Source organism: Phalacrocorax aristotelis, chromosome 18 (assembly GCF_949628215.1).
Source record: "Phalacrocorax aristotelis chromosome 18, bGulAri2.1, whole genome shotgun sequence".
NCBI classification, from domain to species: domain Eukaryota; kingdom Metazoa; phylum Chordata; class Aves; order Suliformes; family Phalacrocoracidae; genus Phalacrocorax; species Phalacrocorax aristotelis.
Window position 1 is genome coordinate 9,068,808 of NC_134293.1, and position 57,919 is coordinate 9,126,726.

A 57,919-nucleotide genomic window follows, 5' to 3' on the forward strand; every position below is an offset into this window, starting at 1 on the left:
AAAATATTTGAGCTATAAGCCCCTGTAATCAAAAAGCACGTAATGAAACCTGTATTCCAAGTAATTAAAGGATGGGGGGGAAGAGAGAGACATGGTCAACCATTCAGAAGGGGAAATAGGGGTGTGTCAAAATGGTCCCTCCTAGCAATGGGGGTGCCTGCCCAGGTAGCCTTACTGCAGGTTTCCTGCATTATTTTTCAGGTAGATCTAGAGGCTTACAATGTAAATGCAAATGCCATTTGCTGCTGCTGGGAAGAACGAGCCTTTGGCTGGGACACAGCTGCGGTTTCTTGCCTGCGGTGGCTTGGGTTTTGGTAACTCACAATTGCAACCCAGCGACTGCACGGAGAGACCAACACTGCCCAGGCTTGCAGCAGTGTGCTATCTCCTCAGCAATAAAAGAACAGAAACTCAGCATCTCTATCAGCAACAAAAATACAAACTCGGCATCTCTTCACACACCCTTTCGCTTAGTGGGTTCAGAGGATGCCTGGTACAACCACCCCCAGCTCTCTGCTGTCAGGTGAGACTAAGGAAAAATGTACCAGCAGGAATCTAAGAGTGAGTTAAAATTTCATTATTTCATCTCTGCTCTGAAACAGAGCGTTTACTTTTTCTCCTTTTAAGTGTCCTTACATTAGAGACTCCCATCCATTATTCGGTACTCATTAGTTGGACATTTTCACAAGAAATTCTTCCACACCCATATATATCTGGGTAAAATTAAGAATCCTACACCAGACCTTAAGCCCAGGGAAATCAGTTTAACTTGGGTGGTGCAATACAGAGTGGATGGGCCACGCAGGTCCCCACAGGCACGATGGACCGAGGCCACCATGTCCCACCGAGATGCCATCGGGCAGCTGAAAGCCCTGCTAGACCCTGCGAATGGGGCTGGGATGCTCTGAATCAGGACCAGCCTCTCCCAAACTGGTTTTCAGCCTCAGGGAAACACAGAAGTCACTGAGTCACTGGATTAAATTCCCACTGGCTCTTTCCCAGCACAGAGACCTGGAGATGATCTGTACTAAAAGAAGGTGAAGTCTACCCTTTCAGGGAAGGGCAAATCACGTGTCTACAGCGTTAGTCTTCCTGAAGCCTTCTTTTGAATGCTTAAGCAGTACCTGGGTCATGCCCTGGTCCTCTGTGCCAGGGCGAGTCCCATCCACAGTGAAAATCTTGAAAGAGGAATTGGTTGCCCCACGGGATCACCAATTAAATCAATTATATATAACACGTTTGAAAAATAAAACTTCAAGACAAAGTATAATATTAAAAAAAAATCAGCAACAACCTTCTAACCACAGAGTATCTATAAAGATCTTTTTAAAGAGCTCCATATTAAAATTCCTTGAATACATTATATATTAAATACAGTAACAACATTTCATGCAAGGTTTTCTGTACAATTAAATCAGCTCAGTAGTATAACAATTCTGTACATTCCCATTGGTCTGGGGGCTCTGCTCATCTTCAATGCTGGTGATGGAGAAAAGAAAGGAAGGATGATATTTGGCACCTACTGTAGTGAGGAAGAATAGCTCTTGCCCAGGTGAAAGAGAAACAGAAAAGCACTGGAAACTTTTAAGCGGCAAAAAGTAAAAGAAAAAAAAAACCAAAACACCAGTGAAGGAGCAAAATGCTATCCAAATCCCTGGCTCTAGTGCTGTTGCTGGAATTTAAGAGAGAGGAAAGATATAGGGTCTGGCTAACTAAATATCATCAGGACGGATCATAGGCAAATGTTAAGGAAAACAGGAGGGAGGATTTGGAGAGCTGGAGAAGAAATCACCCACTATCAGCTCCTCAGCTGATGCAGCTCAATGGAGAAAGATCAGTTTACTGGATCCCAAAATCCACTCCTGATCCACAAACTCTCGCTGCAGCCTGTGTCACTCCTGCTGCAGAAAAAACCCAAGAGAATAAAATAAAGTTGGTGCCTTATAAAAAGGGATGCCACAACAAACACTGCTCACAGAGAAGGACTACGTTATGTACAGCATACATTCATTCCCGTCTCGAAGGCAGATCACTGGTGTCAAGGATGCCCTGTGCAAGACAGCAGTGTCCTCCAAGGCAGAGGACATGAACTCGTGGACATGCTTCCAAGGACTTAAGGTCTACTCCTGCTAGGGAAATAGTTAAAAACCAACTGAGTACAGAAAGCGTGACCAGGAGTGAGCAGCAGACATGAGGAATGCAAAGTCAGTCATCCCCATGCTTTGCTTTACATGGTTGCCCCTACGAGGAAGATGGCTATGGCTTAGAGTGCAGATGGGATCTAACAAGACGTCGGACGGAGGAGAAGAGACAAGACCATGTTGCACTTTGGTGTCAGATGAGCCTGAGAAGGTGCAGAGCTTTCCACATCACAGGGATCAAACAGGACAGTGTGATAAATATGGAGAACTTCACCGTCCACCGCATGCACCCGGCATTGACGTATTAACAGATGTCCACGAGATCCACGCCACCAGTGGTCACACCTTGAAGCTGTTTTCAGCTGCTGCAGTGCCCACGGGCACTGTGGCTACCGGAGCAGAGCACAGCACTGCAGTGATGGGCCCACCAACACAGCAGACATCATCAAGGGTCGGCGACCCCCAACCCACAGCGCCCTCACCTCCCTCCCCTGCCCATCCACCACCAAGTGTTTCCCAGCCCCACGAGCTGCCCTTGCGCATCCCGCCCCGCTGGGGGACGCAGCCTCCTGCCCACACTCAGCATATTGCCTAAAATCCCGACTCCCCACCTTGATCTCCCATGAAGGACACCTTGCCTGAGCTCAACCCATCAGGGTGAAAATTGGAAAGAGGGTCTCAAATTTTGCAGGAACAAATCACCAAGGAACCACGTTACAACGACCCAGGCCCACACAGCTCTGTCCCCAAACCCTACACCAGCTGTCCAGTAATTGCACTCTTATGTACAGGAAAAAGAAAGCTACGAAACAAAACAAAATCAGTATTTTTCTTTTCAACGATTCACCCGCATTTGTCTGATAGTCGGACACATGCATGTCCTGCTGGCTTCTAGCGATGGTCACGCATGCAAGACTTCAGTCCGAGTTACAAGTTAGGGATCCTTTAGTTAGGAGCGTTTCCTTTGTATCATTCATTTCTTGTCCTCTTGTCCTGGAATGAAGGGGAAAAAGAGAAGAAAAAGTATTGGTGAGTGTTCAGAAGCGAACTAGCTCCCTGCTTTTGTTCTCAAGTGAGGTTGCTCCCGGGTCGATCCCGTCTGCGCAGTGCTGGCCCGACTGCAGCCGCTGCAGCTCAGGGTGCACCAGGAGGAGGATGCTGGTCCCTGGGTGAGGAAGGGCTCAGCACACTCAGCCTGCAAGAGGTACGGAAGAGGGATGAGTTGGAGCCATGCAGGCAGGAACAGCAGGAAGGTGAAGAGGCAGGGATCCCTTGTTACTGCTCCTAACGAGAGCATCAGGGAGCAACCCGGGGAAAGGCAGTGGTGCAGAGAGGAGGAAGCCCTGTCCCTGCCACAGCCAGGTGGATGGATATCGCTCTGTGAGCTGACGCCACTTGTACACACTCTCTCTATATATATATGTGCATATATTTACATCCATTTATACCTCTGGAACAACTAGCAAGGACCAATCTACCCATTGCAGTCACTTCTCCCCACCCTACTGATGGATGGAGTCAGATGTGGAAGGTAACAGGCAACATGTGGCCCAAAGGAAAATTACTGTGTTCAGCTTGAACTCAGTGTGAGCAGCCTTGAAATTTCTGCCAGAGCTTGGCTCACACCAACTAGATCCCCAGTTTTCAAGGAGTCACCAGCAGCATCTCCGGGTCCCCCAAGGCAGCAGCTACTCTTCAGCACGGGGTGGGAAAGACCCTGCTGGCAGCTCTGTCTGCCCACAGCACACAACAGTTTTTCTGAAAAAAACAACCCACAAGGCAGCACTTTCTGAGAAGAGTTAGAAAAAAAAAATCACTTATCTTAAATCTTTCAGCCCTATTTCTCTATCTTTCAGCAATGCACACACCACCAAACACATCTCGCAGAGGACCACTGTTACTGCGCTCTTGATAAATAGGGGTCCTGCCTGGGGTTACCAGCGAGGCTCAGAGCCTGCGCTGCCAACCCTGGTGCTGACAAGCTTCCAGGGGAATTAATAACTAACAGAAGGAGGAGAGAGAAAAAACTTTTTCGCAACTTCTGCCAAATTTTCTTCCCAGTGCTGGCTGGAGAGCCCAGCCCTCATGTCCTGAAATAAAATTGATTGATGCAATGGCAGCATCCCTCTGGACGACTTCTGCACCACGGGCTTCAGAGCAAAGCAGGGATGCTGGCAACCGCAGTGTAATAAACCCCATTGCAATGATCAAAATTCATCTCCTCCACGTTCAGGGGTGCCTCTCCAGCAATTCCGGCAGTTAAACAGTCCTTACCGGGTAACACAATGGCGGTTATTTGCCAGGCACAGCGCTTCCCCTAAATGCTTGACCCTGTGGTTGTGCAAACAGGGGGCAGCCGTGCCATACGGTGGATGGGGACAGGAAGGGGACATGGCTGCAGCACCAACAGCGAGAATTCAACCACAGCAGATGCTATTCAAAATGTTACTCTTAGGCCTCTAAGTAATGCCCCCAGCACAGCGAGACGGGTGTTTCCATGCGAACTCCAGTCCGCCAAGGGTCCGGCACCCACTTCGCTTTAATAGGATGCAGGTCCCTACACGCCAGCATCTGGCTCTCCTCTCCGCACACTGGTCCCAGGAGCAGGGGGATGCAGGGACCTCTTTGCAGGATTGATGGGGTGGCCACGATCCAGCTGGATCCTGCCTCACACCAAGTTTCTCAGGCTTGTCACAGCCCTTCAACTCTTGCTAACCTGCAACCGAGCAATGCGAGCTCATTTCCTACAAGATACGCTCCCCACCAGGACAGCTGAGGCTTTTGGGGAGTTTTTCCTTATTGATTTTGACTCTCCTCTTGACAGGTTCCCGTAAAAGGTGATGCTGGAGGGATGCAGACTCCAGCTGCCAGCCCAAACTGTGAATCGCTGCCTCTGCCGAGGGAAACCCTGCAGCCCTCACAGTTCTGAAAATTGCACATCTCCCCCATTGCACCAGGGCACCCTGAGCTTCAGCCGCGACCCTGGACCCCAGGAGAAAACCGAAAGCGAAATCCTCCTCCCAGAGCAGCAGCACCGAGAGCTTCCCTCTGCTCTTACGTTTCTAAAGCATGGCGCACACTCACACACCAGAAACATAACCGGGGGGACGGGGCGGGGGGGGGCGGGGGGGGGGAGAGGGGGCAGGGAACAAAAACCAAGGCAGCAGAGCTGTAGAATCCCGTCTGGAGAGATTCCGGCAGCAGAAGGTGCGGTGCCACTCTCCTTCAGAGCATCCCACAGCTCAAGCAAACAACTTGGCCCATGGGGACGCATTCCTCCCGCGGCGCCAGCGCCCAGCCAAGGTAGCTCCGTGCAGAGATTACCCTACAAGGGCAGCCACGGCCACGGGCACTCGCTCCCAGCTCTCCGCTGTGCTGGGGAGAGGGATGCCTGCCTCCTCCACAGGGAAAGCGGGCGGCTGCAGAGTGAACCCCTGGCAGGGTTCAGGGGCTGCCCTAGTCCCCAGGTGCGGGTGCACAGGGGAGATGAGGGTGAGCGGCTCCTTTTCACTACGTGCTGGAGGGTTTTTGTGATGGGACACAGAGACTTTGGTCCCTGCAGACTTTGGGCTGTCTCGGAGGGATGCGGAGCCCTGGCTGGTCCTGACAGGGAATGCGATGCACTTGCCACTGCACAGCCACCTCTGCCAGCTGCTCTCCTCTGGAAGGATGTTAAAGCATAGAGCTGACACGGACTTTGCAGATAAGAGGCCAAATCTCCCCTGGCAGCAGGGATGCTCAGCCAAGGGTGCAATCTCACCTAGACATCAGCTGCGGTGGCAGGAGGCTGCAGAGCACAGTGCCACTCACCAGGGAGCAGAGAGGTACCTGCTGGGGACAGGTACCCAGCGCTGTGGCCACCACCTCACAGCTCCTGCAAAACGGCCCAGGGGCTGCTCTCCTCAATGGGCGTAAGGACAAACGGCTGCATAAATGCTAATCTGCCACAAAACACACCAAGACAGTTCTTGTGCATCAAAACTTCTGATCTTCATTGGTGCTGTTGCTGTCGGGGCAGTTGCGTAGCTGTGTTGCGGAAAGCACCCGCTGCTGGACTCACCCCTGTTTTTACCATGGCATGGGTGAGAAAGTGTGAAGCCTGAGCACCCAGGCAGGGCCTGCTGCTTAACGTGCTGAAAACGAGTAAAAACACCATGGTGGCAACACTAACACCTGCGATGGGTTTGCTTCAAGATGGTGAAGATGAGGAATCCCAGGGATGGTGCCAGGAAGGCTGGATGGGAGCAGGGTGGCTGTGGCAGCAGGCTGACAGTGCACAGAGGGGCACGAGCACTGGTGTTCTCTCTGTCCTATCTGGATTTTATATGTTTTGGAACCACTCAGAAAGGAGACTTCTGCAAGGTCTTGGCACAGATGCCTGGAAACTTCCCTCCTGCATGCCACAGGGCTCAAAGAAATACACCTAAATGTGTAGAGGATGGCAAATATTAAAAATACTAGGGCTAGAGGGCCTTCAGGACAGTCAGCCCTCGTGAGCCTGCCAGCATGTATCTGTGATGGGCACCTGAGTGGGTCTTGGAGACACCTCCATGGCCAGAACAGCTGCAGGTCCCACCGAGCCAACCTAGCTCAGCCATGCACTTTCATTGTATCCAAAACTGAGACAGCAGAAACCTCAGAGGGGCCAGAGATGGATGCAGGCAGTGATACATGCAAGGCATGCAAGACGAAGGCTAGGAGTGACCGGGATGATGATGAGAGGAACGTAAAGCACTGAGACCACGGTGAAGACTGAAAAGTCTCAGCTTTCTGCCACTTCAAGGACAAGGAAAATGCAGCATAATGGAAACACAACTTATCTAAATCTGATCAAAGGAGAAACTTTTCCATGCAAAACCTGAATCAGCAGAACTCACAGCTATACATTTGCATCCTTCAACTGAACACCCTTGGCCATCCCTCAGATTTTGGCCTCAGAAGGTCCCATGCCTTGCAGAGACCAAGCAGTAGCCTGGCCCCTGACCAAAACTACCACACAAATGGCTGCTTCATGGGCTTTTTAGACCTTATTTTGAAGCAAATCACAGAGGCCAGTGTTGGAAAGGAGTCCCTGTCCAGGTATGGAGAGTCCCTTGGCTCCATTATCAGCTGGTTTTCCAAGCCACATTCACCCAGACATTGTGCGAGCAGCTCCCCACCACACATAAGCAAGACTTTGGAGGAAGCACGGGAGTATGACACTTGAGGATGAGACACGTAAGAAAGCCAACCCTTGCTCTGGAGTCCTGCAGGTTTTCAACTGGTGCTCCCCGTTCCACGTGTGTCTTACTGTCCTGAGAATGCCTGGTAAAAAAAACAAAAAATCACAATACCACATTTAAAAGTGGCTTTTGGAGGGTTTCTGTCTGCTTTTCAAAGCCCCGAGGAATTCGGAAGATGCAGGATTTCAATTATTTCTTTCAAATGTGATGATTTAAGCATGATTTTGCCCCATAGCCATGACTGAATAGCTGTATGGGACACCCTTGCTGGATGAGACACAGAGCAACCCGTGAGCATCAGCAACATCGTGACCATGGGGATGAGGGTGGCTCAGAGGATCCAGCATGTCGGGAGCATGGCATGGGAGGAGAAAACACTCTGAGCTGGTATGATGGGTCTCAAAAGGGTCATATGCCAGAAACCCTGCTGTGCTCAGAGCTGTGCTGGCAGAGCTGAAGAAGAGCCCATCCTCCAACAGTGCTGAGTTTTTACAGAGAAATGCAAAGTGTGGGGGAAAGACAGACTCATCCTCACATCACAGATGGTGAAGCAACAACCAAGGGCATGCATGGGATGCAACAGCCAGGAATTAAACCAGCTCTCCTACACCCCAGCCCAGTGCCACAGGCTTGTAATCATACAATAAAACAGACCTGGGTGATGCAAAGCACCTATCGGTCTGTTGAGAGATGCAACAATTAAATGAAAATAAGCTAGAAACAATTTCTATCTGGTCTGTGAAAAATAGAAGCCCTGTGGCTATGCATCAGCTCGCTGCAGAAAGAAAAGCGGACGCGGGCACCCCCAGAGCGCCGGGACCCAGTAATGGGGAGTGCAACCAGTTTGTGATCGTTTCCTACTAGCAACAATTTCCCATCCCATATTTCCAGCTTTGTGCATGGTTCTGCTCCACAAGAAACCAAACAAAACTGTTACGATGCCCCAGATTCCTCCCTGCCAGAGCTGGACAGACCTGCCTTCAGCCCTGAGAGGCAAGAGTGGCTTTGCGCAGTTTTCTTGGGTCATTTATTAAAGGGTGAAGGTAAAAGGAGGAGCTTGCTAGGATGCTGGTTGCCTAAGGGGTGGAAAAGGTTTGAGCAGGGTGATGCTGTGGAAAGACTTCCAGTCCCCACGCTCAAGTTGCTCATCTGCCCCCCAGGGCTACCAAATCTTCCTCAGGCAAGGACGGCGTCTCTCCTGCCCTTTTTCTCCCCGCTATCACTGTCAGAGCAAACACACCCTAAAAAAAAAAAAAAGAATAAAACCTGTTTTCCTAGAGAGCGGCCAGCCCTGTGGCAGGCACAGCACCGCTCAGCAGCCACGGCCCCACAGCCGCTGCGGGGAAACCTGCAGGTTCAACTCAGCAGCGAGATATCACCCACAGCACCATCTTTTGCAAGAAATGAAAGAAAAGATACCATCTCTTTGGAGGGCTGCCTAAACACATGCTGTGATTTACAGCACGCAGCCCAGGAGCACATGGGAACCGCTGCCATGGTGTCACAGGAGCTGCTCCTCCGCTGCATGTGCCACGGGACGGATCCTAAGAAGTGCTGGCCAAGGGCAATCCCATCATAAACAGTTTATATGGCGCTCAACTCTTGTCTGATCTTAACACAGAGGTAGCAAACGCAAGATAAGGATGGCCATAGACGGGTGGAAGGTTGCGGGGGAAAGGAATGATTCCTGTTAGAAACCAGTATTTGATTTGTTTTGCTTTGTAAGGGAAGGGATCCAGTACCCAGAGGTTTGAGTGGAGCGGGATAAACACATGTGGCAGATTTATCGAGTACTCCAGCTCCTGAGGAAGTATTTCAAGCACATGTAAGAACGAACTGCTCTGCCTGGCATGGTCCCCGGGATGGAAGGGAGTAGGAAAAAAAGTCATTTTTTCACAGCAAAGGTGGATGAACATGCAAGTGGAGGAGGTAAGCGAGGTGTCCACAAAGCCCAAGCAAAGCGCCATGGAGCAAACATAACCCAGCGCGGTGCAGACCATGCTCACCGTCCAAGTGGTTGCGGGAAAGGTACTTGAGTCCTTCGTCCAGCAGGATAACAGGCAGGGAGATTTTCATTACAACCACCCACTGCGGCCAGCTCAGGGGGGTTACCTGGAAGATGAGCTGCAAGGCGGAAAGGATTGGACATGTCAGTAGGGAAGGAGGTGGGATTTTTTTGTTTGTTTTAAAGATCAGGTTGTTGTATGGCACAGGGTGAGAAAGGGTCATCCCAGGTACAAGGAGAGAGCATCCAGACAGCCCAAAGAACAGGATTTCTTCAAGGTCTGCCGTGATCAGTCAAAAACAATGTCCTTCATCTCTCCTGCAGATGAGGAAAGTGAAGCACCAGCTAGGACTGTATGTGCTCACAGGTGCTTAGCAGCAGACAAAGGACAACATAACCTCCTGGGCACAACAACTCACTTCATCTTATGCACCCTTGGGCATCAACTAAGGCATCACAAGCCTTGGACTGCAAAAGGAGGTGACGCCTCCAAAAGGAGCTGAGATATCCATCCCCTTTTGCGCTGCCTTTAAGGAGAGCTTCTGACTTAAGTAAAGGCTCATTGGGGCAGGATGTCTCCCAGTCCCCATGTTGGTTTGAGTCACCGGACCTGGTCTGGAGGGCACATGCTGGGGACAACCATCCCAGAACCTTCTAGACCCAGGAAGATTGCTCCAGGGGATGTCATCACCCACAGGATGAGCCTCCTGGGCTGCACGCGGAGGTGGCACGGGGCACTCACAGGCATGGGCTTGACGTAGAGGATGAGGAAGTGCAGAGCCATAGACATGACGATGGCCCCCAGCAGCCAAATGTTGAGCCATGGCGGCATCCGTAGCAGTGACTGGTTCTCAGAGACACTGTGAAAGTGAGGGGACAGCGTTAGCCCCAGTAACCTCCTGCTCCCCCTGCCTGCCCAAGATGGGGGTTCCCACTCCTCTCCAAGGCTGTACACTATAGCCCGTCTTCCAGACTGTTCAGCTTCAGGCTTTGCCACGATTTGGATCTGGACACCCATCTCAACGCAACCAGCCATGCATGGGTTAGGACTGGTTGTTAACAGGGCCAAACTGCGAACGGGTGCAGATCCAAGTCCTTCCTCCACTGCTACCGACAGCAGCACGCTGGCTTGGAGGAGTTTATTTACAGTGAGCCCACTAGTGCTCTGCGAGAACGCTCTGAAGGGCTCTGCTGAGTCAAAGCAAAGCCCTCAGCCCACCAACGGCTGCCCAGAGAGACCCTACATAAAATTGGTCAAGCATAGTGCATACAGAGCAATCCTGTGGCCACCCTACCTGTTCAGAGCGTTGCACATTTCGATTGTCACCAGCGCAGACAGAGCCATCGTGGTCGGGTATCGGGACTCAAAGATCTCACAGTCGATTCCTTCAAAGATGGGGTTGTCCTCGGTGCACCTCATGAAGTTCCTCTGTCGGCACAGGAAACCGCTGGTGAATACACGGCAGAGCAGCAGTGTAGGAAAGGCAGGAAGGAGGAGGAAGAGGTCGACTGGTTGTGGGGCACATGGTGAACCTTAATTATTAGGGGTGCTGTTAAATATCCCACAGTTCAGAGCAACTGATAAAACTGTCTAAAGTGACGCAGCTTCTGCCGTCATTGGGGCTTTGGGGTGGTGGCTAGATAGCGGCTTGGAGATTTTCACATGCAGTTAATAAGGTGTTTGAGTACACGTGCACCTCCATCAAAAATACACCTTCCGTTGCATGTGACATTGGGTGCAGCGGCAACCGCTTTCTCGCTACCTTGTTCAGACCTACAGTAATGTAAAAATCAATCCCTTTCAATGTGGGATCAGGTACAGGAGCTACTTTCAGCTTCTTTGAATCAAGTTTTTCTGACCATGCTGGTGGCTGGCAGAAGCAAGGCTGGAAACATGACCCTGAGGGAGAGAATTTGCTTTTATTTTAAATTATTGTCTTCTCCACCAAGAATTTGGGAACACTACAACAACCATAGAAGACAGGTAGAGGAAAGACCCCAACACCAGAACCCATGCCCTCTCCCACCTGCTCAACACATTGGCCCATTCCCCTCCTGACTCACCAGCTGATGGAAGGAGACCTGCGGTCCCTCGGCGTCGTACAAGAACCACCAGGTCGCTGCACCCACCGTGGCCAGGCCCACGTACACTGTGGCCAAGAGAGACACCCTTATCCCCAGCGCCCAGCAAGGAGCCCCCTACACCATGCCTGTTCTTGTCCTCCGCCCACCAGCACCCGCAGGGGCTCACCTCCGATGGCCAGGTAGCGGAAGAAGAGCCAGCCGCTGATGAGGGGCTCCTTGGGGTTGCGGGGAAGCTTGTCCATAATGTCCAGGTCAGGGGGGTTGAAGCCCAGTGCGGTGGCCGGCAGCCCGTCCGTCACCAGGTTCACCCACAGCAGCTGCACAGGGATGAGGGCCTCAGGCAAGCCCAGGATGGCCGTCAGGAAGATGCTGCGGGTAAAAAAACCAGAGGTGCCAAATCAGATGAGCTCGAGGGCAGCCAGAGAAAGTGTCTGTGTTGTGCAAGGGGAGAGCAAGCAGGACCCCTGGATCCGAACACCCCAAACTGAATATTCACCCAAAGTCCTGCAGATGAACCCACAGCACCTGAGTCAGGAGCCTGAAGTCCAGGAGTGAATTTTGCAGTGAAAATCTCTTCCTGTTGCTATTAAAATTTGCTTTGCAGTCAAAACCCGACCACTGACGCCCCCATGGCCACATGGGTTCCTGTTCCCAGCACAAACACACCTGCTGAACCACAAGGGCAAAGGATGCCCAAGTGATCCCGAGGCTGTGCCCACTTGCTGAGGACAGCACTGGTTTTCTGGGAGGGATGGGCAGGGGCCAGGGGGAGCTGGCCAGGACCTGATGCAAAGTGCATCGGTGCGACCTGGTGACAGCAGCCTGTCCACAAATATCCGCTCCCATCTTAGACACTGGCATGGGCTTAAATAGGCCATGCATTAATAAAACAGCTCCTGGGGAGTGGTGTGTTTATAAAACCACAAGAGAAAAATCTCCCTGTCCCTGGTGGACAACGCAGAGCTGCTCGGTTTGGTACCCGGGGTTACAATTTTGGGCACCACATGCTGCCAGGGGCAGAGAACACAGGCAGGTCACCTGCCCTGAGAGACGCACCCCCACTACTGCTCCCCGCAGCAAGGTGCCCGGTGCAAAGGGCTCTCACCATACCACCTCCCCAACGTTGGAGGAGATGAGATAGCGGATGAACTGCTTCATGTTGTTGTAAATGGCTCTGCCCTCCTCGACGGCTGACACGATGGTGGAGAAGTTGTCGTCGGAGAGTACCATCTCGGCGGCCGACTTGGCGACGGCCGTGCCCGACCCCATGGCGATGCCAATCTCGGCTTTCTTCAGGGCCGGGGCATCATTGACGCCATCACCCGTCTGCATGAAGCAGTGATTAATGGGGTGCAAGGGACTGGACTGGGTAGAGAGGAGGGGAGTGAGGGGTAGTGGCGTGTCCCCGGAGGACTCACCATGGCGGTGATCTCGTGGAAGGACTGGAGGTACTCTACAATGCGGGACTTATGCGCCGGCTCCACGCGGGCGAAGCACCGCGCATCGCGGCATGCCTGCCGCTGTGCGTCGGGGGGCAGCTCGTCGAACTCCCGGCCCGTGTAGGCTTTGCCAGCCACATCCTCGCTCTCTGAGAAGATGCCGATCCTGCGGCAGATGGCCACTGCTGTGCCCTTGTTGTCGCCAGTGATCATGATGACACGGATGCCTGCCTTGCGGCACATCTCGATGGAGGTGGTGACCTCCTTGCGGGGAGGGTCCAGCATCCCCACGCAGCCCACAAAGGTCAGGTTGTTCTGCAGGGAGACAGCCACAGGCCCACATTAACCCCCAGGGACGGTTGGTTCCCTCCCTGCTGTGAAACCACCCTGGCCACACAGATTTCCCCTGGGAGGAAACTTTCAGGAGGTTTCCTACAAAGAGCCTCATGGATTCACCCTATAGCCCCAATGCAATGGGATGTTCCCATCCCTTCTGCTGCTCCTCACACCTTTCCACTTTGCTTCCCCCCTCCCTGTTCCTTTTGGTGGTCCCTGGACCCCTTTCAGAGGGATGAATACCACAGGGATGAATGCCTGGTGGGACGAGGCTGTTGACCTCAGGACCGGACCCCGCTGCTTGCAGCTCTGCACCAGGGTTTGCAGAGGAGGAGCCAAGCCATTGCACTGCCCAGTGGCCACAGAGAAGCCAGAGAGAAAATCCGGCTGAAGCAGCTGGAAGTGGGTGGAAAAACTTTGAGAATAAGGAAAAAAGCTCTGGGAGAAAGCCGCTGGTGCTGTACCTCATAGTGGATGAAGGCGGCAGAGTCATGCAGCTGCATGGTCTCCCTGCGGACGGGCGCGTCGTGGGTGGCCAGGGCCAGGCAGCGCAGCGTGTCGATGCCCATGCCCCAGTCCCGGATCCTGCCAAGGATCTTCTCCCGCACCGGGGGTGTCAGTGGGACCCTGGCAGTGCCCACGCGGACATGGGTGCAGCGCTCGATCACACTTTCCGGGGCGCCCTGGGAAGGAGTGGAGGGCTTAGGAGCTGGAACGAACCTGGAGGATGAGCATCTCTTGCCAGCACCAAAGGAAGTGCTGGAAGGAGGGAAGGCACCAAGTTTGGGCAAAGGAGAAGGGAACCTCCCCAAACTCCAGCACGCGCATCCTGACACAGCGGCTCAGCGCGCTAGATGGCAGCCTCCGACCGAGCACACGGGCACCGCAGCCGGGAAGGACGAACCCGCGTCAGGTCACCAGGCAGCAGGATCTGCTCGGGGGGGGATCCATGACTCCTGCAAAACCTACACGTCTGCCCGGGACACTCCCACCCTGCGGGTCCCCTCTCAGACCTGGAGGGGACTAGGGCTTTAAATCTCCGCTGAAAAAAACGTGCTGCCTGTGGGATGCTCAGCAGATGCTTGCGATGCCTTTGCAATTCAGGAAAACATGTCCTTTAGCATCACAGCATCTCACCCCATCCCTTCTGACCTTACCAAGGAGCCCCAACATTGCTTTTTAATATATAATTTGCAATCCTTCTATTGATTGTCTCAAAAAAGCTTGCCCAGGGCCAGCAGGACCACAGATGCGGTGGCTCCAGAGGGTTCCAACCTGACCTGGAGGACAGAGTTCACCCACCCAGAAGATATCCCCGTGGGAACAGCAATATACAATCTTCTCAGAGTCAGCAGGGGGAAATTCCTGCTGCATCTCATCTCTTGGGAAGAAAACGCCCTTTAAAACATTACTTTATTTCTGGATACAGTGGAAAGCTGGACATCACATTTTGGGCATTACTGGCATCCGGAGGGTCCAAGCCTTTAATAAAAGCAAGTGCCCAAGTTTTGCACAGGGGCAGTTCTCCCCTGGCCCCAGCACCAGCACGCTTAGTGCCTTTTTCTCCTTCTAAATCATTTTACCTCCTTTTTCTCCTATCAATACTGCAAAAACTCACCTCCTCCCTGACCACACCAGTCTACCTGCTGCTCCTGGACCCCCAGAACAGCTAAGGGAGGAGACAAACTGCAAAGCATCACTTGCCCGCTGCGGTAAGGGCCAAATCCTGCTGGAGTGTGCATGGGGAAGGATCCTGCAGAGTGCTGAGGGCCTTGGCCCCTACCTTGACGAACATCTTGCTGCCAGAGGCGTTGTGGCCAGGGCCAGTGGGCGTGCAGTACACCGACATGGACTTGCGATCGCGGGAGAACTCCAGTGTGCACTCCTTCCTCATCAGCTGCTTGATCACCTGCAGGGACAGCGTGGGGCTGAGCCGGGACATGATTTTTTACTCTTCCGATTCTCTCCCCCGTCCCACCAGGGGGGAGTGCGCGAGCGGCTGCGTGGTGCTTGGTTGCCGACTGGTGCTAAACCACGGCACAGGGACGCAGCAGCTGGTGCTCTCCACCGTGGCTAACAGCCCTGCGGAGCCGGCACAGCACCCATCATGGGAGGAGAAAGGCAGCCACAGGAGCCAGGAGGGATGGGACTGTGCAAAAAGCAGAAGGAGCTTTCCCTATGCAATTTTTAGGAGAATTTTAACCCCTCTGACTACACCATCGCTGCCCAGCCCACGGCACATGTCAGCATGTGCCACACCTTGATTTTATTGACCCCACATGGGATGTCAAACAGCTGCTGTAGCCTAAGATAAAGCCCCATTTGCCAGGGAGGTGGGGGAGACATTCCTTGGCATTGGGCTCTAGCTGCGCTGCAGGAAGGGGAATTGCATCCCATTCATTACAGCCGAGGGATTTGCCTTGACCCTGCACCCACAGGGGTCAGTGGGAGTGGGAGCACCAATATCGTCACCTGAAGCTGGATTGGTTCCCATCAAATGAACTTGTTCCACAGCTACGACTAATTAGGCTCATTTCAGGACACGCTAATTACCCTGAGGGCTGCCAGCTGAGCAGTAAGAGTCATTCGTTCAAACAGTACCCGCGGGTTTGCAGGGTGAGGACAGAGCAGGGGCCGCCCAGCGCCTGGACCCCATGGGCACCGGCAGTGCCCACAGACAGGCTCCTGCACCCCAATGCCCCCCACAAACCAGGCTCTACTATTGATACTAGTTAATTACTTAAGGAACTAAATGCCCAGCAAGACAGCAGCCGGTTCTCCTCAGACCGATCCCTCTCTCGCGCATCCACATCAGCATCACGGCAGCTGAGCCCGGCTCCTGGGAAGACGTGTCTTGTCCTCGAAAAGCCTTTAAGTGAGCAGGGCATCTGGGCCCAATCCAAAGTATTTTCCAGAGCGGGCAGCAGGGACAATGAGACCACCCTTGTTCTGCGTGGCTCAACTGCTTACACGATTATTATTCTTTGTTGCCAGGAGGGTGTTGCTTGCGATGAGGACGCAAGCAGCTTTTTGCACAGGACTTACAGCAACTTAAATCTAAATAAATCAGTGAAGGGGGAAAAGGAAAAGAAAACTCCTTTTGGGGTAAAAACTTGCAAATTCAGAGTTAAAAAGGATGCTCCTACTGCAATGAAGCTGCGAGCAGGGGCTGGGGAGGTGGAGAGATGTGCAAAGGGGATTTGCCCATGCAAAATGCGGGCACTGTCTGTGGATATACCAGGGAAACACCAAGGGGCTCTCAAAGGCCAAACCCAGCACGGGGTACGAGCAGTGATGTCCCCGCTGGGCATTGCACGCTCAGCACAGCAGCAAGGACACCTAGGAGCAGCCAGCTGCTGAGGAAACCCTGAAATCCCACCAGAGGTTTCTAAGCACAGAACCACTGGGAGCAAAATCAAGAAGCAGTGAAGAAACGCTGCCAGGAAACTCCAAGGAAGGTTTGTTTTTTTTTCTGTCCCTGCCCAAACACAAGAGTAATGAGAGAAGGACCAGCGACCGAACCCAGCCTGGCACCTGAATGGAAGGGCAGTGATGGGCCCACATAAAGCAGCAGCTGCGGGACTGATGTACAGCTGGGAAATTCCATCTCTATCAGAAAGGAATCAGGGGATTTATTATGACCTGCTCAGACCTATCTGGGGAAGAAATAGCAGAACAGAGATCCTTTACTTTGAGCAAGCAAAGACATTATAAGATCTAGCAGCACGATACCAAAGCCGAGTAAATCCAGACATGAAATAAAGCGTATTTTCACCAGGAGGAGAGGGAGACACTGGAGAGCTGGAGTAGGGGAATAGCCAGCATAGGAGATTTTCACATCAAAAATAGATGTTTCCAAAGAGCAAGCCTCCTTCAGGCAGGCATGGCTCTGGGGAACGGGGTTTGGTTCGTGCTGTGGAGGACGGCTGCTGAGTGCAAACCAGGCACCTAAAGATTTGCTGAGGAGCTACAAAACTCCAAACCTCCTTGTCTGAGCTGGAGCTCTGGCCATCACCAAGGAGGTCTCTCCCAGCTGAGCAGGAACTGGGCTGAGTTTGAGCCTCAGGGATCAGCTGCTCCGAAGCTCCATATGGACCTAGGTTAGTCCCCATGGCCCCAGCATCAGTCCCCCCAGGGCTACGGCACTACCTGCTCCAAAAACAGCTCAGCCCCCTGCAAGCCAGGAAACTGCATCCTTGTGGCAGATCTTAGATCATCGCAAGTGGTTATTGTTCAAATAACAGTCACCCCAAAGCCCTCTTCTCCCTCCCACCCCCTGGCACCGGAGCTCACAGGGGCCTCCCCACCACTCACCGAATTGCAGGCGTTGGCTCGCTCCACCTTGGACAGTTTACTAGTGTCAGTGTTGAAGACGTTCATCTTCTCCACCAGGCATGTCAGGGCTGTTTCAGTGGCTTCCCCCACCTTCTCGTAGACTTTTTTGGACTAGAGGGCAATAAAGAAATAGGAGCTTAAGCTTTTAAGCACATCGCCTCCCTGCTGCTCCGACCCAGGATGCTGTCACCCACTGCACCATCCCAGGGCTCCCAGAGCACTGACCTGGGATGGGCCGAGCCAGAGCAGGGGATCCCAAGGGACAAACCTCTGCTGCAAAGGGGGCCTGAAGCGAAGGGAAGAGCATCACTGGTGCCCCACCACCATCCCAGCCCCAGTGCCCCCCGCACCTCATTGTAGTCCAGCGAGGAGTCGTTGCAGAGGGCGCAGATGGTGGCCAGCTCCACCAGCCCGTCGTACTGCCCGCACTGCACCGGCTGCTCGTCCTTCAGGCTGCAGGGAGAAAACAAACCCCAAAGCCTTACACTTCCCAGGTTACACGTTCAAATAATACTTAGTTTCTCCTATATACCCTCGTAAAATTTTCTGAAAAGAGGGACAAAGAGCCCAGTTAAAGCCCCAGGCTTGGCAATAAACACCTGGGTTTGCATTTTGTGCTTTACCAAATGCGGCAGGACTAGTTGCAAAAAAATATCACAGGAGGCAAATAAACTCTGGAAGTGCCCCAGAATAAAGGGGGGGCTGCAGAGGAGCTCGAAAGAGCATTGGGCCTGAAAGCAGGGGCTGTCAAAAGGCTGATGATGACGGATGAGAAAAGGGGCAAAGAAATTCAAGTTAATGTTCACTCCCCCAGGGGTCTCCAGCTGCTGGGGATCCAGAGGAGCCGCAGGACCGGCAGCGAGTCCCTTCTCCACCCCGTGATGCTGTTTCGTGCTCTGGCGAGCCCGAGGGCACCCAAGGGAGCATTTAAAAGCAGCAGACAAATTTAACAGCTGCATTGCTGTGGCTGTTTCCAAGCAAGCGGCAAACTGCTGCCTTTGCTTCCTAAATAGCAGCTCTTTGCTATGTATAGGAGCACACACGTCACTGGAAAGGAGCAGCCCTGAACACACCAGTCAGGCAGGACGCTGCTTTGCACCCGCTGCCCAGCGGCAGAAACAGCAGCGGTCATCTTCAGGGGAAATAAAAAATTACCCCAACTCCAGGAGAGGTAACTGCAGGTTAGAGCTGTATAAACCCAGCCGGTCATCTGTTTGCTGGAAAAATAATTTGTCAGGCATTTATTAGGATCAGTTTATTCCACTGCTGTTTCCCAATGGAAAGAACATTTTGGAGCCCTTGTTACAGCTCAGAAGCGGAAAACAGGGAGCAGCCAAGAAAATCTGAAAAATCTGTTTGCTAAGGGACAAGAAGCCGTGCTGGGCTGAGCACAGGCAGGAGAGAGCTGCTGCCTCTTGCCCAGAGGATGCTGCCCGGCCCTGCCTCACGGGCAGGGGGAAGGCAGTGGGTGGAGGAGGGATTCTGCGGATGCTCTGGGCTGGGTTTTGATATTTGGGAAGGTGGAAATACCAGGGTTGGCTTTTGCAGCATGTGATCCCCTGGACACTGCTGGGAAGGGATGGGGGGATGCATCCCCATTGTCAGCTGTCCCTGCACGGAGCCAGGCGAGATCTGCGCGCTAGGGACGGCATCAGCAAAGGCGCTGCTGGATGGGTGCGGTGTGGTGATGCGAGCAAAGCCGAGGCCAAACACATAATATCCCCCACACCAAGACCAGGCTAAAGCAAGCTGCCAAGTCCTCCAAGAATTTCAGTCCCACCAGCCCCAAGAGAAACACCCCCATTCCCTTGGTGATACCTAAGTGAGCTCTTGCGTCCCACTTGATGTGCAGGGCAAGCACAGGGCTGAAACACAACTCAAAAGTAACACGAATTGCTGCGGCTGAAGGCAGAGCCTCACCACAGACAGTCCCTGGAGGAGAGGGGACACTGCAGCTTCAGAGGTTAGCAGGCACGAGTTCAGCTTTCCAGTCCTCCTCATTTAATTGAAACACACTGATTGATACCAGCTTATGACCTGGCTCACTTTTTGATGGAGGTTCCTAGCCAAGGATCAAATTAGCTCTATAAATATTCATGAAATTAAGTCTGAGGCTGGGATGAATTATAGTCACTCGACAGATGAGCAGAAGGGACCGTGGTGAAGAACGTGCCCGGGATCACACAGCAAAGCGAAGGGGAGCAGAGAGTGCTCCAACCACTGGCTGAGCTTCTCATCTTCCTCCTTCCCAGACCTTCCCCACACTGGGGAACATCACCTCCCTTTGAAGGAGGGGGAACAAACAAACGCAACAGCAGAAAACCCCATTTGTGTAATAACACACCAGGGAATAGCTCCGGGCTTCCACTCCCCACCCTTGGCTGCAGCTCAGCAAAGCCCACATCTCCCCTGAAATGTGTCCTGCATCAGTAGGATCATGCCCCAGGCACAGCAGCCATCTCGGCCGTCCCTGCTGAGGATGCAGGGCTCAGGTAGCGCTTTCCTGCCGGGATTTGCAAGCCCCTCGGCGCATTGCCAGCAGCACGGCTCCCAGAGAAGCTGCTGGCCCTGGGTCCTGCTTGGGCAGGGGCAGCAGTTGCTGGCTGATACCAAAATGCACAGGCTTCAGATATTTGGAGAATGAGCACGTTCTGCAAAAAACCTCATCCATCACTATTCCCACACTTGTTGTCTTCTCTGCTTCAAAGCAGGCTCATTTTATTAGGATTGCTAACGAAGGGAGAGCTGAGCGCGCAGGAGCCCCTTTGCTGAGCAGTGGGAGGACGGTAGGCAGAGCCGGGGCGCGTGCCCTGCAGCATCACGTCGGTGAGGAGCTGGTGATGAGGGACGGTGAAACAATTGCCCTGGCTCCCACCGAAAGCAAAAGGCTGCCACCTGATGCTTGCAAGCCCAGTGTGGCCGAAAACCAGCACCTAGCAGGTATCTCCATAAGTAGGGGTCGGCATGGCTGCAAGTGGCCACAGAAAACCCCCCTTTCTCCCCAGCTTGCGGGGCCTAGGGTCCCCCAGCTGTGGTCATGAGCTCAACCCTCCCACCTGCCCCCGGCCGTGCTGCCAGTGCAAGGCCACCTCATGTCACCCCTGAAGTAAAGGGGACCCGCACTCACATTTGTCCCTCGGGGGCGTAGGTGGAGCCAGTGATGCTGAACTCGTGCAGGCTGCACTGGGCACCCTCCACACTCTCCATAATGAACATCTGCAAGGAGGAAAGATGGAGACAGAGCATTAGGCAGTGATTTTTTGGTACAACCTACTTGCCCTGCCTGGAGACCCTCCAGTCGGTACCATCCCAGTGATGGCCGCGCCGGCTCTGGGCTCAGCCCCTCCCTGGTTGCCCACCGCTCTTGGCCATCACCGACTCCTTCCAGATCTCCCCTGCCTTCTTCATGTTCACCTCCTCCAGCTCTTTTTTTCCATCGGAGAGGACCGATGCTGAGCCAGCTCCTGAGAAGGTGCCTGTGTTTTTCTTGGAGCAGAGAAGGAGCCAGGTCCGGGTTTCTGCTCCTGCCCCAGCTGCCCTGGAAAGCCTCTGCAGGGCAGGATCCGACCAGCCAGGAGCTGCGGGAAGAGACTGCCCCTGCCGCCCTTTTCCAGCCAGCTCTCAGCCACCAGCTCGCCCTGCGTGTTACCGGGATCACAGCTCGGCTCCGGGCCCTGGCAGCACGGCAGCTCAGTAATAAAGCCCTGGGGAGCCATAAAAGTACCACACGCTCCATTTTTAGTGATTTTTGCCTTTCAAACTCCTTCCAGTTTCTCTCTTGCCTATATAGTAAGAGCAACAAAATAAAACAAAGAAAAGGAAATAGATTAAAAATCCCCCTTCTCCCAAGCTCTCCCAATCCCCCTTGCACAGCCCACCCTGCAGGGCACCTCCAGCGGCAGCAAAGAGCAGTGCCCGACCCCAGCTGGGGCGACAATTTGGCGACACTCGTTTCTGCTTAATCATTATTTATGACCCGTGCTGTAGCCAAAAAGAAACATAATAAATAAATAAATAAGATTGTTTTGACAAATGCATTTCTCCAGCCACAAGCGCGTGCGGGGAGTAGCCAGGAGGGAGGATGGCTGCAGGGTGAGATGCCCTCAGCTCTGCAGACCTGCTTGACAGCTCCAGCAAGTGGGTGCAGGGGCAACTGTCCCCCTCCACCCTGTCTCAAATAATTTATTTTCCCTATTTATTTTCCTCTGTTCATTTGAAACGTTCCCCAGAAGCAATCGGGAGACATCACGAACACAGAGCTGCAATGGTGCTGGGTACCATCCACTCCTCTCTGCACTTCCTCCAGCAACAGACAGAGGCTAATTTACTATTATTATTAACCATTGTTGATAATACAAGGGCACCCCACCAGTGCAGCCACACTGGCTGGTGGGTGTGAGACCTCCCCATGCTGCCTGGTATCCCCTGGGGCAAGCTTAGGGCCAAGCCAAGGGAAAAGGTCAAGCTCAGGAAAGCATGTTTATGGCAGGTTTAGCACCGGGACACCTCGGCAGGTTTTCTCACCTCTATATTTTGCAGGTTTGGGCAAATCAAAGCAGGAGGTTCAAAGCATATGTCACCTATGTAAATACTTCTGAGCCCAAAGCAACCTCCTCACAGCCCCACAGCTTCATAGCTATTTGCAGATACCCCATTTGCTGGCCTATTGCCCTCAGCTCCCTTCCCAGAGCCCATCCTTGAGGGCCCTCAGCATCCCTGAAGGATTTCAATGAAAATCATAAGCCAAAGGGTTGCAGGAGAGACTCAGGACACACCGGGCCCTCCGCTGAGTCACTGAGCTCCTCTGGCAGGAGCTGAAAATTCTAATACGTGAAGGACCTTGATAAGGAGAACCAAAACACATCACATCTCTTTCGGCAACTGAACTGCCCCAAGATAACAGACTCCAGGAATAGAGGCGAAGTGTAGCTGAAATCTCCCAAAGTGGAGGCTTCTACAATACCAAAAGGGACCTTCGGAGCATGAGCATCCTCCTTCTCTTTTTGAGATGTCCAATGCTATCGGCCTTCCAGAGAGCCATAATCTCCTGGTCTTTTCAGAAAATGGTCTCCTGCCCTCAGAAATGCTGGACGGACTCTTATTTATTAAAAAAATCTGAAAGCATTCACCCTAGCCACCACTGGTTTTGCCTGATACGGCCCTGTTTGTTTTCAAACGCTCGCAGCTACAAAACAATTACTACTTTCACAATAGCAACTTTCTTATTAGAAAAGGAAAAGAAAAAAAAAAAAATCATTCCAGGCCCTTTATTTTTCCATGCCTATTTAAAAAGGTGCTGCGTAACCCACGGCAACCAGAGGTTATATCAAATTTCCTGCCTGCTCCCAGCTTGTGTGACTGGCAGAGCGAGGGGGCGGCCGGGGGATTGCAAAGGTGTTTGCGGGTTTTTGGCGCGATGCTTCGGCAGATTGCCAGGCTGAAAAGGGGGCAGGTTTGAAGGCAGTGGAAACAGTCTGGAGGAAATAGCTATGGCTTAATCCGTAAAGAGGATAAGTAAGGTTTCCATCCTGAAAATAATAAAAATAATAACAGAAGTAATAGAAGGAGGTGGCAAAGCTGCGCGCCGCAGCTTGGCCGGGCAGTCTGGGGAGACTGCCAAAGAGATGCCCGCAGAGGGGCTGCCTGACCCCCTGCATGGCCACGGTGAACACCAGCTCCAGCAAGGGGAACTCACCCAGCACCCCTCAAGGGCTTCCTCCCGCTCACGCCCTTGCCCTTAACCCTTTTAAAACCATGCTGGCAATTTGTGGTTTTAATGTAACAGAGGGAGAGAAAGGAAAATATTACTATGTGCTTATGAAGAGTGCACCCTGCTCCTCCTGCCCCGCAGATCTCACCTGGCCCCAGCGCTGTATCACACAGCTGGATGCTGCCAGCGTGTATTTTTAGAAAGCAGAGGGCACTCATGGATGCACCGTCCCTGGAGCAGCACAGAGCATCTGGCTGCAGGCTTGCAGGGAAGAGGGTTGCGAAGGATACATCTCCACATTTCTGTATTTTCTGTATTATCTTTAAAAAACTACTCGTCAAAAGGCAGACAAGATAGGATTGCTGTCTGGAATAGTAACAGGCTGTAATCATCAGTCATTTACCCATCAATCAGCCCACGGAGCAGCACCATTCTCCTCCTGCGCCGGAAGCAGCCCCGGATGACAGGCACCCACCGGCAGCTGCCACAGCCGCCAGCTCGGCCACAGCCTCTGGGAAACCCCCGCTAAGGTCTCCCATGAATTAGTGACTGTTTAGATAGGCAAAACTGCCGCACCAAGGCACAGTGTCCTGGAGATCAAAAAGCAAACAGCACCCGCACTCCTGGGTGGCTGCACCGGGGATGGCAGTTTGCACATCCAGGCTCTGCTACAAGGTTTACTGAAAATAAACCCATTTCTCCCCAAAACACCAGCCATCTCAGAGACAGCCACCGACCACCTTCCTCTCCTGGATGTGGGGTGCCAGCATCTCCCCACTCCAGCCCTGTCCTGCTCTGCCCCACGCAGAAGCAGCCCCGAGCCTGCACAGCCACACTCGCATCTCTGCTTCAGGTCCTGACCTTTGGACACCACCCTCATGCTCCTGGAAAATTAAGTTATCACATGTAAAAGGGTGCTCATCTTTTAGGAGACTGATTTAAATGTGCAAGAGCAGAGCTGCAATGCCTCTCTGCCCCCTTCTCCCCCCGCCAGTCTCCCATCACTCCCACCTGCACGGTTATTTAATGGTTCAGAGAAGGCTGTCCCTGGTTGCTCTGCACCATGGACTGGGGGAGATGGTGACCTCAGAGACCCCCAGTTGACCATAAGGTGAGTGACATGAACCACAGGTTTAATCTGATTTACTAAGTGGGTTTGTGGCTTTACTGTGTTACAGCAGAGCTGTAACCTCTGGCGGACTTGAGGCCAGAGCAAAAGGACCAAAGTCTTGGCCACCCCAGATGGACAGGGACCCCGGCACAAAGCCCTTCCGTGGGCACTTAACACCCACAAGCATTTGGGGGGGGCACCCCTTCTCCTGTGCTGACTGCCTGGCATCCATACGCACCCAGCTGAGCTGGCCCAGCCGGCACTCTGGCCACGAGTCCTGGGCACCGAGCGGGACCCGGAGCCAGCGGCGCAGCCTTTGGAAAACAGCTCAGGGTTTTAGAACAGGCTCAACACCTTTCAAGAGTCACTTTAGAGCTCTACAGACCTGACACCGGCAGCAAGACATAAAGGGCAAGCACCGCTCAGCAGCATACCCTGTGGCCAAGCAGCTGCACCCACCCAGATTCAGTGTATGTGTCAATTAAATGGCACTCAATTAATACATTTTTCCAGGTTATTGATAAGCTTTTGTGGCTTTTGCACCTCTGTAGCTGAGCTGGCTGCTCGGTGCAGGAACACATCCAGGACACGCCAACGGCCGCCCAGCACAAATATTTACCCACCCGCCGCTCGGCAGAGGCGCCGGCAGCCTCTGTACTGCCTGCGTCAACGCGGGAATCCCTGTCTGTTAAACATTAACAGCCGTATCTGTGTGTCCTGAGGCCAGCCTAGCTCTCGGTATCACGCCTTGGGAGTCAGGATTCAGCCAAGTGAATAACATGGGTATCAGAAGGGGGTTGCAGGGAGACGGGGCAGAGGATACGTGGAATTTTGAATTGAATTTTCTTTTTCCCCAAACGTGCTGCTTTGCAAATTTTAGCTTGGGCTAAGTTAGGGCTGATGGAAGCTAAAAACCTCATGAGTGCTGCTCCCCAACCCTGTCCCCCACCTGCCCTCTCCCCGTCTCAGCATTACCGATCCTGCCTCTCCCACGTGCACCACGCTGCGGGAGACCATGGCACTTCTGCCCTAGTCCAGATCCTCCAGTAGGAAGTGGTTTGGGCAAGACGTGATCATGTCCTATCTCTCCTTCTGCAGTCTGCAGAGCTAAAGAGACCCCCAAACGCTGGGGTCACCCTTTACTTCCCTGCATCCCTGGGGCAGAAAATCGGCAGCATCCCATGGTTTGGCTGGGGGCAGCACGCACCCCTCTGAGCTCCACACTGCGGCAGCCCACCAGAGTGCCTGTGCTTTGGCTGCTTTGTCCCAACAGCCCGAAAATGAAAACCCAAAAATTGAGGAGGTACGAACAAACTGGCCATTGTCCTGGCATGAAAATCAGCCCATAAAAATAACCCCTGGTATTAACACGAAAGCAGTGTGAGCACGTGCCTGGGAAAGCCCTGCTGATAAGCAGGCAGCATTGACCTGTCCCGGCAGAGCTGAGTTTCTGGCACCCACCCGCCCCATCAGCATGGGCACCAGAAACCAGAGGGATGGCAAATGTGACACGAGCCGGCCACGTCCCCACAGCCCTGGGGCAGGACCTGCAGCCCCTGGGCTGCTTTTTGGGAAGGGCTGGTGAGAACTTTCTCTTCGCGCAAGATGTGGGCAGCTTGATCACTGTCTTGTTCCAGCGGTGTCTCATTTTAAATCATTTACAGGGCAGAAATCTCAGACATTTCCAGTCATCTGTAGTTTGTGCTGAGCAAGCCAGTGGCCAAAGCCCATGGCCAGCTTGCAGCATGGTCATGGCTTCCCACCACGCTACCCAAGTGTCAGAGAGGAGGGATGGTGGCCAGGTCCATTTTTCCCCACAGCAACACATTTTCCAAGGTTCTCCTATAAAACCAACATGCCAAGGCCATGAAAAAAAGCTTTCCTGAGACTTGAGGATTAATGGGGAAACTGAGAAGTACTCGGACGGTCCAGGCATTCCTGACAAGTCACCTCCCCGTATGGTTAGGCATGCAGGAGCAAAGCTCTTCCGTAGACCTGGAGCCTTTGACCTCTTTGCCAAACCACCCCAGGGCTCCCTCTGTCAGAAGTGCTTTTTGGTCCAAGCCCAGCTGCACACAACTGCAGGTGGCTCTGACCTTCCACCAGGCGAGGACCGGTAACCGAAGCACTATTTCGCCAGGTTATGGGCAGCTTCTCTTAACCCTGGATTTCTGCACAAGGTCATCATTGCCAGCTGGACCCATGCATTGCACTGGCCCTCCAAGTTTTGGCCTCACAGATCCAGGCTTTTCCAATTTTGCATAGTCCAGGATTTCTCACTGGTTTGGTTAAAAACGGGGGAAATGGGCAGAAGAGCAGAGGAGGCTGACTGCACCGGCTTCTCCAGGGGCTCTATCTCAACGCCACATCCCAGCAGGAAGAAATGCTCTCTGGAGAGGGAGCCCTGAAATAAGTCTGCAACACGGCACCCCCCAACCAGCGTGCTCATAAAAGTGAGTTTTCCAACTACAACCATGCCAAGAGAAGCCATAAACCTCACTGACCCTGGTCAGGCAGAGAGGAAGCTCAGGCCTTCCTACAAACCATCTTCCATGCTCACCTTCAAATGCCTAACACGAACCAAGTCTGGCGAATACAGAAAACCCACCACCCCAGGACAGGGATGGAGCGATGCAGAGCGCTCGAGGGCTCACAGAGTGACCCCCTTGCACCCTGAAACCCAAAAGGCCCCTGGCACTCACCCGGCACACAGACATCTGGTTGGTGGTGAGGGTGCCAGTCTTGTCGGAGCAGATGACAGAGGTGCAACCCAGGGTCTCCACCGAGGGCAGGCTCCGGACGATGGCGTTCTTCTTGGCCATGCGGCGTGTACCCAGCGCCAGGCAGGTGGTGATGACGGCCGGGAGGCCCTCGGGAATGGCGGCCACCGCCAGCGCCACCGAAATCTTGAAATAGTAGATGGCCCCCCGAAACCAGGAGCCACCGTGGACAGGGTCGCTGAAGTGGCTGACATTGATGACCCAGACGGCAATGCACACCAGGAAGATCACTTTGGAGAGCTGCTGGCTGAACTCATCCAGCTTCTGCTGCAAGGGTGTCTTCTCGGGCTCAGTCTCCACCATCTGGTTTCGGATCTTCCCGATCTCAGTGTACACCCCTGTTGCAATGACGACCCCTACGGCCTTCCCAGCTGCGATGTTGGTGCCCTGGGAAGGAAGAAAGGGGCCAGAGTAGATATATGGGCATGCAACCTCTTGGCCTGAATGGGGAAATGTGTTGCTTGTTGTGAAAGGAGAACATGAGATCTTGGTTAAGGGGAAAATGAGACATCCTAGGACTTTATGCAAATACATGCTAAAGCAGCAGGAGACCCCTCTTGAGAGCTCTCTCACCCCTCAAGGACTTGGCTTCTGTCTGAGTGGAGCATGACCAAGGCAGAAACCCAAACCTGCAATAGCTCCAGGCTCAACCACAAACCTTCTCCCTGTCCATAATGCATCCTACTTGATGGAAAACCGCTGAGATTACCCAAAGCATTTAAAGGCATCATGTGCCACAGTCCAAATGAAATCCCATGGAAGCACATTCCCATTTTTATGGGTTTAGGGGTCTTTCTCATGCATGCATTCACTACTCCCTGCTCAGAGACCTCCTGTGTCTTCTTCACTTGGTGGCTCTTTGCAAAACCACAGGAGAGGTGGGGACAGGCATAAGGGACTTACGGAGAAAAGCATGTTCTTCTTGTCCTGGTTGACAGCCCGGGGGTCGGGGATGGGGTCAGCATGTTTGATCACCGACACAGACTCCCCTGCCGAGACAAGAGCAGGGAGATGAACCACCCATGTTTCCTCTCCAGCCCCCACTCGCTGCTGTTATGAGCCTGCATCACAAACCCCGTGGCTTCTTCGAGCAGCACTTTACCACCATCAAAACATCCATCATGGGGATGCCAGAGCAGAGCCAGGGCACTCTGAAGATGAGGGCTGCAGAAACACAACCTGTGCGGATAGCTAGCGGCCATGAGCTCCCGTACAACCCAACGGGATGGGGTCGGATCCCCGTGCCAGGGAGCCTGCTGGCTTGCGGCACGGGTCTGCACAGTCAGGTGGGGTTCATAGGGTAGCACAACAGGAAACATGCCCAAAGTCCTGCTGGAGGTTTATATTTTGTTCTTTGCAGAATAGCCCCTTTGCTGCACCTCCCTTTGCCCTTGGAGAACTAAGTTAATGCAAAGCCACTTTTCAAGGAGACTGGGCTCCTTCCCTGTGGTTTTAACATTTTTTTCTGATTGCTTTTCCTTCCCTGCTGCCATCTCCTAACTCGATGCCCTTACAAAATCATGCACAAGAACTGAAATACTATGCCATGACTTTTTGATGATCCTGGGACCTCCTCAGGTCCTCAGTCTCATTCTCCCACCTGTTTCGCACGCCAGCAAAGCACTTAGCCGCCCAGTATCAGACCCGAAATTTGGCTTGGGGCAGATGGAAGAAGGAAAGCTCTGTCTTAAGCAGCCACCTCCGCCCCCCCACACCTGCACGCACCTGTGAGGATGGACTGGTCGACCCGCAGGGTGGTGGACCGTATTTCGATGATCCGGATGTCCGCCGGCACCTTGTCGCCAACTACAAGGGCAAGAGCAGAACAGCTCTGTCAGGTGGGACTGGCAGCGCCCGCCACCCCGGCAAAGGGGGACGGCAAACCCTGATCATGCCAGCACAGCTGGGCTCTGCCCCAAGGACGGGGCCACCAGTTTGCACCTCGGTTCCTGCTGTCTCCCCTTGTTCTATTTCAGCTGTCTGGTCTCCAGGGCAGGCACTGGCTTTTGCTGAGAATCGGCACGTCCCTATTGAGTGCAGGCACACAGCAGCACCCAGCCTGCAGCAACGAGGGGTCCAGCCCGTGGTAACGCAGCGTCCTGCCCTGGGATGCCTCCTTTCTGCATTTAAAGCTTAATTTTGTATGTCTATAATTTACAAGTCAGAAAAAGAAAGCTGGAAAGATGTACCATCAGTTGCAATGAGGCTGGGCAGAAAAGTGACAGAACCTTGAGGAATTTCTAATTTTAGGGGATTACCTTACACAAAAGCAGACAGACCAGGGGGTGGGCAACAGCACCAAGGCCAAGGGGGTTACTCATGCTGTCTCCCATAGACTGACCACATGTTTCAAGCATCGCCTCCTTGTGCAAAATTCGGCAGGAGCGAGCACTGCCCCATCCCTGCTGCACATGGATGCTGCCGGGGGGGTGACCTGCCTGCCAGCCCCACCCATCACCTTCCTCAGCTGCTACCCAAGCAAAACTAACTGTGGTTCGAGCCAGGTTTGACAGGACAAGCAGTAAAGGCAAGAGCCCTGCACAGGGCAACTGGGTGAGCAGCGGACCTGAGTGGGCTCCCGGCAAGCCCCCACACCCCACCTGCCCTGGCTACATCTCTGCAGTGAGATGCACTCCTCCGCTGTGGCTGGAACCCCCTTAACCATCACAAGCAGCAAGCACCTGCATCCCTCCTACCGCCAGCGAGCAGTCAGGAGGGCAGGTATCTTTTCTTTTTGGAGTGGAGCTGCCGCAGTTAGAGGCGCAGGCACGCAGCCCTTGGGGCAGCAAGCATCACACCCTCTGCCCTCCAGCCAGACCCCGGCGTGGCCCTGCCTGCTGCCCCGCATCACCTGCCCTGCTATGTCCCTGTCCCTCCTCTTCCCTGCAAAACCCCCACAGCACCCCCATCCTGCCTCTTCCCTGCAAACACCCCAAAACATCCACATGTTGGAGCAGCCTGAGCCTCCCAATGCCACTCTTAACCCTGTTTCAGGGTTCTGGGGCTGAATGGAAGACCTTTCGTGGGCAAGACAAACAGCCGTCCATGGGTCTCTTGGCACAGCACAGTGGTTGCGGGTGAAAGCAGCCCCATCAACTGACAGCCACCAATCACCACCCACCGGGGCACATGTGCTTCCTTTAAAAAAGGATTTAAAGCTGCTTTTCCCACTGGGTTTCTTCCTCCTGCTCCCTTATCGGCTGGATGCAACTGTGCTCCTGCATTCTGGAAAGACTGAGGCAGAGAGCGCCCTGGCTCACAGCACCTTACATCACGTTACACAACACTGCCGGCTTGGCCGCTAATGATCGTCTCAAATCCCAGACTTTAACGAGCACTTCCTCCCAGGGCTCGTAAACCCCCACCCCCACCCCCCCCCCGAGTGCAGCAGGAGGGGGGCTGGCACTGCTCCACTGCTCAGCCATTTATTCCAGCTGCAGATGCGAGGGCTCTTGGATGTGGCGTGCAACATCTGCTGTCCATCCAGACCTGCCCTGCTCTCCATCGCATCCGTTTTTGGGGCACTGAGCTGGGGGGTACTAAGCACAAGGACTCACAGATCCCCCCAAAATGTTTCATTCACACTTTGCAACTGCTCAAGGGAGCTGGAGCACCTTAAAGAGAGCAAAGAGCAGCTCTTCCCGCCCTGGGAAAGGCGGGGAGGGTTTGCAAACATTAGCTCAACCTGTAGATGAAAGATCTGTTGCCAGCACCTAGAGACAGCGTCAAGCCCTGGTGCCATGGGGGTAGCATCCGCTCAAGGGTAGATAGTGCGATAGCATCCCGAGAGACTCACACGGTGCAGGACAGGTGTAGGGACCTGGCAGCCACTGTTAGCCAGTTATTGAACATGCGCTGATCACCTGAGCCCTGCAAGTCTCCCCCATGCTGAAAGCCGAGAGAGAGAGAGAGGGGGAAAATGGGAGGCCACGCTGCCTGAGCAAAGCAGGAGCAGGCAAGTGGTGGCAGCACCTGATGGAGCTCCCTGGCAATGCCCTGTCCCCACTTTCTGGGCAAGGCAGAAAGCTGGTGCTGCAGCCAAATGTAATCCAGCTGCCCGTCTGCACAAGGAGTCATCTTGATTGCATTGGTACAAAAAGGCAAAATTCAGCTGGATTTAGATGGCTACCAACTTGCAGCAATCGTTCCCCTCTTGCCTTGGCAGCAGGGAGCAGAAAACCTGCTACACTAAATTTATTGCATTTGCACACGTAAACAGAAGCCAGTCCCTCCTGCCTGCGCTGTCCCTGCTGTCCCCAGGATGTCACCTGGATGTCCACTGCACGTTCAGAGCTATTTCTCCTGGCGCGCTTTCCTATCATGTAGCCTGGCAGCATCTGCACCGCTTGCTATAACCCCCTAAACCCACAATTTGCTAATTAATTCGCAAACCCTTCCAGCTCAGCTCTGTCCCTCCCAGTCGCGATGCTGAGTGTGCCATTAAAAAGTAATATTCAGCTGCTGATGGGCACGCAGCAAGTACTTGATTTGGGGAAAGATGGCAGAAATTAATTAATAATTAATTAATTTAATTAAAGGCCAGGTCTGCAGCTGGAGTGAATTGCCGGAGCTGGCTTGGGAGCACCGCCAGCTCGCCCAGCTGAGGATCTGGCCGGCGCTCCTCTGCTTGATCCTCCCCACATTATTTTTATGTTCATCTTCCAGCTGAAGCCTAACTGGAAGACATAAATAACAGCAAGCTGGCTGCGCGCGGGAGGAATTGCAGCATGTTTCCACTAGCAGGGCCACGTGGAGGAAAGGAGAGGATTAGTTTTGCGGCTCTGGGGGTTTACGGCATCATTTAATGAACAAACAAAACGGTACAATTGGAATGCATCCTCTTTAGCCCTGGTGGGGCAGGCAGGAGACCCCCAGGCATCCTTTGCTGAATGCAAAACCCCGACAGAAGGGCTGGGGGGGGACAACCTGACCAGGGAGGCAAAAGCAACCTGCAGCTGATTCCCTCTGCCTCTCACCCTTCCCAAAAAACAAACCCCAGTTACCAAGGAAGCCTGCCCACGCGGGCAGGACCAGCGCTGCTGCCTGCAGTGTTGAAAGCCCCCACGCTGGCGGCAGCGCTCGCCGGGAACCGCTGGTGTGGCACCCAGCACTGGCCCTTCACCGCGCCTTCTCCAGGGGATGCGCGTGGGAGAGCTGCTTCCAGAGAGAGGGAATCTTGGTGGAAAATTAAAAGTTCTTCCAGTTCTTCCAGAAAATGGGGAAACCCTCCCAAGACACAAAACCGGCGCCAGAAATATATGCTTTTTTTTGTGTGTGTCTCTTTTCTGCTGTTCTCTAACGCTCTATGCTCAGGGCGAAGCCTCGGCAGGCTGATAAGCCCCAGCTTCGGCCCAAATAATTTCACTTCTCTGAAAAGAGAAACTGAGATCTCGAGCGTACAATGAGGAGGTGGCTCAGCAGCAGTGCCTCCAGAGGAGATGCACCCGGACGCCGCAGCAGAGCCCTCCCGCCACAAGGACCACAGGGTGCTTGTCACCAAGGCCCCGCTGGCCAGCACCACCTCCCCATCCCACCCCAGGCACTGGGGTGACAGCGCCCTACCTGCCACCTCCACGATGTCCCCGGGGACGATGTCTCGGGCGCGGATCCGCTGCACCCCACTGCGGTCGGCACGGATCACCTTCCCCATCTCAGGCTCGTACTCCTTCAAGGCTTCAATGGCACTCTCGGCATTTCTCTCCTGCAAGCAGAGGAGGAGCAGAGCTGCTGGTGGTGGGATTGCTCATGCCAGCAGGCTCCTTCCCCACCCATGGCAAAGACAGAAGCACCCAAGCCCCAGCCTTGGTTTTGGCATCCATTTGCACCGTGGATGGGGCAAGTGCCACGTCTTCTTCAGCTGCTCTGAAGTGGTCCCTGCTGGCTTAAATCACACCAGGTCCTGGATGCTACATGGGCCTTTGGGCTTGAATTTCTCATTCCTGGTTCAGGAAGCAGCGTATCCCACCCAGACGTATTTCTCCCCATCCAGCAACCCCACCTCAGATCAAGCTGCAGATAAATAAATGGCCTTAAAGTGAATATATAGACCAAGAGGAGCATCAGTGTCTGAGGCATTTGCTCATCCCCCAGGAGGGATACAGCAAAGCGAGAGGCAGCAGCCACCATGGCTTTCTGGCGGACAGGACAAAAAGCTTCCCTTGGAAAACACATCTGGGCACAGCCAGGAAACAAGCAGCATTTGCCTAAATGGCAAATAAGTGCAAGATCCTAAACTCCAGACTGCAAAAGCTGCCAAAGAAAGATTGAAGGAATGAGCCAAGGGGCAGCCAATGACTGCGCTGGGGCACGGGGCAGCACAGCCGACACAAGAAAGGAGTTTCCAATGGCAAGAAGCAACCAGACCTTCAAATGGAGCTTCTCAGCCGCGTGGAGCAGAGACCTGCAGGGCAGGCAGGGTGGAACTGCAGCTTACCTGCCACACACCCACCACGGCGTTGGCAATCAGGATCATAATAATGACGATGGGCTCCACGAACGCCGTTGTGGTCTCCTCTCCTTCTTCAAACCAGGCCAGGATCTGGTAGGGAAGAGAAGGACCGCAATTTGGTTAAAACAAGCAGCACCAACATTTTAAGGAGAAACAACAGCCAACCAACACATGGTGTTTGCTGGAGAGAAGACAACCCAGAGTGGTGGCCAGCCCCATGTGGCTTGGTTAAAGGGTGGACTTGCCATATCCCACTGCTGGTGCTTGACTCAGGTGTCTCCACTCTTCTGCTGGGGATAACCTAACGCATCAAATAAGCAGGGCTGGAGCAGAGCAGGGACTGACCCTGTGGCTTCTTACCACCCTGAGCCCCCTCTCCATCCCACAAAGACCTCATACCATAATACAAATGAAGCGCGCACACACAAATATTTTCACTCCATTTAACTGCTTGTCGACCTACGCTGCGTCAATATAGCAACACCTCGCTGCCCTGTGGCAGAGGCACTGGCACAAAGGACCTCTGACACAGGGGTTCATGCCTGCTTTACCGATTAGCAGAGCCGCTGCGGCAGAGTCGGCCATCAAGCAGGTTGCAACAGCTCTGCAAATTCACCAGCAAACAGGTCACTGCATGTTTATTTGGTGATGTATCGAACCCCACAGGGGACCAGCCGCCCTCCTTATCTGCCCACGAGTTGTATCTGAAAGGAGGGGACATGAGACTCGGCTGTGCCATCCCACTGCAAAACACCCTGAGTTTACTTTGGGCCCCTCGGGACAAGAAGGCCCTGGAGGGGCCGGAGCGTGTCCAGAGAAGGGCAGCGGGGCTGGGGCAGGGTCTGGAGCACAAGTGTGCTGGGGGGCGGCTGAGGGGGCTGGGGGGGTTTGGCCTGGAGAAGAGGGGGCTGAGGGGAGCCCTTCTCGCTCTCTGCAGCTGCCTGAGAGGGGCTGGAGTGAGGGGGGGGCTGGTCTCTGCTCCCAAGTCACCAGTGACAGGATGAGAGGAAACGGCCTCAGGCTGCGTCAGGGGAGGTTTAGTTTGGACATTAGAAAAAATTTCTTCACCAAAAGAGTTGTCAGGCATTGGCACAGCTGCCCAGGGAAGTGGTTGAGTCACCATCCCTGGAGGTATTTAAAAGAAGGGTAGATGTGGTGCTTGAGGATATGGTTTAGTGGTGGACTTGGCAGTGATAGGTTAGCGGTTGGACTCGATGATCTTAAGGGTCTTTTCCAGCCTTAATGACTCTATGATTCTACTAAAAAAATAAGTATTTTTCCAGTAGCTAAGTAGGAAACATCTCCTCATGCAGAGTTGCTCCCAGGGTAAATTGTGGGCAAAACTGAGCTAACAGCTCAGTACTTGGGCACCACAGTAAGGCTCAAATCAGCAATCAGGGAGCGAGGTGACGCTGATGATGAGCATTTCCAAGGCACCACGGAGTGCAAGTACAAAGGGGTTCATATTGCAGTTACCCAGTGCCACCCATAAAGGCAGCTTTGCTAATCACACGGACGTTGAGTTTAGCTGATCCCACATCACCTCTCAGCATTATTAAGAGTGGAGGAGGCCAGCAGCGCTCGCGGGTGCCGGCTCACGGAGCCTGGTGATGCACCCACTGCCAGCTGACTTTGCCTGCATGCCCGGGGCGGAGAAGCTGCTCTGTGATCACAGCAAGTGCTGAGGGTGAAACACGGCTCCTCCTGGGGAAAGGCGCGTAGGGATGCAGCCACTCTGCTGGCGAAGGCAGAAGAGCCCTACAGGAGATGTACCACTGAAGAAGGAAATGTTTGAAGATGAGCAAAAACATGATCAGAGGAAGTAAAGGCAGGATGGCACCAGGGACACCCTGAAGGCACCACACTGACAGCTCTAGTGGAAAACCCAACCCTAAGCAGCTCTCCGACATTAGCCGAACGTTACATCACGTTTTCCTGCTGCATGACGCACTGGGAGGCGTATTTTGGCAGCAAATATTAATCCTGCCCCACACACACAGGGGTAAAGGAAAGTTGTATGCCCCACGCTGTGCCCAATCGTACCCGAAACCTGCCCTGAGCATCACCAGCCCGGGCATCGCCAGCCCGGGATCTCTGAACCCTCCCAGCCACGCGGGCAGGACGGCAGCGGACGGCAGGCAGGAGGCACCTCCCACGTGGGCAGCAACGCTGCCAGTCCCGCTCCGCCAGAGGGAGGGGAAAAAAAAAATAATTTAACAAGACTGGATTTTCATTTTTTAATTGAAAATGTGAATGCTTCCGTGCAGCAGCAGAAGGGCTCTGGGAGGGAGATTTCACTCCAAGGAGGGCGGCCGCACAGGGTTTGGGAATGCTCCCAGACCTGTCTTCACCTGCATATGCGGATGCACATGCTTTAGGCAGGTGTCTGCCCTGCTGCCTGCACCCCAGCGGAGGTGAAGGTGATATATGGAGTTTCTGAGTCAGCTTCAGGCGCCTGAAGCACTGCTCTCACCTCTCATCACCCATCACCCAGCGCTCTGGCCATGAAAAAGCATGCCGTGCGATGTCCTAGCAGCCTCTCTGCCAGGACTCCCCAGCTCCCAGCACCTCCCAGTTCCCCGAGGATACACGGCTTGGCTGTTACACCAGGAACGTATCTGCACTGTGGACACACAGGCTGTGGAGACACTATGCGCCAGAGACATTGTCCTCCATTTCAACGGATCCTGACATGGAACAGGTCATGCTGACACTTAATACTTTCAAAAATATTCAAGGAAAAATAAAGATTAAAGGAAAAACTTCCTCCTTCTGTTTTAACCATCTATGCAGGTTGAGGCGCAAGACAAGTTTTACTGGATGAAACATGGCATTGAAAAGCAATCAGTAACAATTAAAATCAGAGAAGGGAATTGCAAAAAGGCTGTTTGGGTCCTAACTCAGTGAAGAGCCTGAGCACAGACCTCAGTCCGGACACCGGCCATGACAACAAGTATGGGAGACAGGAAAGCTCGTCGCATGAAAAGTGATGAAGGGAAAACATGTAATAGATTTGAGGGAAGCTAAAGCAAATAGTAACAAAGGTACCTTCTAACCTAAAAAAATAGGACACTTTGTTGATAAAAATCTTGCAATGAGATAGAGACACATCCAAAGGAGCTGCACTATCTCAGGTTGGGTCTGCAAACAATGACAAAGATCTGTGGATCACAGGAAGAAGCATCCCAGGACTGAAAGCTTTGGGCAGCCCCCACCTGCCTTTGGCAGCCCCTTTGCAGCACCACTCTCGCTGGGGCTCTGCACTTGCTCTCTCCAAACCCTAATTCTAACCCTACAGAGTGCCCAGGCCCAACACCCATCCCACCCGGCATCCCACCAAAATGTGCCCAGGACTGAATGTTTCATAGAATCGTTAGGGTTGGAAAAGACCTCTAGGATCACCAAGTCCAACCGCCAACCCAACACCCCCAGGCCTCCTAAACCATGCCCTGAAGTGCCACGTCTACGTGCTTTTTGAACACCCCCAGGGTTGGTGACTCCCCCACCTCTCTGGGCAGCCCGTTCCAATGCCTGGGCACACCTTCAGTAAAGACATTTTTCCTAATATCCAGTCGAATCCATCTAATTTCCAATGATCTCCATGACCCTTTTCTGCCTTTGTCTGGTACAGTCTTGGTGAAATAGAAAGAAGTCCAGGTAGTTTGTCCGTATCGCTTTTGGGTGGATCAGCATTACTGAAAAATCCTACGGTTTCATCTTTTAAGTAGATACAATGATATTGTTAACTATGTTCTAGAAAACCACTGCACTGCTGCTACATCTCCCTCATCCAACATGCACCTTCCTCTGGCTCCTTTGCAATTTGGCTGCCAGCCGGGTCCGTGCGTGCCCTGGAAGGCGCCCGTCCCCAAGCCTGGGGTACTTACGAATGACAGAAAAGCTGCCATCAGAAGGATGCGGACGAGGAGATCTTCAAACTGCTCCAGCACCAACTCCCAGAGGGACTTTCCTAGTGAGAAAACGTAAAACCAAGTGCAGTCAGTGCTCAAAAAAACCTCAGAAGACAGATAATTTAAACCACTGAGGGCACTAAGGCCAACAGGATCCCATCCCCTGCTTGCAGCAGAGCTGCTCCAGTGCCCGTTGGCCATGGGCACTAGTGAGGACATCCAGCGCTGCAACAGGGTATTTTTCTCTCTAATATTAAACATGTTCATTTTTGGTATTGGCCTGGTTTTACTATGTCTGTTTTTAACTACAGAAACCAAATCCTCTGTGTCCCCATTCACAGCTGGTAGCCCTGCTATCACAGGAAAGCTCCACTGTCAGACCAGCTTTCTCTGGGATTAAAACCAAGATTAAAAGGTCTGAAGACTCCCCCCTCCATGTCCAGACTTATCCCCCCCTACGCAGACTCAAGGCGTGCACCCGCCCTCACCTCCAGCCCATGACTTACCTTCTTCTGCAGGGAGCTCTGTGGGTTTTTATCAACAGCCCAGCAAGCGTAACAAAGCAAGAAAATGATAAAAATAAAAAGATTAATTAGTGATTTGGGCCTAGACTAGCAATCCCTTCCCTTATGCCCCAGCAGTCCATTCAGTACCCCAAAATGCAACTTGTCCTGCACATATTCCCACATCAAGACAGCTTGTCATCAAACTTCTCTCTGACACTAAGTAAGCACTATATGCTCTCTGCAACAGGGAAACATCATTTGCCTGCTGCAAGTGGCTCCAGCAGCATTTATTCCTGCACTCAGCCTGCCTAAAAAATACTCCTCGGGAGCTGCTCTCTCCAAATCCAGGACACAAAGGTCCAACCATCCCATAAAACACCTTGCCAGAAACCCAACAGAGACGTGCTGGGGACTGGAATTTTCAGACGACGTTTCCTTTTAACGAGTTGTACTTTACAGCCTGCAATGCTCTAGTGCACACCACGTGCATCAAAGGGTCCCACGGCCACTGGGCAATACACAAACCCCAGTACCCACCAAGGGCATCACTCCTGCTTCCTCACCCGGGCAGCAATGGATGCACTGGCCCTGCTGCGGGCAAGGTTTGGCACCCAGGGATGGCTCAGGAGTGAGCTCCCCCCTTCGGTTTTGGGTGCTGGCATGCGTGGGTGTCTCTGTCTGCACCCACTGTCCCTGCATTTGGGGTGAATCTTTTGGCTGCCTGCAGAGCAGCTCCCAGGGGAGCTGGCAGCCAGACCAAACCCTCCACCAGCTGCCCCAAGGTGGGGAAAAACGGACATCGCAGCTGTCCAACAGAGAAGGAAATCCAGGATTCACAGAACACAGCAGAACTTGCTGGAGATGGAGAAACCAATGCCGGCGCCATGCAGCAGCAAACCCTCGGGAGGGGTGTGCCGGTGGCTCAAAGGAATTGCACAGCGCTGCAAGGGACCGCGGGGTACCAGCACTGAGGTGACACAGCACCAGGGCAGGAAATCCACTGCCTCCATCCTTTGGCGCTCCGGGGCAGGAGGGGACCGGATAGGAATCCCCCAGTCCCAAACCTCCAAACAGGGAAAAATTCAGGCAGAAACCTCCCAAAGAGCTGTCCCAAAGCCTCTGCTGTCTGCCACCTACTTCTGCGCTCCATGCGGTGATAATAAAACAAGATGTTCCTCCAACTTCTTGCATTTCTGGGAGGGAATAAAGGACTGGCTGAAGTTCAAGAGGAAGTGACCCAAGGTAGACACGCTTGATGGCCCATTGCTGGACCAAACACGGGGTTGTCTCTGAAGCACCCCCAGCATGGAGCCCTGAGAAAGAGCAGGAAGCGAAACTGGCTCGGCTGTTTTCCATCATCTATTTTCATTCAGAGAAAAAATAAAAAGAAAACCAAACCAAAACCAAACCCACCTTCACTGAACAAACCGGTGAAAACAAGAAGCCTGAACGTGTTTATGCTTCAACCTGCATCAGCTCCTCAGTGTTTACAGAGACACTTACTATGGGTTGTTTTAAACCCATGTCCCTCCTAGATAAGGCTACTCCAATCCTCTGCCATCACAAGGAGCAGACAGACCAGCACGTAACGCCTATAATTACTCTTATAGCAAAAAAAATAAAAATAATCTTGGAGTGCCTTCAATGTTTCGAATCACTCTGCAGAGAGTGTCAGAAGGAAAGTGGCTCTTCTCCCTTTTGCAGCCAGCTCCTCTCCACCCCCGGCTTCCTCTCCCCGGCCCAGAGAGCCACCAAATTAAAAGTAGAAGAGATCTGCTGCTGCTATTTCCATCCAGGCTCCATTTTAAGGGTGTGAACGTGCAAGGTGAGAGGGCTGGGGGCAGGCGGGGTGCCCCGAGGGAGGCAGCTGGGGCTTCCACAGGTCTTGGCCCTGCTGGGGTGCCCAGGGGTGACTTTCCACCCCGAGCAGCCACCCGAAACACCACGGTCCTCTTAGAGCTTCTCCTGCGTGGCGTTTGCATGAAGAGCTGCAGCGATTCCGTTTGCAGAGCGGGGACTTTGCATGAGCTCTTCATTAAAGCATGAAAATGGGTTTCCGTGAACTCAGAAGGAAACTCGTGCAGCGGGGCGGCCAGCCGAAATACCACTGGTAGCAGAGTGACACTATGCCGTTGCTGTCACCAAACCCCAAACGTTAGCAACGCTGCTGCAGGCACCTCCCCAAAAAGCCCAATTTTTAGTATTGTGAGAACCAAGCACCTCCCCTGCCATCAGTGACTCCTTCCACAGCCGTTCACGTGGCAGCTCAGCACACATGTTGCACCAAATACCCAAAGAAAAAGGGCAGAAAGTCACAATAAACTCACATTATTGGGTCTGGATCAATCAAAGCCACCAGAAACTGGAATATTTTGGGGTTGGAGCCTTCCCCTCTCACTTCCAAAGTCTCACTAGGAATAAGAGGGTTTGCCACTCACCGAAAACTAAGTTTTATGTGAGTCGGCCCTGTGGCACCAGGCAGGGCAGCAGAGCTGGCACCGCTCTGCCGAGCTGTGGCACTGCCATGACCCAGCCAGCCGGGAAACCCACCGTGGCGACAGGGAACCAGCAAGAGTCCGAATCTGCAGTTCCCTCGGGACAACACAGTGAGCGCAGACAGGCTGAAATGGAAACTCCCGGCTGGCACCTGAATAGCCCCTTTCTTCCGTTGGTGGCTCAGAGCTCAGCACAGAGGTCCTGCTCTGTGCCCAAGCTCCCCAATATGCCCAGAAGACAAATGCAATAACATTACCAAGGACAGAAAATGACAGTGGTTGCTCAAAGTGTCCCAAAACGGGGCCACCCACTTGCACCATAAATTTTCAGTTTCCCAAGGTGAGCAGTCCCCGTGTGGGACCTGCAGCTTGCGGAAGCGTATCTGCAATTTCTCTGCTCCTGCTCCTCTGCACCGCAGCTTTGGAGGGCACAGTGAAGAAAGTAGAGGGTGATGGGTGCCTGGTGCCAGCCCCTGGAGGTAACAGGACCATTCCCACCGGCGGAGGAGCATGCCTTCCTCTGCGTTGTTGAGCAGGGCAGGCAGTCCTGGCTCCACCACAAAATATTGATACGAGATGCTCTAAGGGCATGCAACCAGCCTGGCCACCCTGGGCAGATGTGGGGCTGGCGTTGGGCTGTTTTAGCTGGAGGTTGGTCTCCAGCTCCTGCCAACTCAAACAGGACCGGCAGCCCACGGGCTGGCGCCTGCAACATGGCAGGGCACGGTAATCGGGTGATGAAAAGGCAAATAAACATGGGTGCCACCCACGAGCAAGGCGGCATGGGTACAGGCTGCCACCCCGGGACTCTGCGACAGCCTTCATGTCCCCAAGGAGACCCTGCCCTGCTTTCCAGGCCAAAGCAAACAAATAAAACGTGACAGGGTGGCACTGGGGTCGCTTTAAGGCAACGTTTGACTTTCTCCTGCTGTAACAGGATCAAAAACCCCCAGAGTGGCACAGCCCCACAGCAGCTGGCGTTTTTTACCGTGCACTGAGGTATCGCTCCCCACTATGCTTTGGGGGAAACTGAGGCATGAGGCGACACTCTCCCAGGCCAGCGCATGGCAAAGCAAACCCTGGTGCACGCTCAGGCCCAGCGTGCGACCCACAACAGCAAACATCTTGCAAGGTGATCACTGAAATACCATTTTCCCCACCGTTTCAGGAGTTTCCCTAGAATAAAATCAGATTTCCCTTATGGGAAACACTTCCGACACCAAGTGATGCAGGGAGGGTAACAGCACGGTGCCCACTGTGGGGGATCATGGTGAGCAGCATGCCTGGGCTTTAAGCCATAGTTCTATACTGTAAACTCTTTTTTTTTTTTTTCCTGCCTTTAATTTCTTTTTCCATATGCAAGGAAAGGGAAATGGATGGGCAAAACAAGGGACGCATCCGATTCCCAGACTTTGCCAACAGGCAGGAAAAAGGGCCCAAAAAAGCAGTGAAAAGAGTAAGAAAAACCCTAAAATACCCCCAGCGGGGAGAGCAGCCCCCCCCCTCCTGTGACACAAAGCAGAAACCCAGGCAGGGCTGCTCTGGGATCCTTCCACCATCCCGCAAGACACCGGGCAGCATAAATTGTTATTTTAACTGGCTGCCTTTCCCAGGGCTGGCTGCGCTGGAAGGATCCCATCCCGGAGGGAAGTCTGCTCTGCTTCACCCCCGGTGACAGCCGGCACCGCTGCGCATCCCCGGCACTCCGCAAAACTGCCGGATTGCACAACCAGGAAAGGCTTTGCCGGGTGGTTTGAAAGCAAGCTCAGCCCATCACCTGCTTGGTGTAAATCCTGCCTGGGAATGAAGGCATGAAGCCTTGCCACAGTTGCACTTGAGCTGCAGGAGTGTAAAAAAACCAGTGTTTGCAAACTAACCCCCAGTGTTTTAGCATTATCTGGGATGACAAACACTCAAAGCCTAAAGGTGCTAATGCTAGCCGATGTTCACAGAGGACAAAGCGTAGTTATCTACATGCCTCGACTTTGTATTACTTAAATTAACCCACACATCTTTGCTTTTACATGCAGCTTCACGCCTGAGCTTCCTGACCGCCGCTGCACCCCTGGAGGCTGTCCTGCACCTCACCTCTCACCCAGGCTCCAACCACACACTGGGGCAGGACACGGCCCCTGAAGAGCAGGACCTTCAGGGTGCAGTTAAAGGGACTTTCTGAGGTTGCTTCAGCTTCTTGAGAAGAAGCCGGGCTTCAGCCAAGGTGCCACCTCTACCTGCCCTGGCTCCGCTTTGCCTGCTGGAGCCCAGCCTGGCTGGAGGGGAGGCTGGACCCACGGGCACCATGTGCTATTGCAGCAAGACGGGGAGATAAGGCTGCCACCGAACTGAATTAGCCCTTTACTACAAAGCCCCATAGTGTAAATCCGCCCGCAGCCACGCGCTCGAATCGCGGCGGGGCAGCCCCAGCGCAGGGGGGGCTCACCGGCCCCGGCCGCAGCAAGAGGGGCCGGGGCGAAGGCGGGGGCAGGCTGGCAGAGCGGCAGCTTGCACGCCCCAACCGCCCACGCACGGAAATCGCGCCCGCGGGCGGGTGCAGCTGCGGCAGGCGTGCGAGCCCGCCGGGCTGCGGCAACCGGCGCCTCCGGCTGCACCGAGCGCCCGCCACCCAAGGGAAACAGCAATTAACCGTGCCTTGAAAAGCACCTTGCGGGTGCAGGCGCGGCGCTGGGAACATCCCCGTCCTCGTGCCAGGACTGAGCTCTGCTTTGCACCGCGACCCACTCCCAGGGGTGGGCTCCTCCCCGTGCCCTCCATCATCCCCAAGGAGCCAGGCCCAAAGCCACAGCTGCTTGTCCTCCCATGTCCTTCCGTCCTGAGTGAAGGCGGCGGCGGCCCTGGTGTGCCATGGGTGGGGGAAGCACCTCCGGCCCCCATCACCTTATTTGCTTACCGCCTCGCAGCTGCTTCTTCCTGCGCGCCAGGCAGGTTTTGGTTACGCTGGCTGCCGGCGACAGCCGCTCGCTCAGGGCTGCTTCAAAACGTGGCAGGAAGATAAAAGGAACGAGATACAGCCCCCAATCCCATGGCAAACACCGGCAGTTTGTTGTTCCTGTAACCCCCCAGGGCTCGTCCCTGCTCGAGCTCTGCCCCATGCTTTGCAAAAGCCCTTTGCCCCTCCTGGCTGGGGGACCCACAGCCCCAAAAATCAGCAAATTTGGGGCCAGAGGAAGCACTGGGGATGGCAGCAGCCCGCGGTGGGCAAGGGCTGGCAGGGCAGCACATGCGGATGGTTAGCAGAGGTTTAAGGAGCAGAAATGTCCTCGCTGTTTTCCAGGTGGTGCTTTAGGGTGAAATGATCCAGCAGGTATTCTGGCTGGCACCTGGACACCGTAAGTGGCTGGCAATAAAATCAGCCCCAAAAATTTCTGGTTTGGGTTGCAGGGCTTCCCGTGGCAGTCAGGGCTCTGGACCAACTGCTCGTCCTACCCTCACGCTGCTCTTCCAAACCCATCGGTATTGGGCCCAGCCCAACACCACCAGCCCTCCAGGATGGCGACAGGGTCCCAGGGGAGAACGGGTGCATTCGGGCACCCACAGCCCCCAGTTGTGGTTGGAGGGGAGAAGCTGAAAGGTTCATCTGTCCCCTTTCTGGCCAGATAAGCTTATCTCTGCAGGTCAGGGAATAGGAAACACCGTTATCCCGGACGTGCTCCTCAATGGCAGCAAAGCACTGTGCAATCCAGGCCTGCCGTACCTCCTTTTCCCCCGGAAAATCAGCACGTCCCGGTGCTGAAGGATAAGCCGCCACCACCGCGTCCCGCTGCCCCGGTGGAGAGAACCAGGGATGGAGTTGGGAGCGTGGCACTGGGCCAGTGGTCCAAGGAGCTGAGTAAAACAAATATGGAAAAACCTGCCCATCCCGCTCCAAACTTCCTTTATTCTTGGAAACAGCTCATCCCCAAAATGTTGGATAGCTCAAGCTTCCCTCTGCCACGGTGCGGGGGGGTCCCAGCGCCAAGCATCCTCCTCCTGTGCCACGGCAAGAAGCAAATTGCTTCCCTGTTGATAACCCAGCTTTTCTTCATGCTATGAAAATAAGGGGAGAAGATTTCACCCGTTTTGCCCCCAAAAATGAGCTACCAGCCAGGCTTGCAGCTCTGGTACCCACATGGCGTTTGCAAGAATAAAGTCTTGGAGAAACACAGGGAAAAACCCTGGGAAAACAGAGATGCAAGTGGTGGCCTTGTCCCCCCACCCCTGTCCCCACTGGAACCCACAGCAGATCCCTGGGCTCGCTTTGGGAGTGGGAGGGAGCGGGGCAGAGGAAACCCACGGCTCCAGCCTGGGATGGATTATTTGAGCAAACTAAAAGCAGTGGTTTGTTCCCTCCTGCACCAACGCAGTGGAAAGAATTTCCAGCTCTGGCTCCCGGGTGGAAAAGCTAAAAATCTGTGTTTAAATAGTAACAGGTTTTGGAAAAAGAAAAAAAAAAACCACCACCACAGGAGCTTAAATAAAATAAAGCTTAAGCTGGGGTGGCTTATTTTAGTTTTGGGGTTGTGTTGAGGATTTTTTAGCTTCTCCTTATCCCTGCTTTGAGCAGACCCTTTCCATAATCTCAGGGAAAAGCGAGGGAGAGACTCTGCTGCTTTTGGGAAACTTCTGCCAGAATTGCCACAACCCCAACCCAAAGGGCACGCCGCAATATCAGTATATCCTCTTCTCGCACCTTACAGATATCATCTTATTTCCTCCTTTTTTGCTCTAAAACTACTTTTTCAGCTAATTTCCTATTGACACCACAGTGGTTACTGTGAAATAAATAGGGGGGGTTTGCCCAGCAATGGTTTTTCACCCTTTAGGGCTCCGCTGGAGCTTCCTGCCCTCGGCCGCTCGGCTTTCGGCTCCCCCCTGCATCACGACCACGATGCCCAGATGCCAAAACCCCTCTGACCCAACATGGTGGCACAAAAGCACCATCCAGGCCAGAGAAAAATGCTATGGTGAATTTGTAACCCATGACAGACCACCACAAATAGGCCACTTGCAGCAACTTCGACACCCGGCGACAGAAAATGTGGTAACATTTTCCTGGCAGTGCCGGAGAATGGTTTAGGAAACCAAACCGGCGGATTGGTGGTGCCAGGAGCCCTGGCGATGCCCCACGCTGCCGGGTCACCCCAGCCACCCATCCCTGCCTGGCCCTGGAAAAACATGCATGGCCCCAGCAGGCTTCAAATGTCCCCTGGGAGGAATTTCAGCACCGAAAACTGGGTTGCACCTTTCAGCTGAATTCTACAAGACCTGGGGAAGAGCAAAGTGGAACTGTGTTTGGGTTTTTTTTTCCCCTTCCCTAAAAAAAGAAAAAAAAAAAAAAGAAAAAAATGGATATTGGGGCTGAAAGGCAGGTAAGAAAATGAGACTAGGATGCATTTTCAAAATAGAATGTGTTTGCTCCTAGAGGACAGATGCTGCTCAGCACAAAGCAAAAGGCTGCTGTGGCTCGGTGGGGGGAATAGCATCCCCCAAAATTGCCACCCCAAGGATCTGGTGAGTGTTTACACTGGGCGGAGCATCTTTGGTTTTTGTAAGGCTGTAAGCAACCACTGAGGACATCACACTTGCTTAGTATGCAAAATAAAGCAATAAAATAAATAGTAATTAATAATTATAAGTCATTAATAAGATAGTAATAAGAATTAATAAGTAATAATAGTAAATAATAAATACTAATAAATGTAACTGAAGTATTCCACTAGCCAAGTGCTGTAGAAAATGTGGGTGGCTCCTGGTTGCTGCATCCAGCACCGCCGAGCAGCTCAGGTGCATCCCCCGGCAGCATCCCTGCTCAGGGGACGTTTCTCCCACTGCTCTGTGGGGCTCAGGGACCAGCCGGTCTGGGGGCTCTCGGCATTAAAGCACTCGGTATCTGCAGGGAAAGGCAGGCGGGGGGGGTTACCTTCCTCCCCGGCATAACCCCAGCTTTTTCCCCACTGCAGGGTGCCCACCTCAGTGTGCGACACCAAACCCTCCCATCCCAGACCCTACCCTCAGCGGGAGGGGAAGCACTTTGACATCCCACCCCACCTCCCGCGTTAACCTGCCGGCACAAAACAACATAAACCATCCTCCCTTTCCCCTAAAAAGGGGCTCACTCTGCAGCACTTATGGCACAGCACAGCAATTAATTTGCTTCGCCACTTTTTTTTGCTCGACATCTTGTACTTGGCAGGTTTGGGCTTGAATTGCCACCGTGTGGACCCAACTCCTGGGACGCTTGTAAGAGCTGTCCCACAGGAGTTTGCAAGATGAACCCCCCAAAAAGCATAGGCCCAAATCAGTAACCTCAATTAAGAAAGGAAAAAAAAAAGAAAAAAACCACGAGATATCGCTTTTAAATCCAAGCGGCATTTTCTCCCCTTCCTTGCCAAGACGGAGAAGCTGCTCGCTCTCTCTACTCCAAAAGCTGGGGTTTCAGTCGATAATTCAGTCGATCCTGCTGCCACCTGTAGCTGAGCCTCAGTGCCTGAGCTGGGCTGGGTATTTATGGGTCAGGAAAACCTGAGCTTTGCACGCCGGGTTGGAAGGAGAAGCTGCCCCAAGCTCGGGGCCAAAGTGAGCCGACGCCATCCCAAAAGCGCAGAGTTCTGGAGCAGGTTGGGGCTTGGATTTTTTTTTTATTATTATCTGCTTGTTTTCTGGAGGAAATGCCTCTGCCACGGCAAACCTTTGAAATTCAAGGTTTGACTAGCACATCTCAACCCATCTCCCATCTGTCAGTAAATAAAATCAGCCCGATAAAAAGCGGCTAGTGTATCTGCGGGGCGGTACATCCTCCGCCCCTGACCCACATGGGTGCTGGTGAGCTGATTTTCAACTCAGTTAACTCAAACTGAGATTATTATTATGAATTTTTTTTTATGGAACTTCTTGCCCTGGCTGACCTGGCTCCCCACACACACACACTTGCTTTTTCTGGTATCTGTTCTCAGAGCACAATCTATTTTCAGCAATCCTCTTGGATGGGTTTTCATGGAAAATGAAGTGTACACTGCCCTTAGTTTAGATTATATCAGAAGAAAAAAATTTCTGTAGGATAGAAAAGATCTGTTCTTCTGGATGGGGAAAAGGGGCTAGTTGGACAATTAATACTTTTCATGGATGAACTCTCTGGGGATCACACATCTCTCTGTAGCTGAAGCAGTTCCTTTCCTGGAGTGAGTTACTCAGAGATCCCTGGAAACATGAGTCCCATCTAGGCTTTTTCCGTAATCTCCTTCCAACTATGTATAATATCTGTCTGCGTGTCTATAAGAATGAAATATTTTTAATATATATATGTATATATACATACATACCTACATATGTTCGTGTATAAGGATGAAATACATATTTGTACATATACATGATACCTATATACATTTTTCTATATGGATAGAATATTTTATATTTATATATGTATATATACATAGATACCTATATATGTTTATGTCAAAAAGGGTGAAAAGGGAAGAATAATTTGAATTGGGCTTTTATCAATAAAAAGAGGAGCCCCAAACAGGCCTGAGCCAGCACTGCAGAGCAGCCCCACCTCCTCCTGGGTCACTGCAGGACTCCCCTCCGGAGGGGAGCAGACCAAAACGCTACTGCCCCTCTGATGGGCTTTCCATTTATCTGAAGGTGACAGAAGGTCCCTCATCTCCAAATCATGCAAAAGCACAGAAAGCCATCAAAAACCCAAGGGACACGGTGTCCCCAGGGGAACCCTCTGCAGTGGCCGGAGCGGGAGGGCCAGGGACACAGCTCCATCGCTTCCCCCCTCCCACCCCGCACTGCTGAGCTGGCCCTTTTTATTTTTATTTTTCCACTCATTCTCCACATTTTCCTTATTTTAGACTTTCTGTTGACTTGGAGGTTGCAAAATGAAAAAAGAAAGTAGAAACAGGCAGGTAAATGACGGGTTATCCTGACCTCAGCTGCCCATCTCCCAGGGACGGGTGCTGCCTGCTCGGCAAAATCCAGCTAAGCCGATGTCTTACAGGGCAAATCCCTGGAGATTTGGCCATCACCTGCTGCTGGAGGGGCCAGAGTCACTGCTCAGCTAATTGAGTTCCTCCTCAAGGATCTCCGTGCTTTTGCTCCCCATGGTGAAGGAAGCAGAAGAGAGAATCTCCCCCACCCACTCATCCTTCCCAAAAAATAACTGATTTTTACCAGTAACAAATGCAAGAAAAACTGTTTCCAAACCAGAAGAAAAAAAACAAAACCATACATAATAAAGCAAATATATAACATACAGAACACAGCCCTTGCATTTGCTCAGAGGGCGGCTCTGCAAGGACCCCAAGGATTTTCCCCAATGAGTGGAGAAGAAAAAAACAAACCAAACCAAACACGCCCAAGGATTTTGGCCTTCCATCCCCTCAGGAGGGCATGGACTGGCTCCCAGCATAAGGAACAACTTTCCCACCCCGCTTATGGGAGCAGTATGGCCACGGCCGGTGGCTTTGGGAGCCTCATGGACGCGCTGGAGGTGGTTTCACCAGGATGGAGCAAAACCCATCCGTGCCAGGGCTGTCCCCGGCACCGCGCCCCCAACCGCTCCTGCAGCCGCCCGACACAACCCTGCCCGTTGGTCTGAATTAACTCGCATCCCTTCCCCGCCTCCCCCCGACCGCTCGTTTAAAATACACGTAGTGGCTAAATAGCAGGAAACACCCAAAACAAAAATACTGTGGACCGGAACCCAGGGGCACAGGGGACACGCAAGAGCAAGAAGCGGATTTCCTCCCCAGAACATCACACCTCTGATGCTGACGGTGACCCTGCCACGGGGCCAGGCTGGGCCATCAGCGCGGTGTCCCTCATCCTCAGGTGCCTTCACCCTTCAGCCCTGCAGAGCCCGAGACGGGCTCAGACCTGTTAGCTCTTGACAGGGAAGAAATAGCTTATTATTGTCTGTTTTTTGCTTCCTCTCCATAAAGGGACCTTTTATCCAATGATGTCCCACAGTGACTTGCAAATGTTGGGGGGGGAGGGGGGTATTACATATATATATAAAAATCTCAAATGGTGAATATAGATATATATGTAATCTCAAATGGGTGATTATATATACACATATATAAATAATCTCAAGTGGCTTCATGTGGGAGCACAGGTGACAAAGCCAGGACCTCCATCAGTATATCCAGAAGGTTGCTGAACATTTAAAGTTTAGGAGAATTTTGATGATCAGAGCGGAGACACTACATTTAGGCGTACTATAGGTCTAGACTTCAAAATGAGGTACAAAATTTCAGATTTCAGCCACCACGGGCCACAGAGAGATGCTATTGCGTGCCCTGAAGAAGCCTGATGCCTGAGGACGTGTTGGACCAGGCGGCACATGGGCACGGACCCCGTCCCTGGAGGTAGACGGGACTGCTACCAAAACACAGCCTGACCCCAGACTTACCACCTCTGCGGGTGAGAAAGAGAAAAGGCTGTTACAGTGATAATGAGCAGCCAAACCTCAAAACCTGGGAGGTTCCCACAAAAAAACTAGCAAATACTAGTTATAAACATGAGGTTAGTTGCTAGCAAGGATTAATTCAACTTCTTTTCAAAAGAGCACCACTTTGGACTCAAATCTGACCTTCCTTTCACAAGATGACTGGCTCAACTCCGGTAAATCACCCACCTCGGAAAAGACCCATTAGCGTTAATTGTGTTAATCCTAGCAGGAATAACAAGTCTCCTGTCCCAGCATTGCTCATCACCACCCGCACGGTCATTGCTCAGACGCTGGCGGAGCAGGCAGCTGCCTGCAGCCCTGCCTGTGAGGGGTTAACCGCCCACGGAGGAGCCTCTGGCGCACGCTCACGTCATGGAAATACTCAAGTAACCACAATTTTCTCTATTGCTTTTTGGCTCTGGTTCTTCAACATTTCTACACTTCTAGCCCAGATCTCTGCTACCTGTTTTCCAGCAAGGTAATTGGTACAGACAGCAGCTCAACCAGGCAGTCGGTAATTTTTTTTTAATATAGGTTACTGTTATACTTTCTACATCCAATACTACCAACACTGAGATATAAAAAATGATCATGAGTCACAATACCAGGGAAAAAAAAAAAAAATCAGATGCACAGTAATAAGTGGAGGTGGGATGGGGGGTTGGTGCTTTCTCAGTTTTGCTGGGTATTAATACTGCACCAGGTTGGACTGAGCCCCAGACAGCTCTGCCCTGCTGCTGCCTGCCCACCCAGCCCACCCACAGTGGTTGTGGCCCCCTCTCCTCTATCCCTCCCACCTTCCCCAGTCCTCCCACCATCCCCAGCATCAGCTGTTTCTCCTGCCCAAGGTGTACCAGCTAACCAGGAGAGACTGCCCTTGTTGCCTTCAGCCCATCTAAGATGCAATGGGAGGTCATCCATGAATGCTACGTGAGAACCAGGGGAATGGGAGGGAAAAAGAGGGGAAAAAAATAAAAAAGAAAGGCAAGATAAAAAAGGCAAGCAGAAAACCCCATCCCTCTCCTGACAATCACAGCCTGCCTTAATGTTTCCACCGTGTAATTGAGACGACGAGCACCAGCAATGCTCCCGGAAAACATCAGCTCAGTGGCTTGGCTTCTGGTCCCCATCCCGCTCCCAAGCGCCTCCCCCTCCAGACCACTCTGCCAGCCGGTTACTGAGCTAACCCACATCAAACCAGCCAGCCCTGGAGACAACGTCCTCCTCTTCGCACCACCGCTGGTTGTGATTAGCGGATCGAGCCAATGCGCCGGGCGGGGAGCACTGCCCCGCGTGCCGGGGCCGCCCAAGCGCCCTAACAGGCTTTCCCCAGGGGAGAAAAATAAATCGGAGCTTTAGAACATCCCTGCGTAATGCCAGCACCCAGACACCCGGCCTGACCCGCCGAAAGAGGTTTGCCATTCTGCTTTTACTGCCCTAATTCCCCATGGAGTACAGCTCAGGTGGTGCTCATAACTTCTTAATACTCCTTTTAATAGCCCTGGAAACATTAATGTGGATGGGGCATCCACTGACCCGCCAGGTGAGCTCAAGGAGCCATGAGAAGGACTTTGTGGCTAGTCTGGACACAGTGATGCTCGCAGGGAGGAGCCCCTTCTCCAGGAGCGGGACTGGGCTAGCTGGGAGAGAGGCACAGGATGCAAACACTCGACATCTGGCTCATGGTTTACAAAGAATAACCTTAACATTCTGGAGGGGCATCAGCATCCCAACCGACTCTGCAAATGCTGCACCTAGGAGAAAAATCAAAGCTGGCTCCTCCAGAAGTTTGGAGATATGAAAACGCATCACATCATCTCATTTTTCAGGACCAGGAGAATGAAAGTATCTCAGGGTGGTGTGCAGCCCCACCAGGTTTCTGATGCCTTTTGATAACCGGTTCAGATCCCCGCTGCAGATTGCCCAAGGGCAATGGGAACACTGCTCTCGGGGTGGGGTTTGTGTGTCCCTCCTTGCTGTAGCTCTCCAGTGCTGCACAGGGTGGCTACCACCACCAGAAAACAACAGCCATCTGCTTTAAGTTGCCTGAAGTCACCCGTGCTCAGCCCTGCTTCACACCAGCACCTGCAGTTTTGGGCACTGGGCAGGACGTCCTGCCGGGGCACGTGGCAGAAGCACTGCCTGGGCTGAAGATGTGCCAGGACGACCCGACCCACAGGACAGGGGTGATTTAGCAGCAGCCAGGAGCCTCCTGCTTTCACACCATCCCATTTGCAAGAGATAAAATACAGAGTGAAAAGGCAGCAACTTGGATGCTTTTCAAATTAAAATTCTCCTTGATAGGAAGAAAGCAAAAGCAGCACTAGGCATCAGGTGGTGCTTTTCACTCAAGAAAAATGGTTTTGAGGAGAAGCTTTAAAAAGAAAAAAAAAACAAAACCAAAAACAAACATACTTGCAACATAAATATCAATAGTATTTTTCAGAGATTTAGCTTGGAGGAAGATGACGATAGATATTCTACTCAATAGCTTAAAGTCAGATCTAGCAATTGCAGAAGGCTTAAAACACACAGAAAGACCAATACCACTGAAAAATCAAAGAGCGAGCAGCCACACAGCTACATGGAGACGGCGAGGACTGCACCAGGTGGGCCAAAAACTCTCCGCTCTGGGAGGAAGGTCAAAACAGGCACCTGAAATACTGGGGAAGAGGATCAGCCTGCTGTATTTGGAGGACCCCTTCCAGCCCCTTCCTGGAAACGGCGCACCCCAAGCCGGCATCCAGGCATCCACAGTGCATCCAACTCCTCCTAAATCAGTGTTTCATAGCACCAGCTCCACCACCCCCAGCTTTAAAGCCAGCAATGAAATAAAAATATTAATGAAATAACACTTGTGCAATAGGGGAGGCCAGCCCCAGGGGTACGCATGAGACCTGCACGCAAAATCTCTTCCCACCCAGCACAGTCCCTGCCTCTCCTTGCCCTGGAAATTTTCCTTCCCTGGATCCTGCAGCACATTAAGAGGAGACATCAATTTTTCTGAACGTTGCTCTTCAGTCATAATTTTTTTTAAAGGTAGGCATGAAAGCGGGTGACCTCAGAGAACGGCACAGGGGTGAAAATCCCAAGTTTCCTCTTGTCCAATTCGAAAAATTTTGTGTAGTCTCTCCCCAGATTTGAAGGTGCTCACAAGGTTTCAATGCCTCAGCATTTCTCCTAAGGGAAAGGATTTGGAGAGGGAGGGAAAAAAAACGTAGCATGTTTATGAATCAGACTGTTAAGCGTGTGTTTCGGGGTGGAAAAGGTGGGCGATGCGCAGAGGAACAGAGAGCAGAGTTAGATGAGTCAGAAAATGCTGCTTTTCCTCTCCTTACCAGCATCTCAAATATTTCAGCATGAAATAAAATTTCTAGTTCTTTTTTTTTTTTTAAATCCTCAAGAGACAGTTGGAGCACAACCTTGGCTGGTTAGCAGCTGCCGGCAGCGAGTCCCACGTCAAGTAACGCACCGCAATTAGAGTACGCGCAGGGGTGCGTGCTTGCACACGCGTGTGCCGATGGACACACACACACACGCACACGCAGCCCTGCGTATAGGCTAGGAAAAGGATGGAAATAAATAATGTAACAGTGGTTTTTGCCTCTGCTTCTAGCAAAGCCGGGGCTTGGACTACCACGTGCTCGTGCTGAAGAGCAGAAAGCTCCTCGTGAGTGAGCGCTGGTGGGTTTGGGGATAAAGGCAACGCATCACAGGCTGGATTTGGGCCTGGGGATGTCACCTCCTCCTGCCCAAGCAGGCTCAGGCACACACACGCAAAAATACACACAAGGGCTCCGAGATCCTGAAATAAAGCTTACGGAGATGCAGAGGCTGTAGCACTGCTCGCCCAGTGCTGAAGCTGCCTTGAGTAACACTTAAACCAGCCATCACGTAAACACTGCTATCGTTGCGCCTTGCAGTGAGGCGGGAGAGGTTTTGAAGAGCATCGGGTAGCGTGCTGGGGGTCAGCCCCAGCGGTGGCGAGGGTAAAGGAGGGGATGGGCGAAACCCCGAGGAGGGCTGGCGGGCAGGGTCTCATCCTGCCCAGTGCTGTTTCCAACCGCAGACAGCAGCGGGGCTTTTGCTTTGGAGTCAGAAGAGATGAAATGCAAGAAGAGATAAACGCCCCTATACTGCAAACAGCCGAGCACTTGACTCCGCTGACATTCACAGTCCATTTAGGTTACTGATGAAGCAAATAAAATTATGCATATGCATTAACGCTGGCAATATCCTGCCTGAAATGTATCCTCATTTACACATGGAAATCCATTTAGAAGAGCAAAATCAGAGCTATATTTAAAACAGAAAATCACTTGACTGTCCGCGGGGCAACTCCCATTTATGTCTGTCATTCCTTGGCAAAACTGAAATAATTTCAGGGTAAATCGTGCCCCTGGTTTTACATTTAGAAAGAAAATGTTTGCACCCCTGCATCCTCCTGCTCAGTCTATTATAAATTAAGAGATGCGCATTTTTTGCTTTAATATTTATTTTTTAAGTGTTGTGGTCTGAAAGCAACTGTGGAGCTCAGTGCTGGCAGATGGGAGAGGGCGTAGGGGAGCGTCCGCCCGGCACACACAGAGCACCACAAAGTGTTTATTAGTTAGAATTGACTTGGGAGATCCGGGAGCCTTTTGAAAATCGCCATGGTGAGACCTAAATGTTCTGCGGCTTCTCCAGTTTCCTTGGCAAATGAAATGGCCATGCCGACAGTGCTGATGACAGATCTGAAGCTAGAACAAGAGCTCTTCCTAATGGAGAAATATCTTCTTCCAGTCCAGTAATCTATATCTCACTGCTTGGCTGCCAAGCCACGAACTGGAGATATTAAATAATCAGTATTGCTCTCTGTTTCCTCCTGCAAATGTAAATGAAGCACTGGAACTGAAAAAGCAATTTTAGGCTCCAAAATAATACCCCTGCCAAAAAAATATATATATTTTTAATATAAAACATGCCAATGGCCACTGCTTCTCTGGAGCTCATTGCAGCTCCTATTTTTGAAATGCATCAACACAATAAAAAGCAGACAGCAGCACTCTAAAGTACGTCGGGAGGCAGTTTTTAAGAAAGATGATGTATTTTAGATTGTGATTCATGACCACACTGGCAGTTTGATTTCAGGTTTAGAAGGAAGTGAATGAACGTGAGACAGGAGGGTGCAAAAAGTGAAACTAGCTGGAGCTGCAGATCTGCTCTGCGCTTCAAGCCATGCAAGATTTGAATTTTCTTCCCCCTTTTGAGTGAGTTCAAGCAAGTCACAAAACTGCCCCACACTTCCGCTGCTGGAGCTTAATTTAAGCCTAAATCAAAATGCAATTTAATACGGGCCATCTTCAAGACCTGCGCTCTGGTGCAAGCCCCGCTCGCCATCCCGCGCCGCTCCCCGCAGCAGCTCTCCCAAACAGGGCACCCACGGGTACCCCAGCACGGTCGGGGAGGTCGGCTCCTGCTGCCGCAACACAACCTGCAAGTTCTTGCCATGCTGGAAAAAAGGCTATTTGCTTGATATCAAGGTTTTCAACCAAAACAAAAAATCCAAACAAACCACACAGGCTCCCATTCTGCATGATTTTAAAGATGTACTAACCTGTCCACATCTCATTCACACCACAATAAAAACATAAATAATGCACAAAAATGGCAAAATTTCGTAGTTCTTAAAATCTTCAACCACATTTTCATGGATAGTTGAACTGCTCATGTTACTGCTCTCACTGTCTGTGCACAGCACTGTGAGCTGTATTGTACAGGAGGTGCAGAGCTCTGCTGTGAAGGCAAAAGCCACGGGACATCCCAAAGTCAGAAGCTCTTGCGAATCAACAGCCTGCAAGAAACCCAACACTGGACTGTATGGGAAGCAAAACCATAGAGAGAGGCAAGTCAGAGCCAGTGCTTGCAAGAGGGGGAAAAAAAAGTTAAAAGACAAAGTAATTGCCACCACTAACTCTTTGCTTTGCACCTACATTGTAGGTCTGAGCTACCTTTTCAAGGCAGAGAGCCCAGCGCACCGAGCAGCCAACGTGCCTGACTCAGCAGTGATGATTCACTGGGCAAACAGGAGGTTAAAGCCACCAGTGATGCCTGTAGGTGACACACTACTGTACGTAGAGGCCACCCGTAGAGGCCATGACCCCTACGTACCCCTGGGGTTGAGGGATGGCACAGAAACGTTAGGAGCAATTATACCTTGAAACCAGACCAGCACACCTCTTTGTTAAGGACGCGTTCTGTGTTTAGGCCCCCAGAGCAGAGGCTCACCAGATGGGTCCCCAGCTGCCCTCCTCCAAAATCGGGTCAGACAAGGGCACGTGTGACGCTCCGTTGCTTACGCCTGGTGCGGACGCTCCGTGGTAAGAGCTCACGAGTCCATCCCTGGCCACGCTGACTCGGGGAACGGAGCAGAAGCTGCCCAGTACAGGGAGCGCTGGCGGGAAGGGGGACCCGGAGCACAGCTCAGCACACGGGACTGCTGCTCGCACGGCTTGTCTGGGGGAGGCACAGCCCTCTGATCCACCTAACACAGCCCTCCCCGTGAGCAAAGATGCAGAGAGCAACCCTGCCAGCATCCACTCGAGCTTTCCTTAGCCTCATACATGAGGATCAAGTGAAAAGCAGATGCAACAAGCTCCTACCTAGAAAAGGAGTTTACACGCTTATCTCCCTGCACAGCTTCGAGAAAGGACTTGCTACTACAAAGCACCGGAGTAAACTCACCCTAAAACCCTCCTGTTTCCGCATGCAGGGTTAACGACCTACCTACAGCTACAGCTTGAACAATCAAAATCACTGTTTCCCCGGGTAGTTCAGGCACCCAGCGAGTCCCTCCCGTACACACCGAGTGCATTTAAAAGACGAGTTTAAAAATTCCCCTCAGCCAACCCAAGCAGATGCCCAGCTGCTCAAAGAGGGCTCCCCGGGCTCAGCGCAGCGAAGCCGGCGCACGTCCCGTCACCCCATCTCCCCCTGCCACCCCCTCCTCTTCCGCAGCAGCACCCCGCGCCCAGGCAGGGCTGCGGTGAGCCGGGAGCGGGCCCCCCCCCACCGCAACAACCCTCACCTCGATTTTGGGGCTTCCCTCTTTCACCCACAGGCAACGGGGGAACTTCCCCCTCTCTTTCCTGGCGACATATCCGTGTCCCTCCCAGCCTTCAGGCGCTCCGCCAGAGGAATTAACACCCCGCTAATTGCCGCCCGTACCCCAGTACTCAGCTCTTAATCCTCCTCATCAACAGGTGTCCCGCGGGAAATCCCCACGGCTCTGGGGGGATGCTCCGGGGGGTCCCAGGGCAGCACCCGGTCCCGGTCCCGGTCCCGGTCCCGGTCCCGGTCCCGGTCCCGGTGGGATGCGGGTGTCCCGCCAGCACTGCCCCATCCCGCCCTCCCCCCCGCCAGGTCCCCCAGCCCCTCCCGTCCCCACCGGCAGCGCCCCGCCGCACTAACCATTGGGGCCGTACTTCTCCCGGCTGCGGCGGACCTGCTCCGGGCTGAGCCCGCAGCTCTCGGTTACACCGAAGCGGCGAAGGACGTCGAGCACCGGGAGGCTGTGCGCCGCCTCCATGCCCCGGCGGCGGCCCGGCCCGGGGGGATGCTCGGGGCGGGGGGCCGGGGGGGGTGCACGGAGGGCACACGGGGCGCCGCTCGCACGGCGCTGCCTCGGCACCTCTCCGCCCGCCGCGGGAAGGGGCTCCCCGCCGCCGGGCCCGCCTCCTCCCGCCGGTACCGCCCTGCTCGCCGCTTCCCCCGCCTCCCCCGGGGCCGCCGCGCCCGGCGCCGCCCCCCGCGGGGCAGCCCCGGGGAGCGCAGCGGCGGAGAGGGGGGTCCCCGCGCTCCCCACCCGCCCCCTGGCAGCCCAGGCTGGCCCCCTCCGCGCGCGCCTCTTCCCCTCCCGCCTTTAAAATAGCTTTAAAATGATTTCCAAACTTCTCGGAAGTG

General features: G+C 53.0%; 1 protein-coding gene across 6 annotated transcripts; it reads right to left on the bottom strand.

The window, feature by feature from the left end:
• Positions 1-2,944: 2,944 nt before the first annotated feature.
• On the bottom strand, positions 2,945-57,659 carry ATP2A3 (ATPase sarcoplasmic/endoplasmic reticulum Ca2+ transporting 3). Of its 6 annotated transcripts, none has more exons than XM_075113645.1 (22): positions 57,428-57,659; positions 38,030-38,047; positions 37,500-37,582; positions 33,598-33,702; positions 32,727-32,865; positions 28,890-28,970; positions 28,068-28,153; positions 27,087-27,551; positions 20,691-20,779; positions 17,914-18,016; positions 17,543-17,674; positions 15,012-15,137; positions 13,693-13,911; positions 12,872-13,207; positions 12,559-12,779; positions 11,620-11,822; positions 11,433-11,518; positions 10,664-10,797; positions 10,111-10,228; positions 9,370-9,487; positions 7,373-7,445; positions 2,945-3,134 (listed from the first exon to the last, which is right to left on the bottom strand). In XM_075113645.1, exons 1-22 carry the CDS (start codon positions 57,543-57,545, stop codon positions 3,059-3,061), a joined length of 3,129 nt encoding a protein of 1,042 aa, XP_074969746.1. In that variant the 5' UTR covers positions 57,546-57,659; the 3' UTR covers positions 2,945-3,058. The 6 variants fall into 6 exon arrangements, with proteins under 6 accessions (XP_074969746.1, XP_074969751.1, XP_074969749.1 ...); XM_075113650.1 differs by having other exon boundaries at positions 7,373-7,430; positions 9,366-9,487; XM_075113648.1 differs by lacking the exon at positions 7,373-7,445.
• Positions 57,660-57,919: the final 260 nt, after the last annotated feature.

Coding starts and splice junctions, on each gene's coding strand:
- ATP2A3 (XM_075113644.1), bottom strand. CDS start 57,545: ATGGAGGCGGCGCACAGCCTCCCGGTGCTCGACGTCCTTCGCCGCTTC. Junction 18,017..20,690: donor TACGCCCCCGAGGGACAAAT/GTGAGTGCGGGT, acceptor TTCTCCCTGCAG/CCTGAAGGACGAGCAGCCGG. Junction 9,488..10,110: donor TCTACGTCAAGCCCATGCCT/GTGAGTGCCCCG, acceptor TCCGCCTTGCAG/CTCATCTTCCAGGTAACCCC.